Raw genomic sequence first — 55,522 nt, 5'->3', positions numbered from 1 at the left:
AGTCTTTGTGTCTCTGAACAAATGGTTATCAATATATAGTTTATCGACGACGAGAGCTACTCGTTTCCCTTTTAATCTATTTTCTTTGAAAATTGGATACAGAACTTTACGCCGTTCTGCAATTTCCTTCGGGAACTGATCATTCATGCCAATTTTGGTCCCAGCAAGTCTTTTACCCAGGCTTTTAACCATTATTTTATCTTTAAAGGAAGCAAATTTGGCAACGATTGGGCGTTCATATATTTGCCCTCTGTCCGAAGCGGTGTACACGTTCGAGTTGGATTTTATTGATCGCTTCGCGTGGAATCTGAAGCGCTGTAAGGAGGAACTCTCTAACTACAGATTCAGGAACTTCTTCTTTCTCTTGGATACCTGTAAGTACCAGATTTTCTCTCATGGATCTAGTCTGTATGTCAAGTAAGGTTTCTCTCAGAACGGTGTTCTCCTTTTTAAGTTCATTCACTTCGGTTTCAATCTTTTTGACTGTCCCTTTTAGCTTGTGTGTTTCCTTCTCCAATGTCGCAGCTTTTTCATCACTCATCTCGAGGCTTGCCTTCAACTCTTTTATACCCTTACTGACTAATTCAAGTATACCCAGTTTGTCATTTATTGATTTTAACAGATTGGTTTTGACCTTTACCATTCCCGGTGGTGAAAATATTAAATTGTCTGTGTTTGTAGAAGTCACGTTTTCGTTTTGAAATAGGTTCCCCTGTCTTACTCTCCATCATGTTTGGGTGTTGCTTGTTTTCGTAATATTTGTTGATAAATGTCTCCAGCCTTAAGATTTGTTTTGTGTTGTTATCCAGATTGAAGGTTATCACCCTCCAGATTGTGTAGTGCTAATATTTAGTCTAACTTACCGATATTGATTACGTTTTTATCTTGAGGTGCTCTACATAACTTTGTTCAGTCCACCATTACCTGCCTCAGTCCCACCTCTAATCATCGAATATTGTAAGAGCTTTCATTGTCTGCTTACAGTATATGCCCTTTATTTATCAAATCAAATCAAATTTTATTGGTCACACACACATGGTTAGCAGATGTTATTGTCAGTGTAGTGAAATGCTTGTGCTTCTAGTTCCGACAGTGCAACAATATCTAACAAGTAATATCTAACAATTCCACAACAAATACCTAATACACAAATCTACAGTTGAAGTCAGAAGTTTACATACACTTAGGTTGGAGTCATTAAAACTCATTTTTCAACTAATCCACAAATGTCTTGTTAACAAACTATAGTTTTGGCAAGTCGGTTAGGACATATACTTTGTGCATGATACAAGTAATTTTTCCAACAATTGTTTACAGACAGATTATTTCACTTATAATTCACTGTATCACAATTCCAGTGCGTCAGAAGTTTACATACACTACGTTGACTGTGCCTTTAAACAGCTTGGAAAATTCCAGAAAATCATGTCATGGCTTTAGAAGCTTCTGATAGGCTAATTGACATCGTTTGAGTCAATTGGAAGTGTACCTGTGGCTGTATTTCAAGGCCTACCTTCAAACTCAGTGCCTCTTTGCTTGACATCATGGGAAAATCAAAAGAAATCAGCCAAGACATCAGAAAATAAATTGTAGACCTCAATTGCTTGGACCATGTTCATTTATTGGTGATGTGGACACAAAGGAACTTGAAGCTCTCAACCTGTTCCACTGCAGCCCCGTCGATGACAATGGGGGCGTGCTCGGTCCTCTTTTTCCTGTAGTCCACAATGATCTCCTTTGTCTTGATCACGTTGATCAGATCAAAACAATTCAGTTCAGTGCATTTCTGATTCAGGAAATCCAGACAAGCATTGACTATATGACAAATTATTACTTCGGCCCAATATTCTTAATACAAATTTCTAAAACAAATATAAAAAAAAATAACATCACATTCTGTTGAAAGAATTTTTCCAAATTGGTTTATACTCCCCATCACACTGTCAACCTCATCGCAGAGTCATAGGATCAGGAAATTAGACCGCTAATCCTTAAGGAGTAATCTCCATCATCCAGCAGACCCAGTCTGGTGAGATTTGTATCAAAACAAAACAAACAAACAACAATACCCTTCTTCATATATCATTCGATACATTTCTATATATCACTTCAATCCAAAAACCTCAAAAGACTGGTATTTCCCCCATTTTGACACATAATTCACATAGTGACTAATGTGTAAAAACAACAACACTACTGGTTAAGAAATAGAACAATTTTAAAATAACAAATTGAATTAGAATCACTACCCATAATAACTCCACAAAGAAGAAATTGTACCCATAACTTGATTCAAGAAATAAAAATAATAATACAATTAATTATCGGTATTATAAATTAACTTCAAATAATCATCCAATGTCTCTCAGCTTTCCAGCGACGGTGATCAAACCATACTAGAAAGTCAGGACAGAGGTCAGATCATTCAAACCCTTCAAATAAGTGTTACTTTCTCTATTAGACCAATTATCTAAAAACAGTCAAACATTTCATACATTTCGTATCCCAGGGTTACAGTAAGTTTCTTCAGTACATTTTTTATCAAAATAATTCACGTGTTCAATTAAAACTCAGAAAATAAAAACTTCTGGAAATTCCATATGTGTGTGTGCCCCTTTAAGATACCTCGGCACTAACCCATATTCATAACCAGTAAGTTGTGTGTGCATGCTGGTGTGTGTGTGTGTGGCAAACCATTTGGCAAAAACAAACAAAAATGGCCAGGCCTTATTTAATTTGTTAACTCCTCTTTACCACCGAATCTGGATACTTTTATCCCTATTAAACTGCCGAATTTCACTAACCCCTCTCCCAAGACCATAGCCTCAGGAAACATTTCAAAAAGAGAGAAAATTACTACCCCCATTCTCCTGGAAGAGAAAGTGTCAATTTCTTTTGCATTTACTATACTAATATCATAATCAGCAACCCAAAGGTTTTAACAACAAACAAAACATGGTAAAAACAAGTCCATTGTACTCCCTCAAATCATTAATCGTTTGTTTTAATGTACCCCAACGTTTATGTGCACTTAATTTAGCATGCTCTACCCTTAGACACGACAACATGTATCTCACCACCGAGTCTAACAATTCACTCCCATGTTGTATTATATGACTGGTCTCTCTTTTCCATAACCATGTAAAATTATCCTGGTATCGTTACTAGACCAATGTCCAACAACATATGTAATAGCTGTTTCGCCTTAGATTGTTCCTGTTAACCTTTTATTTAACTAGGCGAGTCAGTTAAGAACAAATTCTTATTTACAATGACGGCCTACTCTGGCCAAACCCGGACGACGCTGGGCCAATTGTGCGCCGCCCTATGGGACTCCCAATCACGGCCGGATGTGATTCAGCCTGGATTCGAACCAGGGAATTTAGTAAAAATATAAACCTGTTGTTTAACAAATGTAGACCCTACTAATAAGAAAACAAGCACTTGCAATTTACAAGCATACATTCAGTTCATGATTCAATGATTCAATTACAACTTAATTCTCACAAGGTTATTCCAAAAGACCATTTAGGCCACACAATGTATTACATCAAAATCGCCTGGCTATTTATGTTGAATAAATTAGCCTTTCAATTTGAACTAAGCAAGCTGTTAAAACGTTCAGTTTGCATCTTAAAACAAACACTGGCTGCTATATCTAAGAACAAACATGGCAATAGTTTTAAATTATAGTCAAAACAAACATAGTAACTTCTATTCACAGGGAGGCCACTTTAATTACTCGTGACCCCTCCTACCTTTCGTCAATTCTATAAGTCTATTTTAGAATAAAACAAAATAGTGTAGCACGAGATTAAAACCCCCAGGGTTTTCCTGAGTTGCATTGTTCTCTTGTTTCGCTGGTTGTACTTTACCATAAAATGCCTTGTAACCCTACTCTACCACATAGTTTACTAATGTGCCGATGTTTGGTATATGACTTTCTTCGTCTTTTTATGCCAATATGGTATATACTCCCAATTTGAATATGTTACCTAATAACAATGTCCATTGAGAATGCACAATGACTATACAATTTAGCTAAGCTAAGAATGACGTGAATAATCAAATCAACAAGCACTGGGTAGTTGAATAGCATATAGTTAATATACGAGCTTGATACAATGATATACTATGCAGTTCATAAGGATAGCGTAACCAACAAATTTGTCATACTTAGTTAAAACAAGACCAAAAAGCATACTACATACTCAAATTCACAAATAGTATGATTAGAGCAATTACGCTGATAGAACGCTAACATCAATACACTGGTGAATTGAGCTAATGATTCTTCTTTTATATCATTGTGCCAAGTCACAATTGCATCCATGAATTCTATATTAGATTGGAATTTTCCTGTCAGCAGGGAAATGCTGCCAAATTTGATCCATTATTAGATTTTTTCCCATATTCGAGCCGAATTGGTAGAATGCGCATGCGCTAATATTAGTGTCTTTATTGCTTTGCTATAGTGTACCTCTTCTATGAATTTATTTACACTCCTCTCTCCTCACGGTATATGCCAATCTTTTGGCATATACCGCGATCCTGTAGATAGTCATATACTGCTTTAACCTTATCTCTAACAAATGATCCATAAAGAGACCACTCTGAACCTACGTACAGTACGTCTACGTATGGATTGTTTAAGTTGCATCTCATTACTTCCTTATAAACTCCCTCACCGAATCCGCGTATACGTCGATATTATTCTCTGAGGCTACCCGGAACATATCCCAGTCCGCGTGATCAAAACAATCTTGAAGCGTGGATTCCCATTGGTCAGACCAGCGTTGAATAGTCCTTAGGGAGGAGCAAAATGGAGTCATGGTCAGATTTGCTGAAAGGAGGGCGGGCTAGGGCCTTGTATGCATCGCAGAAGTTACAGTAACAATAGTCCTGTGTTTTTCCAGCCCAAGTGCTGCAATCGATATGCTGATAGAATTTAGGTAGCCTTTTCCTCAAATTTGCTTTGTTTAAATCCCTAGCTACAATAAATGCAGCCTCGGGATATATGGTTTCCAGTTTGCATAAAGTCCAGTGAAGTTATTTTGAGGGCCGTCGTGGTATCGGCTTGAGGGGGGATTTACACGGCTGTGACAATAACCGAAGAGAATTCTCTTGGGAGATAATACGGTCAGCATTTGATTGTGAGGAATTCTAGGTCAGGTGAAGAAAAGGACTTGAGTTCCTGTATGTTGTTAAAATTATACAATGAGTCGTTGATCATGAAACATACACCCCCGCCCTTCTTCTTCCCTAAGACATGTTTATTCCTGTCGGCGCGATGTACTGAGAATCCCGGTGGCTGTACTGACTATTTATCCTATGGTTCTGACTTGGTGTACAGGGAGAACACTGTAAGAACGGCCCATGTTCTCAATTCTGTCAATGTACATTTAGAAAGTGCTGAACAAATTGTTATATTGACTACATCCATCCTAGCTCACTCATTAATGTCTTAATCGAAATCACGGATTCCCTCTTATCTGCTTGTCGTCCCCTTATGCCATAGTTTGTAAATCTCAATTGTCAGTAGAAACCACATTTGTTTAAGCAAGTCACCAATATCAGATATGTTTTTTTAAAAGGCAGTAAATTAATCTGTATGAACTGTTCCGCTGCCAGACAAGGCTCCGCTGATTGCCAGCTATAGCAGTGGTAAGGTTGGGACTGCTGTTGGGACTCTGCTGTTGGGACAGCTTTATGTAGGCCCTAACAGTTTGTGGGCACCGTTTCTCACCGTTATAGTGCAATTAATGTATTGTTTGTGTTGTGTTTTGTAGTGGCTTTGCAGGCATGCATCCCCAAAACCTTTTTTTTGTTTGTCCCACCAAGATTTACATGCTAAAATCGCCACTGAGTCGGAAAGACGTTTTAACTTATCATATCTACCAGTAAATGCTAACTAAGGCAACAATGGGTATGCAAACCAGGTATTGAAAAAGTTTAGTCTGAAGTGTTGGTTAGTAGACTATTTGTGATGCCCAATTGTCATATCATATGTTGTTTGCATCATGGGCGTAGACATGGATGATTGATGTGGTTTAAACATTGTTGTGGACAGGCATGATTCATATAATTCACCAATACATTTCTTGGTAGTCCAAAAATTATTCTGATCAGGTTGTAAATCACATCTGGCCTGATACATTGTTTGCTGCCTCCATTCGGGATGTATTGTTTCAGTTTTAATGACTCGATATTCTGCACCAAAACAGACAAATATAACTAACGCTGGGAATGTCAATACAGTCAAACGAGCAAGGGCAATTATCACAAGTCAGTCACAATGTGGTTAATAGGCTAGCGTATCTACTTATGTAGCAACCTAAAAACACGGAGCCTAACGCTAGCTAGTTATCTAGCTAGCTAGCTGCTAGGAGGATGTCATGTCATACCATTGGAGGAGTGGGTGAGTGACTGACTTTTTCCCCTCATATCGTTTTTCGGTGGCTATACCCAGCTAGAGATGCAGATGTCATTTGGTTACCTAGCAAGAACTTGAACAACTGTTATCCAGTTAGCATATCTCTTGCATTCTCAAATTCCCTCTATTTTGATTCCAAAACACTGTCGTCTAAGTATGCCAGAGCGCAGAACTACTGATGAATTTACGAATGCACAACAACCACTGAATATGACCGGTGTCAGTTAACGTAGGCAAAAAAAGTAATAGTTTGTCAAGAATGCTCTAGTTAACATGTAAAACAGCCTAACCAGCTCTTCTACGGCGAGTAAAATGGTCAGAGTGAGGTGTTGTCTTATTTGTGTCTGGAAGTAGTTAGCTAGCAAGCTAGCCAACTTTAGCCAGTTAGCTTGAGTGCTTGGTCGGGACAAGCATGCATTGGCAGGCAAGCTGCAGAAGGACGAGGCGGCTACAATTCCCCATTGTTTATCACTGCAATTTTGACAGCCAACTAGCTGAAAAGGTCTGAGAGGGTTTATCTAATGTTCCTTCGTTAGATTTTAGCGCATCTTGCTCTGGCTAGCATTAGTTGCTGATCTTGTTGTTGATGTGCATAACTGAGGGAGTAAGAGCCTACCTTTTCATGGTTGTTTGATCAATAGGACTATAAAGTTGCCTGTGATGTTGACATATTTGCAGAAATACATTCAGGTGTATTTTGTGGCTTTTGCCGAATCTGTAAACACACAGTAAGGTTCAAAGTGAATGATGGCAGGCCCATGTGGCAAATGGCTTGTTTGTATAAAGGCCTACTGTAGCTCTGATTGGCTATAGCGCACCGGTCTTTGTAGACTCTGGTCCTGGAGAAGACAGATGTTTTTATTTAGTTTTATTTACTGCAGTGTCTATTAATTGTCCTAACGCACGGCAGCTTTCCCACTCTATATTGCTATGGAATATTCACAAATGCCTGTAATTCCCAAACATTCTAAGAATTTATGAAAACGTGAAAATTACCATATCTAAGTGGTCGCTTGAAAAGTGTCATATTCTTCCTGGGGGTGTATATGAACAGATTTGAATTAGATTTAATGTTGCTAAAATGCTGTCAGTTCCCCTTTAAATGCAACAATGTTTCACACACATAAGTTATTTTCAAAGAGATGGCTAACAACCGCAAATGCGCTGCAATACAAAACACAGTTCCACTCACCAGATGATGATCACTTCTTGTTGAACGTTACTCTTGAGAAGCAAACAAATTAGCAACAACACCCTCTTTGATAACACCTGTGGCAGCTGCTGTGTCGTGACGTTGTATTAGTTAATGTGACGACTGTTGCTCATCGAATGATTAACGGTTTATAATTACGTGATTAAATGAATTAAGCAATGAATCAAGCAATTATTAACTCATTAACCTGGGGCACCATGGGAACATTGTTTTGATTGAGTTTCTATTTCCCAAATTAACTCAAAGGATATCAGAATATCGATTACAACAGTCGCTAAATTAAGCAATTTCCTCTACAGTCTCATAATCTGAACGTCGTATAATCCGGGAATCTGCACGGACCCGGGCTTTACCACTGAATTTACCACACCAATCTTAGTTGATTATTTATTTACTAGCAAGCTAAAATGATGATAAAAATACACATACACAAAACACAGTCTAGCTATTGATTAGGACTTAGTATAACGGGCCAACACACTATGGCGCTTGTTACCCAAAATGGGGATTTTAAAGAGAGAGAAATAAAGGAAGTACACGAGAGAAATATACATTTGGGTTCATTTGTCAGCCATGCTTATTTAAAATTAGCCTCGCCCCGAACTGCCGCTCTTATGGGTCAGAATATAATGATGTAATTACGTGTTGGAGTTCTCAGGTGGGAAGCTCCGCGTGGGTCGTTTAGGCTTCTAAATGACGCAGTTCTCCGGCGCAACTCTCTGGTTGTCCTCACGATGTCAGTGTCCTTCTTGGCTAAGTGGTCTGATCCTCACCCTTGATCGGAAAGGGGTCTTCTGAGGACAGACAGCTCTGTAGCTCAGAGCTCACAGCTTCGGCTCGAATGGTGTCGATACCACGATTCAATGGAGAGTGGAGGCTGGGTGGTTCGGCTTGAATTCACCCGCTTAGACACAGCTACTCGTCCGTAGCTCGTGTAGAAAAATATTTCTTTGTCTTCAACCTTGTGTTTCGTTTTGGGGTTCGTCGACTTTGTTAGACCTTAGCTGCAGCTTGGGGTCAATAGTCTCCTATGTTAATTCTTCACTCTCCTGTCTTATACCCTCGGGTCAGAAGTGGGTGTAACCGCCTTTAGGGCAATTCTCTGGGCGGACCAAGTAAAGGGGCAAGGCTTAGATTTGGCTAAAAATCCGATTTTAGACACTAACTTCACATTTCATCTTTACCAAAACATTCTGTTTGATTTGGATATTTTCCAAACAGCGTACAATGTATAAACATCAGGCATATACTGGGAAAACTCTTAAAGGTACAATGTTTTCATAATAACGTCATCTCTTAACCTTTAAAAACAAATACAAAAGTTACATACATTTTAATATTCCACTTTTCGTCATAACCACCATTGTGGCTGACGGAAACCATTGTTCCAAAGTCCCTTTATTGCACGTTTAATGTTCTGAGGCCAGTTCTCCATTGTTAGGACAAAGGAATTTCTCTGTGGCCTAAGTTTTATTATGGGCGTGAGGTGTCATAAAACCCCCACATCTTCAGACCCCTAGATCTCTCCTCCTCTGTTGGGGGTTTGGGAGATAATCTGTAGGGTGGTGGTCTCCTGTACCCTGACCTGATCAGGACAGTCATGACAGTTGCAAACTAGCAGACAACAAAAGCTAGCTAGCTAGACCGTGGGAAACCTACTGCTCGTTATTGCGCAGTGACCTGTTCGCATTCAAGAAGACAAAAGTTTCTATAAGTTTTTGTCCAAACGGTTCGAGCCATTAAGTCAAAATGTGATTGGTTGATTCCACTGTCACTCAAAAATGTTGGCGTAGAAGGCCCATTGTTCCCCACTGTGTTGGGTTAATAATCACTTGTAGAGTGGCTCTATTTTCCCTCAGCATGCATTTTTTCACTATTCTGAATGTCTAAAGAATCCATATGTTGTTCTGAAATACTGGACATTTTGAACTCTTATTGTGGTGGTGATTTGACAAAATCTTGAATTGGACTCACCTTTTTTTTGGTCTCGTTCTTGACTTGGTCTCGGATCCCTTGTCCCCCTCCCAGTCTCGGTCTTGACTCGGTCTCACCCCCCCTCCAGTCTTAGTCTTGACTTAGACTCGATTTGCTCCGGTCTTGGTCTTGAATCGGTTTCTCTTTGGGTGGTCTCAAACACAACACTGCTCTGACCCTTATCTATATGTACATACAGTATCTACGTGCTGACAGTTGTTTACTGGCACCTGATTAGACTAGTCCAAGACAGTACAGTATAAAGATAGGATAAAACTGCATCTCCAATAGAAATCTCCAAGTGATCACACTTGTTGGCGATGTTTTGGCGACGTTAGCAAGCTAAGCTCATGTGAAGAAACATGTAATTGGGTCTAACGGTCATATCGCATCAAACTGCGCATGTGCAAGATGTCAGTTTGTCCCTTTCACGAGGTTGGAGTAATAACATGTTCAACTGCTTAAGATATTGGCTCGAATCTAGGTTGTGCCTTTTGATTTCAAGAAAATTAACAACTAAGGAATATTTTTTTCTCTCATTGACTTCTCAAACCCCAGCCTGGTCTGTTTGGTCTGCTTCACAAACGTTTGCAGAAGTCTTGCGATGTTACGCCTCTGGGTTTAGAAACTCTGTGCTTTAGTCTTTGCCAGCCATAACATATCTAGTCTATTTGGCCCAAATAACTGTATAATTGAGAGTACACACCCTCTTATCCATGTGGTCCAGGTAGCTGTCGATTACATCTCGTGGCTCATTGGGGATGAGGGTGGTTCTGTGCCGCTCTAAGATCTCAAAGACATGGAGTAGAATTGTGCAGTTGTTCTTTAGAGGTCTCTGGAAGGACAATGGCAGATTCCTCAGCAGTGGCATGGTGTTGTTACACCCTGATCTGTTTCACCTTGTCTTGTGCTTGTCTCCACCCCCCACCAGGTGTCTCCCATTTCCCGCATTATCCCGTGTACTTATACCTGCGTTTTCTGTTGGTCTGTTGCCAGTTTGTCTTGTCTTATCAAGTCTTACCAGCGTGTTTTCCCGTTTTCCAGTATCTCTAGTTTATGTTTCCAGTTTTCCCGGTTCTGACCATTCTGCCTAACCTGAGCCTGCCTGCCGTTCTGTCCCTTCTTGACGCTACCTTGGATTACTGACCTCTGCCTGCTACGGGAACGTAGAAGGGAGAGGACGTCTGTTCCCAGTCACACTCGCTCGTCCAAGGATCCCACCTCCGAGAAATCCCGGAAGTCTCTCGGCATTACCGAGAGAATCCAAGGTTACCCGAGTTCCCCCTGGAATCAGGTCTGCCGACTCGCCTCCTCCAGAGCATATGCAACTTGGCAGAGCTAGATTGTTTCCTGACGAACGTTTACGCAGACTGAGCACCAAGAGCTGTCTTTATTGTGCAACTACAGGTCATTACATTTCTACCTGTCTGTTAAAAGACCAGGCTCATCAGTATGTACGAGTATGCTGGTGGGCCATACAGAGAATTTTCAATCTCCCATTTCTCGTACCCCTCTCCATGCCATCCTGCTGTGGGGTGACCGGTCAAAATCTCTCCGGGTACTAATTGACTCAGGGGCCAACGAGAGTTTTATGGACACTACCCTGGTGTCAGATATCGTATATCGTATGTAATATCGTATGTAATATTGGATTAAAAAAATGTGTGGCTAGCTGAATTCAAAATAAAATGTTTAATGTGAGTTGTACTGCAATACATTTTCTGTATACAGCACTGTTCACAGAGTTTACACTACTGAGCTATATTGTATGCTCCAAAAAAGTATACTATTCTATACTAATACAATTGCTCAGAGAAAGTTACCTTTCTTTCTCTTCACAAATTGGCGGGATGTGTGTGGACCATGTTAATTCCTTAGTGATGTGGACGCCAAGGAACTTGAAGCTCTCGACCTGCTCCACTACAGCCCCGTCGATGTGGATGGGGGCGTGCTCTCCCCTCTTTCTCCTGTAGTCCACGATCAGTTCCTTGGTCTTACTGACGTTGAGGGAGTGGTTGTTGTCCTGCCACCACACTACTAAGTGTCTGACCTCCTTCCTGTAGGCTGTCTCAGCAAAGTTGGTGATCAGGCCTACCACCGTCGTGTTGTCAGCAAACTCGATGATGGTGTTGGAGTCGTGCGCGGCCACGCAGTCGTGGGTGAAAAGGGAGTACAGAAGGAGACTAAGCACACACCCCTGAGGGAGCCCCGTGAGGGTCAGCGTGGCGGAGGTGTTGTTGCCTTCCCTCACCACCTGGGGCCGGCCCGTCAGGAACTCCAGGATTCAGTTGCAGAGGGATGTGTTCAGTCCCAGTGTCCCCAGCTTAGTGATGAGCTTGGAGGGGACTAGGGTATTAAGCACTGAGCATGTAGTCTATGAACAGAATTCTCACACAGTTATTTCCCCTCTTGTCCAGGTGGGAGAGGGCAGTGTGAAATGCAATTGAGATCGTGTCAACTGTGGATCTGTTGGGGCGGTATGCGAATTGGAGTGGGTGCAGGGTGTCTGGGATGATGGTGTTGATGTATGTCATGACCAGCCTTTCAAAGCACTTCATAATTACAGATGTGAATGCTATAGGGCGCTAGTCATTTAGTCAGGTTACCTTGGAGTTATTGGGAACAGGGCCAATGGTGGTCAGTTTGAAACATGTTGGGATTACAGACTGGGACAAGGAGAGACTGAAAATGTCCATGAACACACCTGTCAGCTGGTTTGCGCATGCTTTGAGAACACGCACTAGTATTCTGTCTGGCCCGGCATCCTTGCGAGTGTTAACCTTTTTAAAAGTTTTACTCACATCGGTCACCAAGCTCGAGATCACACAATCATCCGGAACCACAGGGGTTTTCCCACCGAAAACTTCCGGTGAATTTACTAAATTACTCATGATAAACGTTCACAAAATACATAACAATTATTTTAAGAATTATAGATACAGAACTCCTTTATGCAATCGCGGTGTCAAATTTTAAAATAGCTTTTCGGCGAAAGCACATTTTGCAATATTCTGAGTACATAGCTCTGCCATCACGGCTAGCTATTTTGACACCCACCAAGTTTGGGACTCACTTAACTCAGAATTACTATTAGAAAAATTGGATTACCTTTGCTGTTCTTCGTCAGAATGCACTCCCAGGACTGATACTTCAACAACAAATGTTGTTTTGGTTCCAAATAATCCATAGTTATATTCAAATAGCTCCGTTTTGCTCGTGCGTTCAGGTCACTATCCGAAGGTTGACGCGCGAGCGCATTTCGTGACCAAAAAAATTCAAAATATTCCGTTACCGTACTTAGAAGCATGTCAAACGCTGTTTAAAATATTTTTTTTATGCTATTTTTCTCGTAAAATAGCTATAATATTCCAACCGGGCAACATTGTATTCATTCAAAGGCTGAAAGAAAGAATTCTCGTGACCGCGCATCTCAGTCTCACTGTCCCCAGGCTGACCACTCACAAACAGAGCTGTTGTACTTTGCCCAGAGACAGCAGACACCCCATTCCACTTTCTGGCGGCTTTAGAGAGCCAATGGGAGCCTTAGAAAGTGTCATGTTACAGCACAGATGCTGTATTTTCGATAGAGATGCAACAGAAGGATAACAAATTGTCAGACAGGGCACTTCCTGTATGGAATCTTCTCAGGTTTTGGCCTGCCATATGAGTTCTGTTATACTCACAGACACCATTCAAACAGTTTTAGAAACTTTAGAGTGTTTTCTATCCAAATCTACTAATTATGCATATTCTCGTTTCTGGGTAAGAGTAGTAACCAGTTTAAATCGGGTACGTTTTTTATCCGGCCGTGCAAATACTGCCCCCTAGCCCCAACTGGCCATGCTGCTGCTCCAGTTTCAACTGTTCTGCCTGCGGCTACGGAACCCTGACCTGTTCACCGGACGTGCTTGTTGCACCCTCGACAATTACTATGATTATTATTATTTGACCATGCTGGTCATTTACGAACATTTTAACATCTTGACCATGTTCTGTTATAATATCCACCCTGCACAGCCAGAAGAGGACTGGCCACCCCTCATAGCCTGGTTCCTCTCTAGGTTTCTTCCTAGGTTTTTGGCCTTTCTCAGGAGTTTTTCCTAGGGAGTTTTTCCCAGCCACCGTGCTTCTTTCACATGCATTGCTTGCTGTTTGGGGTTTTAGGCTGGGTTTCTGTACAGCACTTTGAGATTTCAGCTGATGTACGAAGGGCTATATAAATAAATTTGATTTGATTTGATAAGTCACCCCGTGTTAAAGTCTCCGCCCACCAAAAACACTGCCTCTGGGTGAGCAGTTTTCTTGTTTGTTTATGGCCCCATAGAGTTCGTTGAGTGCCAAAGTGGTGTTGGCTTGTGGAAGGATGTAGAAATAATTACAGATTAGAACTCTCTTGGTAGATAAAAGGGTCTGCAGCTTACCATGAGGTATTCTAGATCAGGTGAGAAAAAGCTTGAGATTTCCTTCACATCGCAGCGCACCAGTTGTTGTTCATCAACTGGCCCACCCCTCCCCATTTGGACTTGCCTGCGGCCACCTGCGTCTGATTGTGTCGCTGCATGGAGAAACCACTGAGAACGAAGCTCATCCATCTTATTCTCGAGTGACTAGAGATTTGCTAATAGAACGGAGGGGAGTACCAGTCTATTTTCTGTTTGTCTCATTGTCACCAGGATCGTCTACCTGCTATGCCTGCTGCATTTTGGTAGCCCATGAAACAAAGGAATGGGGTCGGATTTGAAGTCAGATTTGAAGTCGAAATCAAGGTTAGTAACTGTCGATCTGATGTCCAGAAGTGCTTGGTGGACATATGTGGTAATAGTAGGAACTTTCTGTACAAAGAAAGTAAAGATAAACATGAAAAAAGGCACTAAATGGCAAAGGAACTCGTAAGATGTCGGGGTGAAACTCACGAAAATGAAACAAGAAAATGTAAATCAAACTTTAAATGTAGTGCAGTCTCTAAAGATATGTGTCAAATACAAATTCGCAAATAAATAATTGAGTGAAGAACAGTAATTAATTACACATTATTACACATATTGCATCAATCCTATTTCACCTCTGTCTAGAATATTCATCTTACTCTTAACCATTAGCACTGCGTATGTAAAATCACTGGGGAAGCCAAGCCAAGCCAATAAAAAAACCTTATTACAACCTATGTTGTGATATTTGATGTGAATCCAAATCCAAACTGGCCTCCCTTGGGGGGCGTTTTGTTGCGACAGGATAACCCACAGTTGAGCTCAGTTCAATCCTGATTGGCTAATTATTTTATAATTTCTTTGTCAAGGGGGGCCAAATGCTTGCTGGCATCAATCAAATGTTACGGCGCCAACATGTCATACTCTTTTGTTCCAGACAGAATCAGATACATGGGCTACACATACTGAGACAGAGGGGTGCTGTTACCCTCGATCGGATGATTTCTCCGGTGAGATTTAGCTACTTGCGAATTTAAGGAAAATTATGAAAACACATAGAGATGAAATATACATTATTTTATCATTTTTATATTGGTCAAATATTTGGGGAAGCCTGGCTTCCCTTGGCATCCATGAATACATGCTACTGCTCCTAACTAGTTCCTTAACTAGTTCCAAGTCTGTAGGGTTTGGGGGACAGGGTAATACCAAACACAGGGGTGTAGTCAGGTACCCCTGCGTTCTCAGTCTAGACACACTTGAAGTGTCTCAAGAGAGTAACCATGATGAGGAAGAGCTCCATGTGAGCGAGTCCTTCTCCAAGACAGATTCGTGGCCCTGCAACAACAACAAACTGCATTACCTCTTTACTTCCTATGCTGTCAACAACATCAGTGATGCAACTTGTGTTGCTCTATCCCCCACCTGCAGAGAACGGCATGAAGGCCTCAGGCTTCTCAAACTCTCCCTACTCATTCAGGAAGTTTAAGGGGTTGAACTCATGGGGGAACTTTCACTGACCCTCTTCGTGCAGCACAGACGTGAGGTTTGGAATGATAATAGTGCCGTGAAATAAGAGAAACCAGTTATCAAAGAAGAGAAGAAAGAATTAACATTAGGGGTAGAATGGTATATAAGAGCAAGCATTTTAGATGTATTGCTGCTTCTCACCTTTGGGATACTGTAGCCGATCACCTCAGTGTCTGTGGTGGTGCTATGAAACACACTGAGGGGGACAGTACTGGCGATGCGCTGAGCCTCGTGGGTCACTCCCTGAGGGTAAGGCACCTCGTGTCTGTCCTCAAAAGAGGCGTGTTCCTTTCCCTCCTCCAAAGGGAGGAGATGTTGGCAAATTCAAAGGGCTCAATAACCCTGTCTGAAACTGAATGTCCTGAGGAAAAGTATACAGTATACAGACCCTAAACCTCTAGGTGGGTCATGAGGTAGAGGAAGGCAGTGAGCAGTGTGTTGGAGGTGATGTCTGTTCCAGCAAACTGTACTGTAGGTCCATGACGTAAAAGATGAGTTGGGCCTCTTCGAAAGAAGATCCATTATCTCCTCTCTGGTGGGGAGAGTAAAGACAAGTCATATTGACAGATTATATTTTACTTTTCAAAACTGATATTCTGTTAACTCATACTAATACTTTACTTGTATTTGTGGCCAAAGCATGAATTTGTGAGAAAAAAAACCCATCTAAAACCTCACCTCAAACTTGTATCTGAAACAGACCGCTTTAAAATGCTTCCGATTTCCTCATATGGGGTTACCTCACATACACTATATATACAAAAGTATATGGACATCCCTCAAATTAGTGGATTCGGGCTATTTCAGCCACACCCGTTGCTGACAGGTGTATAAAATCGAGCACACAGCCATTCAATCTCCATAGACAAACATTGGCAGTAGAATGGCCTTACTGAAGACCTCAGTGACATTCAACGTGGCACCATCATAGTATGCCACCTTTCCAACAAGTTAGTTTGTCAAATTTCTGCCCTGCTGGAGCTGCCCCAGTCAAGTGTAAGTGCTGTTAATGTGAAGTGGAAACATCTAGGAGCAACAACAGTTCAGCCGCAAAGTGGTAGGCCACACAAGCTCACAGAACAGGGCCGCCGAGTGCTGAAGCACGTGGCGAGTAAAAATAGTCTGTCCTCGGTTGCAACTACCAAGTTCCAAACAGCCTCTGGAAGCAACATCAGCACAAGAACTGGTCAGCACAAGAACTGTTCGTCAGGAGCTTCATGAAATGGGTTTCCAATGCACGAGCAGCCGCACAGAAGCGTCGGCTGGAGTGGTGTAAAGCTCGCCTCCATTGAACTCTGGAGCAGTGGAACCGCGTTCTCCAGAGTGATGAATCACACTTCACCATCTGGGATCCGGTGGACAAATCTGGATTTGGCGGATGCCATGGGAACACCACCTGCCCCAATGCATAGTGCCAACTGGAAAGTTTGGTGGAGGAGGAATAATGGTCTGGGGCTGTTTTTCATGATTCGGGCTAGGCCCCTTGGTTCCAGTGAAGGGACCAATGCTACAGCATACAATAACATTCTAGAAGATTCTGTGCTTCCAACTTTGTGGCAACAGTCTGGGGAAGACCCTTTCCTTTGTTAGCATGACAATGCTCCCGTGCACAAAGCGAGGTCATACAGAAATGTTTTTTGAGATCGGAACTTTGGGAACACCGTTGGGATTATTTGGAACGACGACTGCGAGCCAGGCCTAATCACCCAACATTAGCACCCCACCTCACTAATGCTCTTGTGGGGCTTCCCAAGTGGCACAGCGGTCTAAGGCACTGTATCGCAGTGCTAAAGGTGTCACTACCGACCCGGGTTCGATCCCAGCTGTATCACACCTGGCCCATAGGGCGGCACACAATTGTCCCAGCGTTGTCTGGGTTAGGGGAGGGTTTGGCCGGGTGGGCTTTACTTGGCTCATTGTGCTCTAACGACTCCTTGTGGCGGGCCGTGCGCCTGCAGGCTGACATCAGTCGTCAGTTGAATGGTGTTTCCTCTGACAGCCTCTGCGGCTGGCTTCTGGGTTAAGTGAGCGGGTGTTAAGGAGCGTGGTTTGGTGGGTCGTGTTTCGGAGGACGCATGACTCGACCTTCGCCTCCCGAGCGCATTGGGGAGATCGAAATTAGGGAGAAAAAGGTGATAACAAACAAAACAAAAAAATTATGCTCTTGAGGCGGAATGGAAGCAAGTCCCCGCAGCAATGTTCCAGCGTGTAGTGGAAAGCTTTCTCAGATGTTTGGAGGCTATTATAGCAGCACAGGGGGGACCAATGGTTTTGGAATGAGATGTTTGACGAGCAGGTGTCCTCATACTTTTGGTCATGTAGTGTACTTTGTCTAAGCTGGCCAATCAGCTGTTCACTTGTCATGAAAATGTATAATGACCGGTATACGACCACACCATTCTGTGGTTGGACTAAACCCACAACATTCAAACCCAGAAAAGCTGCTTTTTAACATAATTACTATTTTTTTAAAGGAAAACTATGTAATTTTACTCATGTAATTAATTAGGTCATATTTCATACAAATCTGTAAACACTGGACCGCTACTTTGAGCATTACTCCCAATAAACACATTCACAAACATGGTCTAGTTCATTCAGGTAGCAGTCAATGAAGTCCCTTGGTTTACCAGGAACTCTGGGATGCTCAGTGACTAAGTCAGTGGCAATCTGTTTACCGGATTCTACATTTTTAAAGACCTTCTGGAAGGGCAAGGGAAAGTGTCGCAGCATGGGCAGCGTGTCGTAAAGCTGTGGAAAAAGTCAAAACACATATCATTGGTTAATGAAATTTTCATTAACCAATGATCTCCCACCAAATCTGCTTTCACCCTTTAAGTCAAGGTTTGACTAACATGAAGTAATAAACCTATTAAATTGGTATAATACCATAGCCCAGGGTCCATTGGCGATCTTTGCGTTCTCAGTGAAGAGATTGATGAAGCGATTCAGAAACTCATCGTTATATTCATAGCGGCACCCAAATAGTACTAGGAAAATTATATTGAATGAAGATTTATGGAAGATAGTCTGAGGGTCCATAGTTTTCCCTGTGCAAATTAAAAATATACAGTAGTATTTATCAATTTCTGATAACATAAGTTAACTTACCAGTATGTTACGTTTCTGTACAACAATGACAAATTAATGTCCATTTTAAATGTTTCACTTTTGTACCAATACTGTTTTCCAAAGGTTCAATGATGTGTGATATCTCCCCAAGAATCCTCTCCTCCATGGACTGCTTTCCCAGACCAATGTTTCTCAGGGTCATCAGGGCGAAGCGACGTTGCTCTCTACAGCGTGAGCCGTAATGCGAAAGAATGAAACCTTGAGGGTGGGGTTAATGAAATCAGACAAGCAGCCTACATTATATACAGTACCAGTCAAAAGTTTGTACACACCTACTCATTCAAGGGTGTTTCTTTATTTTTATTATTTTCTACATTCTACAATAATAGTGAAGACATCAAAACTATTAAATAACACATAGGGAATCACATGGTAACCAAAAAAGTGTTAAACAAACAGAATGACAGAATGACAAGATTGTGCAAAGCTGTCATCAAGGCAAAGGGTGGCTACTTTGAAGAATCTCAAATCGAAAATATATTTTGATTTGTTTAACACTTTTTTTGTTTACTACATGATTCCATATGTGTAATTTCATAGTTTTGATGTCTTCACTATTATTGTAGAATGTAGAAAATAGTAAAAATAAATAAGCACCCTTGAATGAGTAGGTGTAATCATACTTTTGACTGGTACTGTATTTTAATGATTTTTACATAAAATAAAATTAACTAGAATCATAGTTTCAGTTGGTCTTCACAGTAAATCAAAGATTCATAATTGCTAAATTACTGAAATGTGTTTTCTTTATTCCAACAATAGTATAGTTTTTGACGCTATTTCTTCTTCCTTGTAAGGCATGGTTGACCATAAGGTCTTGGGGTCGTCCTGCAAAGTCCACACCCTTGGTGAAGTAATGACAATGTTTGCAACAAATAATGTAACTGATTTGAACACTGACGCCATTGATTCTTGACGCTATTTGATGCATAAAAACTGTACCATCTCAAGAGCTATCAAAGGATTCCCCAAACTCAGATGCAGCAGATTCCCAAATATTGGAATGGGTTGTGGACCAGGAGGAAAGTTTCTGGGTCTATTAATCTTCAGGATGAAGAAGAGGCAGATGCCTATCCACAGCAGAACGAATGAGCCAAATCAAATTTTATTAGTCACATGCGCCGAATACAACAGGTGTAGACCTTAAAGTAAAATGCTTACTTACGAGCCCCTAAACGGCAGTGCAGTTTCAAAAAATATGGATCAGAATAATAGATAAAAGTAACAAGTAATTAAAGATGATGATCTGTTGTTCTGTTCCACACTGCACACTGCTCTTCATACACACACAGGACATTCACACGGGTGTACAAATGTTTACACACTGGCTATTGTGTACTTAAGTCATTGCCTATGCTTCTCGGTATGATAAACATTTGTAATCAAAAATAAGAAAACAAAACAGGCTGCTGAATTGAAGTTGTGACAATATAAGTTTGGATCATTCTTGTTATTCTCTAACTACCCATGACATTAAGTGTGTATGACTGCCATCTATGTACTAATAAAACCTTTTGGTAAAGGCTTTATTAGGTATATGCGCTTTAAGACTTGTCATGAGCATGTATGACCACTTAATGTCTTATCATCTAACAATGATCCTGATTAAATAACAGCCATTTTGAGCCAGTTATGAATTAGAGGTCTAACATGTGTCCTTGGTACGCAACCCTGGCCATTTCCACATTTCCAACTCTATTAGGGCTTCAACACCTATTGTTCTGCACAGAAGAACAATGTCTGGATATTGAAATCATGCAATGTTTTACTTACAGTTGAAGTCGGAAGTTTACATACACCTTAGCCAAATACATTTCAACTCAGTTTCACAATTCCTGACATTTAATCCTAGTAAAAATTCCCTGTCAGTTAGGATCACCTGTCACGCCCTGACCAGGTGAACTCTGCTATTTTGGTCAGGGTGTGGCATTTCTATGCTTTATTTTCTATGTTTTGGTTATAGCCTTTCTTTGTGTTTTATTTCTATGTTGGGCTCGGGGGTGATTTCCCAATCAGACAGCTGTCGCTTGTGAAGTCTGATTGGGAATCACATTTAAGTTCCTTTTCCCCCACGATGTTTGTGGGTTGTTGTCTCGTTATTTGAGCACGTAACGTATTGGCAGTTTTTCCTTGATTTTGTGTACATGTTTAATTCTAGTGTGTTAAATAAACATGTATTCGCTCCCAGCTGCGTTTTGGTCCGCTTCCTCGTCTCCCGACGACAAACGTTACAGAACAACCCACCGAACCAGGACCAAGCAGCGGGAGGAAAAGGAGCGCGAGAGATGGGCTCGCGAGGGAAAGGAGTTCTGGACCTGGGAGGAGATCATGTCGGGGAAAGGACCCTGGCGGAAGGATTCCCAGGTCGAGGAGGAAAAGCCAGCCGGTAGACGGAGTCGCAGGCGGCGGTCGAGGAGGCCCGGAAAACAGCCCCAAGAAAATCTTGGGGGGGGGCTAATGGGGTGGTCCGGAAGGGCAGAGGAAGAGCCCAGACCACTGCTCTCGTGGGGGATGACGGCGGAGGAAGAGAAGGAGATGAGGCGTTTGATTGAGGACCTGCAGAGGGAAGATCTGGAGGAGGAGCCATGGTATGCTGAGTTGCGCGCTGTGTCAACAGTGCGCCCGCACAGCCCGGTGCGTCCGGTGGACATGCCCAGCACATGCCGTGCTAGGATGGGCATCCAGCCAGGACGAGTGGCTAAACCGGCTCCACGCTTCAGGTCAGCACGGCGTGTTCAACAGACCTGTCTGGCCCGTTCCTGTTCCCCGCACCAAGCCCACGGTGCGTGTCCCCAGTCCTGTCCGGCCCGTCCCTGCTCCCCGCACCAAGCCATGGTATGCAGAGTTGCGCGCTGTGTCGCCAGTGCGCCCGCACAGCCCAGTGCGTCCGGTGGACATGCCCAGCACATGCCGTGCTAGGATGGGCATCCAGCCAGGACGAGTGGCTAAACCGGCTCCACGCTTCAGGTCACCAGTACGTGTTCACAGTCCTGTCTGGCCCGTCCCTGCTCCCCGCACCAGGTTAGTGGTGCGTGTCCCCAGTCCTGTCCGGCCCGTCCCTGCTCCCCGCACCAGGTTAGTGGTGCGTGTCCCCAGTCCTGTCCGGCCCGTCCCTGCTCCCCGCACCAGGTTAGTGGTGCGTGTCCCCAGTCCGGCCCGGCCCGTCCCTGCTCCCCTCACCAGGTTAGTGGTGCGTGTCCCCAGTCCTGTCCGGCCCGTCCCTGCTCCCCGCACCAGGTTAGTGGTGCGTGTCCCCAGTCCTGTCCGGCCCATCCCTGTTCCCCGCACCAAGCCCACGGTGCGTGTCCACAGTCCTGTCCGGCCCGTCCCTGTTCCCCGCACCAAGCCCACGGTGCGTGTCCACAGTCCTGTCCGGCCCGTCCCTGTTCCCCGCACCAAGCCCACGGTGCGTGTCCACAGTCCTGTCCGGCCCGTCCCTGTTCCCCGCACCAAGCCCACGGTGCGTGTCCACAGTCCTGTCCGGCCCGTTCCTGTTCCCCGCACCAAGCCCACGGTGCGTGTTCACAGTCCGGCACGGCCCGTGTCTGGTCCACCGGTGCCCAATCATGTTCCGGTCGACGGCTCCGCTCCGGAGCCTGAGCATGCCGCTCCACAGTGGTCCAGTCCGGGCCAGAGGGGTAGGGCTAGGGTGGAGGCAGGGGGAGAAACACGCCCGGGGCCAGAGCCTCCACCGAGGGTGAGGCGCCCACCCGGGTCCCCCCCCTAATAGACTTTAGTTTGGTGCGCCGGGAGTACGCACCGTTGGAGGGGGGGTACTGTCACGCCCTGACCAGGTGAACTCTGCTATTTTGGTCAGGGTGTGGCATTTCTATGCTTTATTTTCTATGTTTTGGTTATAGCCTTTCTTTGTGTTTTATTTCTATGTTGGGCTCGGGGGTGATTTCCCAATCAGACAGCTGTCGCTTGTGAAGTCTGATTGGGAATCACATTTAAGTTCCTTTTCCCCCACGATGTTTGTGGGTTGTTGTCTCGTTATTTGAGCACGTAACGTATTGGCAGTTTTTCCTTGATTTTGTGTACATGTTTAATTCTAGTGTGTTAAATAAACATGTATTCGCTCCCAGCTGCGTTTTGGTCCGCTTCCTCGTCTCCCGACGACAAACGTTACAGAACAACCCACCGAACCAGGAACAAGCAGCGGGAGGAAAAGGAGCGCGAGAGATGGGCTCGCGAGGGAAAGGAGTTCTGGACCTGGGAGGAGATCATGTCGGGGAAAGGACCCTGGCGGAAGGATTCCCAGGTCGAGGAGGAAAAGCCAGCCGGTAGACGGAGTCGCAGGCGGCGGTCGAGGAGGCCCGGAAAACAGCCCCAAGAAAATTTTGGGGGGGGGCTAATGGGGTGGTCCGGAAGGGCAGAGGAAGAGCCCAGACCACTGCTCTCGTGGGGGATGACGGCGGAGGAAGAGAAGGAGATGAGGCGTTTGATTGAGGACCTGCAGAGGGAAGATCTGGAGGAGGAGCCATGGTATGCTGAGTTGCGCGCTGTGTCAACAGTGCGCCCGCACAGCCCGGTGCGTCCGGTGGACATGCCCAGCACATGCCGTGCTAGGATGGGCATCCAGCCAGGACGAGTGGCTAAACCGGCTCCACGCTTCAGGTCAGCACGGCGTGTTCAACAGACCTGTCTGGCCCGTTCCTGTTCCCCGCACCAAGCCCACGGTGCGTGTCCCCAGTCCTGTCCGGCCCGTCCCTGCTCCCCGCACCAAGCCATGGTATGCAGAGTTGCGCGCTGTGTCGCCAGTGCGCCCGCACAGCCCAGTGCGTCCGGTGGACATGCCCAGCACATGCCGTGCTAGGATGGGCATCCAGCCAGGACGAGTGGCTAAACCGGCTCCACGCTTCAGGTCACCAGTACGTGTTCACAGTCCTGTCTGGCCCGTCCCTGCTCCCCGCACCAGGTTAGTGGTGCGTGTCCCCAGTCCTGTCCGGCCCGTCCCTGCTCCCCGCACCAGGTTAGTGGTGCGTGTCCCCAGTCCTGTCCGGCCCGTCCCTGCTCCCCGCACCAGGTTAGTGGTGCGTGTCCCCAGTCCTGTCTGGCCCGTCCCTGCTCCCCGCACCAAGTCAGTGGTGCGTGTCCCCAGTCCGGTCCGGCCCGTCCCTGCTCCCCGCACCAAGTCAGTGGTGCGTGTCCCCAGTCCTGTCCGGCCCGTCCCTGCTCCCCGCACCAGGTTAGTGGTGCGTGTCCCCAGTCCTGTCCGGCCCGTCCCTGCTCCCCGCACCAGGTTAGTGGTGCGTGTCCCCAGTCCGGCCCGGCCCGTCCCTGCTCCCCGCACCAGGTTAGTGGTGCGTGTCCCCAGTCCTGTCCGGCCCGTCCCTGCTCCCCGCACCAGGTTAGTGGTGCGTGTCCCCAGTCCTGTCCGGCCCATCCCTGTTCCCCGCACCAAGCCCACGGTGCGTGTCCACAGTCCTGTCCGGCCCGTCCCTGTTCCCCGCACCAAGCCCACGGTGCGTGTCCACAGTCCTGTCCGGCCCGTCCCTGTTCCCCGCACCAAGCCCACGGTGCGTGTCCACAGTCCTGTCCGGCCCGTCCCTGTTCCCCGCACCAAGCCCACGGTGCGTGTCCACAGTCCTGTCCGGCCCGTTCCTGTTCCCCGCACCAAGCCCACGGTGCGTGTTCACAGTCCGGCACGGCCCGTGTCTGGTCCACCGGTGCCCAATCATGTTCCGGTCGACGGCTCCGCTCCGGAGCCTGAGCATGCCGCTCCACAGTGGTCCAGTCCGGGCCAGAGGGGTAGGGCTAGGGTGGAGGCAGGGGGAGAAACACGCCCGGGGCCAGAGCCTCCACCGAGGGTGAGGCGCCCACCCGGGTCCCCCCCTAATAGACTTTAGTTTGGTGCGCCGGGAGTACGCACCGTTGGAGGGGGGGTACTGTCACGCCCTGACCAGGTGAACTCTGCTATTTTGGTCAGGGTGTGGCATTTCTATGCTTTATTTTCTATGTTTTGGTTATAGCCTTTCTTTGTGTTTTATTTCTATGTTGGGCTCGGGGGTGATTTCCCAATCAGACAGCTGTCGCTTGTGAAGTCTGATTGGGAATCACATTTAAGTTCCTTTTCCCCCACGATGTTTGTGGGTTGTTGTCTCGTTATTTGAGCACGTAACGTATTGGCAGTTTTTCCTTGATTTTGTGTACATGTTTAATTCTAGTGTGTTAAATAAACATGTATTCGCTCCCAGCTGCGTTTTGGTCCGCTTCCTCGTCTCCCGACGACAAACGTTACATCACCACTTTATTTTAAGAATGTGAAATGTCAGAATAATAGTAGAGAGAAAGATATATTTCAGCTTTTATTTCTTTCATCGCATTCCCAGTGGGTCAGAAGTTTACATACCCTCAATTAGTATTTGGTAGCATTGCCTTTAAATTGTTTAACTTGGGTCAAACGTTTCGGGTAGCATTCCACAAGCTTCCCACAATATGTTGGGTGAATTGTGGCCCATTCCTCCTGACAGAGCTGGTGTAACTGAGTCAGGTTTGTAGGCATCCTTGCTCGCACACACATTTTCAGGTCTGCCCACACATTTTCTACAGGATTGAGGTCAGGGCTTTGTGATGGCCACTCCAATACCTTGACTTTGTTGTCCTTAAGCCATTTTGCCACAACTTTGGAAGCATGCTTAGGGTCATTGTCCATTTGGAAGACCCATTTGCGACCAATCTTTAACTTCCTGACTGATGTCTTGAGATGTTGCTTCAATATATCCACATAATTTTCCTGCCTCATGATGCCATCAATTTTGTGAAGTGCACCAGTCCCTCCTGCAGCAAAGCACCCCCACAACATGATGCTGCCACCCCCGTGCTTCACGGTTGGGATGGTGTTCTTCGGCTTGAAAGCCTCCCTGTTTTTCCTCCAAACATAACGATGATCATTATGGCCAAACAGTTATATTTTTGTTTCATCAGACCAGAGGACATTTCTCCAAAAAGTACGATCTTTGTCCCCATGTGCAGTTGCAAACCGTAGTCTGGCTTTTTTAGGGCGGTTTTAGAGCAGTGGCCTTTCAGGTTATGTCGATATAGGACTCGTTTTACTGTGGATATAGATACTTTTGTCCCTGTTTCCTCCAGCATGTTAACAAGGTCCTTTGCTGTTGTTCTGTGATTGATTTGCACTTTTCGCACCAAAGTATGTTCATCTCTATGAGACAGAACGCATCTCCTTCCTGAGCGGTATGAAGACTGCGTGGTTCCATGGTGTTTATACTTGTGTACTATTGTTTGTACAGATGAACGTGGTACCTTCAGGCGTTTGGAAATTGCTCCCAAGGATGAACCAGACTTGTGGAGGTCTACAATTTTTTTCCCGAGGTCTTGGCTGATTTATTTTGATTTTCCCATGATGTCAAGCAATGTTTGAAGGTACGCCTTGAAATATATTCACAGGTACACTTCCAATTGACTCAAATTATGTCAATTAGCCTATCAGAAGCTTCTAAAGCCATGACATAATTTTCTGGAATTTTCCAAGCTGTTTAAAGGCACAGTCAACTTAGTGTATGTAAACTTCTGACCCACTGGAATTGTGATACAGTGAATTATAAGTGAAATAATCTGTCTGTAAACAATTGTTGGAAAAATGACTTGTGTCATTGTCAAGGGTGTGTACGGAGGCGAAGTCAGGTGCAGGAGATCAGAAGCTAGTAAATAGGCACACTTTAATTCCGGTAAAAAAATGACAGCACATAACAACATAAGCGTGCCAAAAACACGGAACTTAACAAAAGTATAGCGCCTGACGATACCCACATAACAATAAACAATTACACACAAAGACATGGAGGGGAACAGAGGACTAAATACATGCAGTGTGATTATGGAATGAAAACCAGGTGTGTATGGAACAAATGGACATATGAGAAATGGAGCGGCGATGGTTAGAAAGCCGGTGACGTCGATCGCCGAACACCGCCTGAACAAGGAGAGGAGCCGACTTCGGCGGAAGTCGTGACAGTCATGCACAAAGTAGATGTCCTAACTGACTTGCCAAAACTATAGTTTGTTAACAAGACATTTGTGTAGTGGTTGAAAAACGAGTTTTAATGACTCCAACCTAAGTGTATGTAAACTTCCGACTTTAACTGTACTTTCAACAGTGTCATCATTATGTCAATATTTACAGGTCTGATAAAAACCTATCAGGCTTATATAAAGTTATGTTGTCCTATTATAAACTGACCATGAACTGTGTGGAATGTGCTGTAGATAAAGTATATTGCAGTACAATATCTCATGTACATTTTTTTTTAATTCATCAAGTCAGATTCCTATAAGAAGTTTTGAAAGTACTATACAGTAAAACTGGTACTGAATGCCTAGAACATGAGAGAGCCCTTTAGTGTTCACTAGTGAGTTTTCCCCATCAAGGGTGTGTGTAATGAGTCATATGTTAGAAATCAGTGGCGGTCGGTGACGTTTAAGATGAGGAAGGATGATTCTCTTTTTTTATTAGAATGGCCTTATTTCTATTGCAGCATATTGGATGACTGTCATTCATATTCCGTTCACCCAGCTCAATGTAACATCGATAGGTTTAGTCTACTACATGATACTGTAATTTTCCCTATACCCATCATAAGGTTGCTACAACCTAGCCTATGAATGACAGTTTACAACATAAGTGCACAGGTTGAGAGAATTGTTTTATTAATCCAGGTGTCAGACCGTGACACATTCAATACCGCCTAGCACACTCTTGAATGCATGTAGCTGATCTAGGGTGTAATACAGGTTGATCAATTCTGGGGGTTTTTAACGCCGATACCGATTATTGGAGGGCCAAAAAAGCCGATACCGATTAATCGGACGATTTTTATATATATATTTGTAATAATGACAATTACAACAATACTGAATGAACAATGAACACTTTTATTTTAACTTAATAAAATACATAAATAAAATCTATTTAGTCTCAAATAAATAATGAAACATGCTCAATTTGGTTTAAATAATGCAAAAACACAGTGTTGGAGAAGAAAGTAAAAGTGCAATATGTGCCATGTAAAAAAGCTAACGTTTAAGTTCCTCGCTCAGAACATATGAAAGCTGGTGGTTCAATATTTCCAGTTCTTCAATATTCCCAGTTAAGAAGTTTTAGGTTGTAGTTATTATAGTAATTATGACACGTCGACTATTTCTCTCTATACCATTTGTATTTCATATACCTTTGACTATTGGATGTTCTAATAGGCACTTTAGTATTGCCAGCCTAATCTCAGGAGTTGATAGGCTTGAAGTCATGCACTGCGCTGTGCTTCAAGTATTGCTAAGAGCTGCTGGCAAACGCAGTAAAGTTTGAATGAATGCTTACGAGCCTGCTGCTCAGTGAGACTGCTCTATCAAATATCAAATCATAGACTTAATTATAATATAATAAACACAGAAATACGAGGCTTTGGTCATTAATATGTTCAAATCTGTAAACTATCATTTCAAAAACAAAACATTTATTCTTTCAGTGAAATACGGAACTGTTCCGTAATTTATCGAATGGGTGGCAACCCTAAATATTGCTGTTACATTGCACAACCTTCAATGTTATGTCATAATTATGTAAAATTCAGGAAAATTTGTTCGCAACAAGCCAGGTGGCCCAAACTGTTGCATATACCCTGATTCTGTTTGTACTGAACGCAAGAGAAGTGACACCATTTCCCTAGTTAATATTGCCTGCTAACATGAATTTCTTTTAACTAAATATGCAGGTTAAAAAATACATACTTCTGTGTATTGATTTTAAGAAAGGCATTAATGTTTATGGTTAGGTACATTTGTACAAAGATTGTGCTTTTTTCGGCAATGAGCTTTTGTTAAATCCCGTTTGGCAAAGTTGAAGTAGACTGTGATTCGGTGATAAATTATCAGCCACCGCATTGATTATATGGAACGCAGGACAAGCTAGTTAACCTAGTAATATCATCAACCATGTGTAGTTAACTAGTGATTATGTGAAGATTGATTGTTTTTTTATAAGATAAGTTTAATGCTAGCTAGCAACTTACCTTGGCTCCTTGCTGTACTGGCGTAACAGGTGGTCAGCCAGTTTCCTCGTGGATTGCAATGTAATCGGCCACAATTGCTGTCCAAAAATGCCGATTAACAATTGTTATGAAAACTTGAAATCAAATCAAATCAAAGTTTATTTGTCACGTGCGCCGAATACAACAGGTGTAGACCTTACAGTGAAATGCTTACTTACAGGCTCTAACCAATAGTGCGGAAAAAAAGGTATGTGTGTGTGTGTGTGTGTGTGTGTGTATGTAGGTAAGTAAAGAAATAAAACAACAGTAAAAAGACATTTGAAAATAAGAGTAGCAAGGCTATATACAGACACTGGTTAGTCAGGCTTATTGAGGTAGTATGTACATGTGGGTATGGTTAAAGTGACTATGCATATATGATGAACAGAGAGTAGCAGTAACGTAAAAAGAAGGTTTGCCAGGTGGTGGGACACAATGCAGATAGCCCGGTTAGCCAATGTGTGGGTGCACCGGTTGGTCGGGCCAATTGAGGTAGTATGGGGGGGGGGGGGACCAGATGCAAGTAGTCCGGGTACCCATTTGATTACCCGTTCAGGGTTCTTATGGCTTGGGGGTAAAAACTGTTTAGAAGCCTTTTTGTCCTAGACTTGGCACTCCGGTACCGCTTGCCATGCGGTAGTAGAGAGAACAGTCTATGACTGGGGTGGCCCTAATTAAACGGCCATGACGATTAATCGGTCGACCTCTAGGGTGTAATAATTAGTCCAAAATAAACGTTTTTCAACAGAATCGGCTGAATGAATCCACCCCTGATCACACGCAAACATAGTTCAATTTCATAGCAGCCACATACAAACAGCATGATAATTTTGCTCATTGTAGGATTTCTTCTCACATCTACTTGCTCTCCTCCTCTAACCTTTTCCCTTCGCTTGTGGACTTCAGTGCACAACACATCAGCTGTCTGTGACCAGGCGAAAAAAAACTTTCCAAGCCAAACCTTCATATCATAACCGCTACACACAGCCTACCTACATCGTCGTAGCTACTAGAACTAATGCATCAGCAAGTAGTTTAGCAGTTACACTGGCGTGCCCCGGTGGCAATAAATTAATAAAACCAAAAGCTTACCTTGACTTGGAAGAGTTCCAGTGTTGGATAGCCATAGCCAGATAGCTAAAATAGCATCCCACTGTGTTTGAGCCGGGTGTTTACCTAGCTGCATTTGCTAGCTAAGAGAAAAAAATACAACGAAATATAGCTGGCTCTCTCTTGCCTCTCCTTCATTTTTAAAGAAATTAATTTGTTCAAAACTGTTCACAATTGTCTTTCTCACTTTGAGTCAACTACTCACCAAATATTATGCACTGCAGTGGTATATTCATTATTTGATCCTTTGACTGAGTGGACAACATGTCAGTTCATGCTGCAAGAGCTCTGATAAGTTGGAGGACGTCCTCCTGAAGTTGTCATAATTACTGTGTAAGTCTATGGAAGGGGGTGAGAACCATGAGAGGACCATGGAGAATAAGAACACCTCCTCTCAGCTGCCCACTGCACTGAGGATAGGAAACTCTATCACCACCGATAAACCCACTATAATTGAGAATTTCAATAAGCATTTTTCTATGGCTGGTCATGCTTTCCACCTGGCTACCCCTACCGCAGTCAACAGCACTGCACCCCCCACAGCTTCTCGCCCAAGCCTTCCCCATTTCTCCTTCTCCCAAATCCATTCAGCTGATGTTCTGAAAGAGCTGCAAAATCTGGACCCCTACAAATCAGCCGGGCTAGACAATCTGGACCCTTTCTTTCTAAAATTGTCTGCCGAAATTGTTGCAACCCCTATTACTAGCCTGTTCAACCTCTCTTTCGAGTCGTCTGAGATTCCCAAAGATTGGAAAACAGCTGCTGTCATCCCCCTCTTCAAAGGAGGGGACACTCTTGACCCAAACTGCTACAGACCTATATCTATCCTACCCTGCCTTTCTAAGGTCTTCGAAAGCCAAGTCAACAAACAGATTACTGACCATTTCGAATCCCACCGCACCTTCTCCGCTATGCAATCTGGTTTCAGAGCTGGTCATGGGTGCACTTCAGCCACGCTCAAGGTCCTAAACGATATCGTAACCGCCATCGATAAGAAACAATACTGTGCTGCCGTATTCAGTGACCTGGCCAAAGCTTTCGACTCTGTCAATCACCACATCCTCATCGGCAGACTCAATAGCCTTGGTTTCTCAAATGATTGCCTCGCCTGGTTCACCAACTACTTCTCTGATAGAGTTCAGTGTGTCAAATCGGAGGGTCTGTTGTCCGGGCCTCTGGTAGTCTCTATGGGGGTGCCACAGGGTTCAATTCTTGGGCCAACTCTTTTCTCTGTATACATCAATGATGTCGCTCTTGCTGCTGGAGAGTCTCTGATCCACCTCTACGCAGACAACACCATTCTGTATACTTCTGGCCCTTCTTTGGACACTGTGTTAACAAACCTCCAGACGAGCTTCAATGCCATACAACTTTCCTTCCGTGGCCTCCAACTGCTCTTAAATACAAGTAAAACTAAATGCATGCTCTTCAACCGATCACTGCCTGCACCTGCCCGCCTGTCCAGCATCACTACTCTGGACGGCTCTCACTTAGAATATGTGGACAACTACAAATGCCTAGGTGTCTGGTTAGACTGTAAACTCTCCTTCCAGACTCACATCAAACATCTCCAATCCAAAAGTTACATCTAGAATTGGCTTCCTATTTCGCAACAAAGCATCCTTCACTCATGCTGCCAAACATACCCTCGTAAAACTGACCATCCTACCGATCCTCGACTTCGGCGATGTTGTTTACAAAATAGCCTCCAATACCCTACTCAACAAACTGGATGCAGTCTATCACAGTGCCATCCGTTTTGTCACCAAAGCCCCATATACTACCCACCACTGCGACCTGTACGCTCTCATTGGCCCTCGCTTCATACTCGTCGCCAAACCCACTGGCTCCAGGTTATCTACAAGACCCTGCTAAGTAAAGTCCCCCCTTATCTCCGCTCACTGGTCACCATAGCAGCACCCACCTGTAGCACGCGCTGCAGCAGGTATATCTCTCTGGTCACCCCCAAAGCCAATTCCTCCTTTGGCCACCTCTCCTTCCAATTCTCTGCTGCCAATGACTGGAACGAACTACAAAAATCTCTGAAACTGGAAACACTTATCTCCCTCACTAGCTTTAAGCACCAGCTGTCAGAGCAGCTCACAGATCACTGCACCTGTACATAGCCCATCTATAAATAGCCCAAACAACTACCCCTTCCCCTACTGTATTTATTTATTTAGCTTTGCACCCCATTATTTCTACTTTGCACTTTCTTCTACTACAAATCTACCATTCCAGTGTTTTACTTGCAATATTGTATTTACTTTGCCACCATGGCCTTTTTGCCTTTACCTCCCTTATCTCACCTCATTTGCTCACATTGTATAAAGACTTATTTTTCTACTGTATTATTGACTGTATGTTTGTTTTACTACATGTGTAACTCTGTGTTGTTGTATGTTGTCGAACTGCTTTGCTTTATCTTGGCTAGGTCGCAATTGTAAATGAGAACTTGTTCTCAACTTGCCTACCTGGTTAAATAAAGGTGAAATAAAAAATAAAATGAGCCCCATAGGTTTTGTATTAAAGTCAATATACCCAGAGGAGGATGGAAACTAGCTGTCCTCCGGCTACACCTTGGCGCTACCCTACCAGGTGCTGTTGAGGCTACTGTAGACCTTCATAGCAAAACAGTGTGTTTTAATCAATTATTTGGTGACGTGAATACATTTAGTATAGTTTTATCTCAAAGGGATAACTTTCACTATTTTTCTGAAATTTACTGAGGAGGATGGTCCTCCCCTTCCTGTTACATATACGCAAATCAAAAAATAAATAAATATGTAAACCCAAATGTACATATTAGATAACATCAATCCGATTTAACCTCTGTCTAGAATATCCCCTTAACTAGTTTCCTCTGTCTTACACCCAGTCTGTATGGTTTGGGGGACATGGTTGCACTGAACACAGGGGTGTAGTCAGGTTCCCCTGCGTCCTCAGGCCAGACCAATTTGAAGCATCGCAGCAGAGTAACCATGATGAGGAAGAGCTCCATGCGAGCGAGTCCTTCTCCTAGACACCTTTGTGGCCCTGCAACAACAACAAACTGCATTACCTCTTTACTTCCTATGCTGTCAACAACGTCAGTGATGCACCTTGTGTTGTTCTATCCCTCACCTGCAGAGAACGGCATGAAAGCTTCAGGCTTCTCAAACACTCACTGCTCGTTCAGGAAGTTTAAGGGGTTGAACTCATGGGGGAACTTCAACTGACCCTTCTCAGACAGTACAGAGGTGAGGTTTGGAATGATCATAGTGCCCTACAAGTTAAACATGGAGAGAGATAACGAGACAGATAAGGTGAAGAAGAAAGAACATTAGGTAAGAGATTTCCTGCTGAAACCTCTCTGAGAAGAGCAAAGGGAGGGGATGTGCTTGGCAAAGTGGGTGGGGTTATATCCTGCCTGTTTGGCCCTGTCCGGGGGTATCCTCGGACGGGGCCACAGTGTCTCCCAACCCCTCCTGTCTCAGCCTCCAGTATTTATGCTGCAATAGTTTATTTCGGGGGTCTAGGGTCAGTCTGTTATATGTGGAGTATTTCTCCTGCCTTATCTGGTGTCCTGTGAGAATTTAAGTATGCTCTCTCTAATTCTCTTTCTCTCTTTTTCTCTCATTCTTTTTTCCTTTCTTTCTCTCTCTCGGAGGACCTGAGCCCTAGGACCATGCCTCACGACTACCTGGCCTGATGACTCCTTGCTGTCCCCAGTCCACCTGGCCCTGCTGCTGCTCCAGTTTCAACTGTTCTGCCTGCAGCTATGGAACCCTGACCTGTTCACCGGACGTGCTACCTATCCCAGACCTGCTGTTTTCAACTCTCTAGAGACAGCTGGAGTGGTAGAGATACTCTGAATGATTGGCTATGAAAAGCCAACTGACATTTACTCCTGAGGTGCTGACCTGTTGCACCCTCGACAACCACTGTGATTATTATTATTATTTGACCCTGCTGGTCATCTATGAACATTTGAACATCTTGGCCATGTTCTGTTATAATCTCCACTCGGCACTGCCAGAAGAGGACTGGCCACCCCTCATAGCCTGGTTCCTCTCTAGGTTTCTTCCTAGGTTCTGGCTTTTTTAGGGAGTTTTTCCTAGCCACTGTGCTTCTACAGCTGCATTGCTTGCTGTTTGGGGTTTTAGGCTGGGTTTCTGTACAGCACTTTGTGACATCAGCTGATGTAAGAAGGGCTCTATAAATAAATTTGATTGATGTTGGCAACAACACAAAAAGGGCTAAAGTCAAAAGGGATTATCAACATTGCCTGACACCATTGTTCTTGCAAAAATAATCTACAACAACTGTAGAAGTAGAAAAACACAATTTGAATGTAAACATTAGAAAAGAAAGCAAACAGACCCTGAATCTCTGGATGGGTCATGAGGTAGAGGAATGCAGTGAGCAGTGTCTTGGAGGTGGTGTCTGTTCCAGCAAAGTGAAAGTTCAGGAGGTAAAAGATGAGTTGGGCCTCTGAAAAAGATCCATCATCTCCTCTCTGCTGGGGAGAGTACAGCTGTGACAGTGATTTTGAAGGCACAGTACTAACTTATCATAACAATAGATGATGTGGTCTATCCCTCTCATCTAAGCACTTAAACTCCCACAAGCAAAACAGACACACTTTTTCTAGTTCATCCGGGTAGCAGTCAATTAAGTCTCTTGCCTCCCCAGGAATCCTGGTTTCTTTATGCTGAGTGATAAGGCCAAGAGACATCTGTTAGCAACTAACTGCATTTTTAAAGGCCTTCTGGAATGGCAAGGGAATGTGTCGCAGCATGCTGGGGCACTGTGTCGTAAAGCTGTGGAGAAACTCCCAAGTGAAGAGTCAGAACTACTATTTCACCAATCAGTGATCTAACACTCAGATCTGTTTCATGGATTTTTCTGTGGAAAAATAACATTATTACACTTTTTTATAACAAATATGTTAGTTCTCTTTGAGAAAAGCGGTAAATCTGTATAAGGACATCAGTTAAAAGGCTAATATGTTATGTTCTTACAAAACATGTATTTTTTTGCTGTTTTCCACTTTCGTACCAATGCTTTTCTCCAAGGGTGCAATGATGTGTGATATCTCCCCAAGAATCCTCTCCTCCATGGACTGCTTTCCCAGTCCAATGTTTCTCAGGGTCATCAGGGCGAAGCGACGATGCTCTTTCCAGCAGGAGCCGTAGGCCATAAGAATGACACCTAGGAGAGTTTATTAGAGTTGGTGAGTATTTATTGACATATCAAATTATTGTTATGTTTTTAAGGGGAAAAAACTGTTATAGAAAGAAAAGATACATTACATGACCAAAAGTATGTGGACACCTGCTCGTTGAACATCTCATTCCAAAATCATGGGCATTAATATGGAGTTGGTCCCCCCTCTGCTCCTATAACAGCCTTCACTCTTCTGGAAAGGTTTTCCACTAGATGTTGGAACATTGCTGCGGGGATTGCTTCCATTCAGCCACAAGAGCATTAGTGAACTCGGGCAATGATGTTGGGAGATTAGGCCTGGCTCACAGTCCGCGTTCTAATTCATCCCAAAGTTGTTCGATTGGGTTGAGGTCAGGGCTCTGTGTAGGCCAGTCAAGTTCTTCCACACCGATCTCGACAAACCATTTCTGTATGGACCTCGCTTTGTGCACGGGAGCATTGTCATGCTAACAAAGGAAAGTGTCTTCCCCAGACTGTTGCCACAAAGTTGGAAGCACAGAATCGTCTAGAATGTCGCTGTAGTGTTAAGATTTCACTTCACTGGAACTAAGGGGCCTAGCCCGAACCATGAAAAACAGTCACAGACCAGTATTCCTCCTCCACCAAACTTTACAGGTGGCAATATGCATTCAAGCAGGTAGCGTTCTCCGGGCATCCACCAAACCCAGATTAGTCCGTTGGACTGCCAGATGGTGAAGCGTGATTCATCACTCCAGTGAACACGTTTCCACTGCTCCAGAGTCCATTGGTGATATATATATATGCATTATAAGGTTTAAAATTGTTCCACAGTTCTTTTCTAGTGTCATGACGTTTCCCTCTTTGAGTACAGGGAGGACAGTTGACCCCCTCCCCCTTGCACCATCCCCCAACCTACCTCCCCCCACCCAGGCCCTGTGTGAAGGGGTGGTAAAATAAAATTCTAGAGGAGAATCTCTTGCCACATGGCCCATAGAGAGACACAGGAAATTCTTCCAACTCACAGAATTGGGGAACCGAATGACATTTATGTTCTGGAGAAGGTATAAAAGATTGGTGAAGAATCCAGCTACGAACTGGTCCGCTTGGTACAATTTTGTGATACTCAGAAGAGACAATATAGCCATATTACCATAAAACTGTTTATATAATAGCCTCAGCTATGGGACTTGCATCCAAATGGTTGTATAGAATGTATTAATAAGGATAACGCTATGTGTGATATATTGAGATGCTGTGTACTGATGTTAATGGGATAGAATGTATTTATGTTCAAAGATTAAATCAGTCATCGGCATGCCCCCAGGGACACGGACAGGACCAGGCGTCATGTGACAAGCCTGTTCTAGGTTCACCTATAAAACCCCCACCCTGATTTACATTGGGCAGACCTGGCCTCCACTCCATTGCGAGTTGGCCAATAGGTTTGACCATCCAAAATTCCTCTACTGAAAGTGAACTATACCACGTGGTTAACTTTTAGACTATCGATACCGACAGAATAAGAACAAGTCTTTGATATTAATTATTAGTCTGCAGCTAAGTAAATTATATCATTGAACGCGAAGACCAACGAAACATCCATTCTATGACGACATTAATGAATGTCACTTTGAAAGATCCATTCTAACCGAGAGAGAGAGAGAGAGAGAGAGAGAGAGAGAGAGAGAGAGAGAGAGAACTCTCCAACAGAACGACTCTCCAACAAGGATCCCGACGACACACTGAGCGTAAATATATATTGATTGCAATTGTTCCCGAATGAGTGAGCGTTCATGTGCAAAGGATTAGCATATCAATTGTTAATATTAATGAACTCTGTGTGCCTCCTCAGCTGACCTTTTATGACCCTTTGTTTAACAGGCCGCCATGCCTGTTTAGCCCACTAGGGCACATTCCTCTACCAATTCTTTGTGACGATAATTACTGTTTGTATGCTTTCTGTGAATTACTTAGTTTAGTAAATAAATGATTTTAAGACAATTGATGTATGGATGACTTTAGTAAAGGCTGGATTCGTGCAGATACAACAATTTACGACGTTTGGAATGAGACTGGACGCGAGGTAAAATACACCATTTAAACCAGAAGATAATCGGCCTATACTATAATAGAATATAATATATGTTATAATATAGGAAAGTTATATTAGGAAAATTATAACTTTGTAATCTGAATATTTTCCTTGGTGCCCCGATCTCCTAGTTAATTACAATTAAACGATTAATCAGTTTAATCGCGTGATAGTAATTACAGGGAGTTAATTGATAAACATGTCTTCAGTTTAATGGTACCCCAAAGACACGACACTAGTCTCTGCCTCTTATAAAGAAACGGTCTGAGAGATGTGTGAGTTATTGCAGTCAAAACAGGGTGTCTGTGAGAAAGCACCTCAAGGCTAAAAGAGATTCATAGACACAGAACCATGCAGGGGAGTGAAAGAGATAAGAGACTAGTCAGACATACCACTATAAAGCAACTTGGGGAGTGTAAAATTACTGCTGAGCCCTTAGAAAATACTGGAACTATTTTATCTCCTGCAAGTTTGTAAAACTGTATATGCATGGGCTTGGTCTCATGAGTAGAAGGTATTGACATAGGCAGTTACATCACTAGGGGTTGACTGCAAGCATATTAAAAGCAACTTGGACTTTTCTTATTTTACAGAACTCAGGAGAGACATCAGTTGTGTTTGATATTTGATCTTTGACTTCTGTCTACAGCTGTATTTTGATTCACCAATCATATTACTCCAGTGCTAGCCTCCCTACACTGGCTTCCTGTTAAGGCAAGGGCTGATTTCAAGGTTTTACTGCTAACCTACAAAGCATTACATGGGCTTGCTCCTACCTATCTTTCCGATTTGGTCCTGCCGTACATACCTACACGTACGCTACGGTCACAAGACGCAGGCCTCCTAATTGTCCCTAGAATTTCTAAGCAAACGGCTGGAGGTAGGGCTTTCTCCTATAGAGCTCCATTTTTATGGAATGGTCTGCCTACCCATGTGAGAGACGCAGACTCAGTCTCAACCTTTAAGTCTTTACTGAAGACTTATCTCTTCAGTAGGTCCTATGATTAAGAATAGTCTGGCCCAGGAGTGTGAAGGTGAACGGAAAGGCTGGAGCAACGAACCGCCCTTGCTGTCTCTGCCTTGTCGGTTCCCCTCTTCCCACTGGGATTCTCTGCCTCTAACCCTTTTACAGGGGCTGAGTCACTGACTTACTGGTGTTCTTCCATGCCGTCCATGGGAGGGGTGCGTCACTTGAGTAGGTTGAGCCACTGACGTGGTCTTCCTGTCTGGGTTGGCGCCCCCCCCTTGGGTTGTGCCGTGGCGGAGATCTTTGTGGGCTATACTCGGCCTTGTCTTCGGACGGTAAGTTGGTGGTTGTAGATATCCCTCTAGTGGTGTGGGGGCTGTGCTTTGGCAAAGTGGGTGGGGTTATATCCTGCCTGTTTGGCCCTGTCCGGGGGTATCATCGGATGGGGCCACAGTGTCTTCTGATCCCTCCTGTCTCAGCCTCCAGTATTTATGCTGCAGTAGTTTATGTGTCGGGGGGCTAGGGTCAGTCTGTTACATCTGGAGTATTCTCTTGTCTTATCCGGTGTCCTGTGTGAATGTAAATATGCTCTCTCTAATTCTCTCTTTCTCTCTTTCTTTCTTTCTCTCGGAGGACCTGAGCCCTAGGACCATGCCTCAGGACTACCTGGCATGATGACTCCTTGCTGTCCCCAGTCCACCTGGCCATGCTGCTGCTCCAGTTTCAACTGTTCTGCCTGCGGCTACGGAACCCTGACCTGTTCACCGGACGTGCTTGTTGCACCCTCGACAATTACTATGATTATTATTATTTGACCATGCTGGTCATTTACGAACATTTTAACATCTTGACCATGTTCTATTATAATATCCACCCGGCACAGCCAGAAGAGGACTGGCCACCCCTCATAGCCTGGTTCCTCTCTAGGTTTCTTCCTAGGTTTTTGGCCTTTCTCAGGAGTTTTTCCTAGGGAGTTTTTCCCAGCCACCGTGCTTCTTTCACATGCATTGCTTGCTGTTTGGGGTTTTAGGCTGGGTTTCTGTACAGCACTTTGAGATTTCAGCTGATGTACGAAGGGCTATATAAATAAATTTGATTTGATTTTGATTCAAATTGTTATGATTTCTAAGTGCACATTTTGAGTATTCCTTATTTGTTAAGTAAATAACGGAGCCCAGAAAAGTGGAACCAACACAACCGAGGACAGACGTCTTTTACACGTTACGCGCTTCAGCACTCGGCGGTCCTGTTCTGTGAGCTTGTGTGGCTGAGCTGTTGTTGCTCTGATACTCACATTTTTTTATTTTATTTAACTTTTATTTAACTAGGCAAGAACAAATTCTTATTTACAATGACGGCCTACCCCGGCCAAACCCGGACGACGCTGGGCCAATTGTGCACCACCCTATGGGACTCCCAATCACGGCCAGATGTGATACAGCCTGGATTCAAACCAGGGACTGTAGTGACGCCTCTTGCACTGAGATGCAGTACCTTAGACCGCTGCGCCACTCGGGAGCCTGAAGGGCCATGCTCGAGATCATCAAAACGACTACAGGCAACTGCCGACTGACTGATCTACAAATCACCATGCATCACAAATAACAACCTATTATTATTTGTAGATCAGTCAGTCAGTCAGAATTTACGCATGATACATTGCGATTTTGATCCTCTCGGACACGGACATTGACTTGACCTTAGAAGGCAGTGTGACAAAAAACACATCTAATGACCGAAGGAAATTAATTCAAAGTGGCATTACCTGATTTGACATATTTTGTGATATTTATTGAGATGCTTAGTTTTCAGTGGAAAAAATACCCAATTGTCATATTTGAGTAAATGTAAACGTAAAAGTGAAAGTAACTCAGTAAAATACTACTTGATTAAAAGTCTAAAAGTATTTTGTTTTAAATATACTTAAGTATCAAAAGTAAAAGTATAAATCATTTCAAATTGCTTATATTAAGCAAACCAGAAGGCACATTTTTTTTAAATCGTATTTACGGATAACAAGGGGCAAACTCCAACACAAATCATTTACAAATGAAGCATTTGTGTTCAGTGATTCCACCAGATCAGAAGCAGTACGAATGACCAAGGATGTTCTCTTGATTAGTGCATGAATTTGACCATTTTCCTGACCTGCTAAGACTAAGCATTCAAAATGTAACGAGTACATTTGGGTTTCAGGGAAAATGTATGGAGTAAAAAGTACATGATTATCTTTAGGAATGTAGTGAAGTAAAAGTAGTCAAAAATATAAATAGTAAAGTACAGATACCCTCCAATAATAATTAAGTAGTATTTTAAAGTATTTTTACTTAAGTACTTTTCAACACTGGAAATTGGACGAACTATTCGAAATGTAGCTGCCAGGAAATGGCGGAGCGATTTCTGCATATTGGACCTTTCAATGATGATCACATTTTTTAGTTGCACCTCAAATCAAATTGGTTGAGCACACTCCACTTCTTTCCTAATTACTTTTAGCAACATTTAATCTTAAGAAAAGTGCTTTATTAGTGGTTGTACCTATCTTTTTTACACAGTTCTTTCGAAGAATGTGGAAAATGTCCGCCATCCCTGCAATTAAATTATTATATATATATTTTTTTACATCTGGCCCATTTAAGAATATAGTTGAATAGCCCTGGCCTAGAGATTACATGCGACATAAACCTTTCATGTCCAAGAGACATGTTACTCAATTATAGGTTTATGTGCAAAGGTTGCATTGATGAAAGTATTTGATAGATGCTTCATATTGCAAGGTAAACTTACAGTAGGCTATGGTTTTAATCCGACACATCAAGTACTTATTGATTATTAATGAAAGTTAGAAGAATAGCATAATAATAGAGTTGTATACAAGACCTACCTTCTCCAGGTCTTTCATAAGATTCCCAAATATTAGAATGGGTTGTGGACCAGGAGGAAAGTTTTTGGGTCTATTAACCTTTCGGAAGAAGATGAGGAGGCAGATGCATATCCGCGCAGAACAAACGAACACAACATACTTGTTCAGATCCAACCACAGTGACGGCACACTGCGCTCCTCTTCTCCAAAGTGACAGACATGGGCGTATACGCATGCGCACATTGGCACAAAACCAGTGTTCTTGTAAATAGAATTTGCCATCTATAATTCTCTATTTATTACACAGTCATTGTCACTAGCGTGACCATAGCTTTTTTGTCATTACCACTGGGATTTTCTTCATGTATGCGATTTAATGTCTATAAAGCAATGAGTATGCAATAAAAAAAAGTATGTAATATCAGACAAAATAGGCACCACATATTCTCATTTTTAATTTCCTGGTACATGAATTGCAATTGATTGAGCTTTTCTCAAACTGTAAAATCCTAAAGATTTAGCCTAAGCATATCCTCGAAAAATGTATTATATTATTTGACTGTAAAATGAAAGTTGTTAGGGTATGTAGAAAATAGAACTGTCCCTAAAAAAAGGCCACATTTGCAGTCTAATCCATAATAAACAAACATTTAATGATCTTGTGATTTAGCATATGTGATGAGGTAATATCTAATATTGCGAAATGCTTTACTAGCAACAGTTGACTTTCTTGTCAAGTAAAACGATTACAATTTATGGTGTACGCTTTTCATAGTATCTCATATTTTGCAGGTGGTCCCTTGGCTTCACAAACCAAACCATCCCAGCATACCTCGTGTGTCCAACTGCTTCGGACCGTATGCTCGTTTAAATATTTTGCAGGCCTGTTTTTTTTAATTATCAGGTAAATAATCTGGACCGGACCATATTGGATTATCCTACAATTAGTACCATGCAAAGCATTTTATATAGATAAATCTCACTTTAGCACGGCGAATGAAAAGGGGTTTCTAGCTAGCAAGTGAGTTTGGGGCCGGCTAGCTAACGTTACTGTTGTACGGATTTGAACAAGAATTCCTAATCAGATGGAGCTGGAGTCGGAAAGAACCGAATTTGGAGCTATGGGAGACTCGCTTCAACCTCAAACCCCAAGTCGACACGAGAAGAGTCTAGGATTGCTTACAACCAAATTTGTATCTTTGCTACAAGAGGCCAAGGATGGAGTTCTAGACCTGAAAGCAGTAAGCATGCCTTACTCTTTGTTGTTGGCACGCGGATGTAAATGTAGCTTGTGGCTAGCTACCGTTAGTAGTAAATCTAATTCAAGGTTTTCGCAAGCTACCGTTAGCCGTCAGCGTGATACGTTGCGTCGTGTTTTTTTCTGTTTGTGTGTTTGAATAGTTCAATTAACCACCTAATTTGTTACACTTTGCCCGTCCACTAAATGTAGGAAAAGTTGGCTAGCCAGTTGCCAAGTAACGTTACTTCAACTCCTCCTCTGTTGAGGTCATTGGTTGAGGTACTAAGCAGCAAGCTAACCAGCTTACTTTATATATTCTGCCCCCTGCAGCCGCAATGAAGACAAGCACGCAAGGCTGCACGTTGTTGTTATGAACTGGATCTGGCAAAACAGTTAAAACCCGAACCCGGTTCAGAGTCACACACCCTTTTATGTAGCTAGAAAATCAATCAATCCGCAAGTCACCATTATCATTGGTTAAATTATGCTGACAATATGTTAGGTTTTGTTTAGTCTGGGCGTGACTGACCACAATAGAATATATGTCATCCCATAGCAGTAATGAGGATTAACCATCGTAGTTATCAGTACTAGCCATATGTTTATTGATGTAAGTGCATGTTGAACACAAGCGTGAAAGAACAATCAGTTTTGTGTAACTTTGAAGCCCATGAATAGCTAAGCTTCCTCGACGTTATAGAATCTACCAAGCTATTTGTTTTTAACTGTGGATTTGTTCAATGGACCCTCAAACTGCTCTACACCGATGTATAAATAACATTGACCACTCTTTCTCTCCCACAGGCAGCAGACACCCTAGCTGTAAGACAGAAGAGGCGCATCTACGACATCACCAATGTGCTTGAAGGCATCGGACTGATCGAGAAGAAGTCTAAGAACAGTATTCAGTGGAAGTAAGTCAAGGACATGGCGTTATGGGCTCCGTTAGTAAATCTTGGGTGGCACCCTGTCGCCATTCAGAAACTACAAGTGTGCTAGCTGTCTGTTTATGTAAGAGAAGTCAGATAAGGAGAGGTGTCTTAACTGTGTTCCTACTAGAGGTCGACCGATTATGATTTTTCAACTCCGATACCGATTATTGGAGGACCAAAAAAGGCGATGCCGATTAATCGGCCGATTTTTTTTTATTTTATTTATTTGTAATAATGACAATTACAACAATACTGAATGAACACTTATTTTAACTTAATATAATACATCAATAAAATCAATTTAGCCTCAAATAAATAATGAAACATGTTCAATTTGGTTTAAATAATGCAAAAACAAAGTGTTGGAGAAGAAAGTAAAAGTGCAATATGTGCCATGTAAGAAAGCTAACGTTTAAGTTCCTTGCTCAGAACTTGAGAACATATGAAAGCTAGTGGTTCCTTTTAACATGAGTCTTCACTATTCCCAGGTAAGAAGTTTTAGGTTGTAGTTATTATAGGAATTACAGGACTATTTCTCTCTATACGATTTGTATTTCATATACCTTTGAATATTGGATGTTCTTATAGGCACTTTAGTATTGCCAGTGTAACAGTATAGCTTCCGTCCCTCTCTTCGCTCCTACCTGGGCTCGAACCAAGAACACATCGACAACAGCCACCCTCGAAGCAGCGTTACCCATACAGAGCAAGGGGAACAACTACTCCAAGTCTCAGAGCGAGTTACTTTTGAAACGCTATTAGCGCGCACACCACTAACTAGCTAACCATTTCACATCGGTTACACCAGCCTAATCTCGGGAGTTGATAGGCTTGATGTCATAAACAGCGCAATGCTTGAAGCATTGCAAAGAGCTGCTGGCAAAACGCACGAAAGGGCTGTTTGAATGAATGCTTACAAGCCTGCTGGTACCTACCACCGCTCAGTCAGACTGCTCTTTCAAATCATAGACTTAATTATAATATAATAAACACACAGAAATACGAGCCTTCGGTCATTAACATGGTCGAATCCGGAAACTATCATCTCGAAAACAAACGTTTTTCCTTTCAGTGAAATACGGAACCGTTCTGTATTTTATCTAACGGGTGGCATCCCTAAGTCTAAATATTCCTGTTACATTGCACAACCTTCAATGTTATGTCATAATTACGTAAAATCCTGGCAAATTAGTTTGCAACGAGCCAGGCGGCCCAAACTGTTGCATATACCCTGACTCTGCGTGCAATGAACGCAAGAGAAGTGACACAATTTCACCTGGTTAATATTGCCTGCTCACCTGGATTTCTTTTAGCTAAATATGCAGGTTTAAAAATATATACTTGTGTATTGATTTTAAGAAAGACATTGATGTTTATGGTTAGGTACACGTTGGAGCAATGACAGTCCTTTTTCGCGAATGCGCACCGCATCGATTATATGCAATGCAGGACAGGCTAGATAAACTAGTAATATCATCAACCATGTGTAGTTAATTAACTAGTGATTAGGATTGATTGATTGTTTTTTATGAGATAAGTTTAATGCTAGCCAGCAACTTACCTTGGCTTCTTACTGCATTCGCGTAACAGGCAGGCTCCTCGTGGAGTGAAATGTAAAGCAGGTGGTTAGAGCGTTGGACTAGTTAACCTTAAGGTTGCAAGATTGAATCCCCGAGCTGACAAGGTAAAAATCTGTCGTTCTGCCCCTGAACAAGGCAGTTAACCCACCGTTCCTAGGCCGTCATTGAAAATAAGAATGTGTTCTTAACTGACTTGCCTAGTTAAATAAAGGTGTGTAAAAAAATATATATATATATCGGCAAATCGGTGTCCAACAATACCGATTGTTATGAAAACTTGATATTGACCCTAATTAATCGGCCATTCCGATTAATCGGTCAACCTCTAGTTCCTACCAATGCCTTGCCATTGACTGTTGTGTGTGTTATCCAGAGTCATATTTAGAGAGTTGGGCCAATGGGGTTTCTGTCTGAACATTCCGAGAGCGCCACTTTTTCCTCCATAGCCGTTGCTAAGTGATAACACTTCCGTGTTGTGCTCTCTATTTCTGAAATAGTTTTCAAATCTATAAACATTTCCAGTGAAAGTAGATATACAAATTGTTGATACCACAATACGGTACATTTCTTTGTGATACCTGTTTCCTGTCCCCAGGGGTGTTGGTCCTGGCTGTAACACACAGGAGATAGCCGATAAACTCATTGATCTTAAGGCAGAGCTGGATGATCTGGACAAGCGGGAGCACGAGTTGGATCAGCAGAGGGTCTGGGTCCAGCAGAGCATCATGAACGTCACAGACGACTCACAGAACAGCCCATATCCTTTACTACAATCCCTCTGTCTAGTAGTCACTAAGCTTAGCAGATCTAGCGTGTTAGTTACTAGATATTTGTATTTATTTATTTCACCTCTATTTAACTAGGCACGTCAGTTAAGAACAAATTCTTATTTACAATGACGGCCTACCCTGGCCAAACCCGGATGATGCTTGGCCAATTGTGTGCCGCCCTATGGGACTCCTAATCACGGCCAGATGTGATACAGCCTGGATTCGAACCAGTGACTGTAGTGACTCCTCTTGCACTGAGATGCAGTGCCATAGACCGCTGCGCCACTCAGGAGCCAAAATGCGTTAAGGTGCACCCCAAGATGGTTTAGATGGTAGTGATCAGATTTTTAGCTCAATGCTTAGCTCTTAAATTCATGTTGCAGTAGTAAATAAACTCTTGGCCCTTAACACAAGCACACTATGGCTTATGTAAAACACGAAGACCTCTGTAGTGCTTTCAAAGGTATGTTTCTCTCTTATATTTTTCTGTGTTCTTCCATTCCCTTTTTATTGTTCTACCTAATAGAAAAATTAGAGGTCGACCGATTAATCGGAATGGCCGATTAATTAGGGCCGATTTCAAGTTTTCATAACAATCGGAAATCAGTATTTTTGGATGCCGATTTGGCCGATTTTTTTTTTTTTTACACCATTATTTAACTAGGCAAGTCAGTTAAGAGCACATTCTTATTTTCAATGACGACCTAGGAACGGTGGGTTAACTGCCTTGTTCAGGGGCAGAACGACAGATTTTTACCTTGTCAGCTCGGGGATTCAATCTTGCAACCTTAAGGTTAACTAGTCCAACGCTCTAACCACCTGCTTTACATTGCACTCCACGAGGAGCCTGCCTGTTACGCGAATGCAGTAAGAAGCCAAGGTAAGTTGCTGGCTAGCATTAAACTAATCTTATAAAACAATCAATCAATCATAATCACTAGTTAACTACACAGGGTTGATGATATTACTAGTTTATCTAGCCTGTCCTGCGTTGCATATAATCGCTTAGGTACACGTTGCTCCAACCATAAACATCAATGCCTTTCTTAAAATCAATACACAAGTATATATTTTTAAACTTGCATATTTAGTTAACATTGCCTGCTAACATGAATTTCTTTTAACTAGGGAAAATGTGTCACTTCTCTTGCAACAGAGTCAGGGTATATGCAGCAGTTTGGGCCGCCTGGCTCGTTGCGAACTGTGAAGACTATTTCTTCCTAACAAAGACAGCCAACTTCACCAAACAGGGGATGATTTAACAAAAGCGCATTTGCGAAAAAAGCACAATCGTTGCACGACTGTACCTGACCATAAACATCAATGCCTTAAAATCAATACACAGAAGTATATATTTTTAAACCTGCATATTTAGCTAAAAGAAATCCAGGTTAGCAGGCAATATTAACCAGGTGAAATTGTGTCACTTCTCTTGCGTTCATTGCACGCAGAGTCAGGGCATTTTGGGCCGCCTGGCTCGTTGCGAACTAATTTGACAGAATTTTACGTAACTATGACATAACATTGAAGGTTGTGCAATGTAACAGGAATATTTAGACTTAGGGATGCCACCCATTAGATAAATTACGGAACGGTTCCGTATTTCACTGAAAGGAAAAACGTTTTGTTTTCGAGATGATAGTTTCCGGATTCGACCATATTAATGACCAAAGGCTCGTATTTCTGTGTGTTTATTATAATTAAGTCTATGATTTGATAGAGCAGTCTGACTGAGCGGTGGTAGGCTGCAGCAGGCTCGTAAGCATTCATTCAAACAGCACTTTCGTGCTTCAAGCATTGCGCTGTTGCGCTGACTTGGAGTGGTTGTTCGCCTTGCTCTGTATGGGTAACGCTGCTTTGAGGGTGGCTGTTGTCGATGTGTTCCTGGTTCGAGCCCAGGTAGGAGCGAGGAGAGGGACGGAAGCTATACTGTTACACTGGCAGTACTAAAGTGCCTATAAGAACATCCAATATTCAAAGGTATATGAAATACAAATCGTATAGAGAGAAATAGTCCTGTAATTCCTATAATAACTACAACCTAAAACTTCTTACCTGGGAATATTGAAGACTCATGTTAAAAGGAACCACCAGCTTTCATATGTTCTCATGTTCTGAGCAAGGAACTTAAACGTTAGCTTTCTTACATGGCACATATTGCACTTTTACTTTCTTCTCCAACACTTTGTTTTTGCATTATTTAAACCAAATTGAACATGTTTCATTATTTATTTGAGGCTAAATTGATTTTATTGATGTATTATATTAAGTTAAAATAAGTGTTAATTCAGTATTGTTGTAATTGCCATTATTACAAAGAAAGAAAAAAAATCGTCCGATTAATCGGTATCGGCTTTTTATGGCCTTCCAATAATCGGTATCGGCTTTGAAAAATCATAATCGGTCGACCTCTAAAAAATGTTTTATTTTAGAATCCAGCTCACCCCATCTCTGGCCTCCACAGGTGACACTCTCCTAGCGATCCGCGCTCCCATAGGCACACAACTGGAGGTGCCCATACCTGAGTCGGTAAGTTAGACCCAACAACTCTCCCCTTTCTGTCTCACCATCCTCAGACCAGGGGTTTCCAACTTGGATTCTGGCGAGCTGCTGGTTGTGCATTGCCTGACGACACCCTGAATTTAATTCCTCTTCTCTATCGATTGCTATGTACATTCAGTCTGAATCAGCAATCCTAGAAATCATTTGTGTGACTTCAAAATGGCCGTTGTACAAAATAAATCAATCAGCGATTGGATCGTCTCCAACAAATTTAACCAATCAGAATATCAAAGTTGATAAGGTCATTATGTAGGCTGGCTCTTGCCCAACCCTTCGGTATCGGGGACCAATCAGAACGGTCAGAATGTGTTCGCATTCTAGAAATCATAGCGGGAGGAAGGCAAATCTAGACTCCCTGTGAAGAAGAAACTTCAGTTTGGCTGGAGCAATGTGGATGGTAGCCAGCCAAGGTTGTGCAGGCTTCTGTTCCAGCCTAGCACTAATTCTACTTTTAAAAATAAACGAATCGGAGTCTGGACAACGATTTATACAATTATATGAATCAAGTTTGTCAGTGCTGCGTTGAAACAAAGGCCTACACACAGCAGCTCTACAGAATCTGAGTTGGACTTCCCTGTGCCACGACCGTCTGACTGAGTGATTGTTGGCAGGTACTGATTGGACAGAAGAAGTATCAGATCCGTCTCAAGAGCTCAGCAGGACCCATTGAGGTTCTCCTTGTGAACAAGGACCCATCCAGCCCATCTCCAGTGGTACTGTCCGTCCCCCCACCCGAGGACATGCTCCAGAGCCTTCCAGTGCCTGCTGCTGCTGCCAACACAAAACCGGCACCTACTGCCCCCTCCCAGCCCAGCCAGCCTCTGGCCCACTCCTCCAACCCCAGTCCTGCCACACTCTTACCTGCCTGCACAGCTACTTCCAATCAGGCAGTCACCACTGCAGGTACGATTTGGTCTTTATCTGAGCAATGTAGTTATTACGTGTATGTAGTGTAGAAGTGAAATTGCAGAAAAAGATGTCACTCATATCGCCATCCTTCTTTTACAGTGTCCAGCACACTGACTGTTTCCACACCCACTACAAACACAAATGCCCAACCGACTCCCCTGTTGGACACCCAGCCTCTCCAGTCCTCTGCCTCATTGGATGGCTGCTCTTCTTCTTCAGCAGTCTTTGAACCAATCAAGGCTGACCCCTCAGAATGTAAGTGTCATCTACCGTTTCGCTAAGATCATGATGCTTCTCTATCCTGCTACAAATTCATACAAGGGGGATATCGCATAACTACTAAATATACATCAGAGTCGAGGTTTATTTAGTGTGTGTGCACTCTTTGTATCAATCGTTTTTGGGAGTTGTTGAGTGAGTGACTAATGTTTTCTGTCTTCTGTTTGTAGTGCTGTATTTCCCCAAAGAACTTTCTGACATGTTTGACCCGACTAAAGGTAAAGGTCACCTCAAAATATTATGAAGTCTATTGAAGGAGTTGACATGTGTATGAACATGCTATTGCAGATGATATCAATGTATAGACAATAATTTGAGATTATAGATACTAGAATAGATGTTGTATATCTTTATTCTAACCCCTCATCCTCATTTCCCATATCTCTCCCTCTCTTTCACACCATCTCTCTGAGTAGAGATCATGAGTGCAGACCTGTTGGAGGAGTTGATGTCTTCTGAGGGTAAGTTGACATTTATAAACTGGGTGGTTCGAGCCCTGAATGCTGATTGCCACAGGTATGACAAAACATTTATTTTTACTGCTCTAATTACATTGCTAACCAGTTTATAATAGCAATAAGGCACCTCTGGGGTTTGTGGTATATGGCTAATATACCATGGCTAAGGGCTGTATCCTGGCACTCTGCGTTGCGACGTGCATAAGAACAGCCCTTAGCTGTGGTATATTGGCCATATACCACACCACCTCAGGCCTTCTTGCTTAAGTATACAGTTCTGCTGACGTGGATCAGCAAAGATTTACTTAACCTATCACAACTAAAAGAGGATTGCCTTTTAATTAGGGATGCACAATATATCGGTGAACATATAGGAATCGGCCGATATTAGCTAAAAATGTCAACATCGGTATCGGCCCTATGTCTAGTTTAATGCCGATGTGCAAAACCGATGTCAAAGCTGATGTGCATACCTATATAACGTAGGTACATGACTTATGACGCCACATAAAATGTTGCGCTACACTTGCAACACAGCATTGCTAACTTAGCCCACAATGTCTGCTGTGGATCGAGCAGTCATTTGAAAGAGTAAGAACATTTCAGCGAGACAACTCAAAGGCGAAATCCATTAACGGCAAGATAATGGAATTCATTGCCCTTGACAATCAAACATTCTCTGTCATGGGTGATGTTGGCTTTCGCCAACTGGTCAAGCACCGGTACACACTACCAAGTGCGCTATTTTTCAGATGTTGCCCTACCGGGGTTATACAGTAATAGCGTCACTGCTATTATCTTCACGACATACTATGGAACGCCGTTTGGGTCTTTGCGTGTCAAAAAAGATACATGTCAAATAACACTATTTGACACGTTAAATAAGCTTTTAATTTGACATGTCAAATTACACAGTTCTATTATAGAATGTTGTGTGTTCTGAATTTGCACGTGCAAGCCAAGTGCCACCACTACTATCAGTAGCACTGTCAAAGCTGTACAAAAAAGGTCTGCAAACAAGCAAACACCGGCCACAAACGATGTGTTTACAATACCGCGTTGGTAATAAAGCATTATTTGTTCGACCGCAACTTCTGGGGTAGCTTAGCTACCTAGCTTTAGCTTGGTACCTTGCTAGCACCAATACAACCAGCCTACAACTGCAGTCATTTTCATTATTCTTAGCAATGATTTAGGAATCCTTGTGAGTAAGTATTAGCTAGGTAGCCACTTATTGTTCGCCTATTGAACTTCAGTTCATGAAAATAAATAGCTAGCCAGCTACTTAACCCTGTTGCCCAAGCTAGCTTCATCTGGCTAGTGAGGCTCGACCGGACCGGGTTATGTGTTGTGAAACAAGCCACAATAAGGATTAGGCACAATAGTGGAATTTGCAGTTTCCCTTCAAAATAAAAGTACCTATTTGAAAGTGATGCAAAAGGTTAATTGGTGGAATCTTGCCATATTTAGACTAGATAATGTTAAACAAGGTTAGAATGTGAAGCAATGAAATTGGGTATCCGTCTACTCGGTGACACCTACAGAACACAACTGTGAAGAGTTTACGCAAATATTAACGTTGTAGCTCTTATCGCGGGACTGTGACTGTGTGAAAGCACCTTCCCAGTTAGCCTGTTCTGTGTATTGACATTCATATTGCACTGTACAGCTTTACCTAAGGATTGGGGATCAATGAATTGTTTTTTTCCCCACCTTCACTTAACCAGGTAGGCTAGTTGAGAAGAAGTTCTCATTTGCAACTGCGACCTGGCCAAGATAAAGCATAGCGATTCGACACATACAACAACACCGAGTTACACATGGAATAAACAAAACATACAGTCAATAATACAGTAGAACAAAAGAAAACAAAAAGTCTATATACGGTGAGTGCAAATGAGGTAAGTTAAGGCAATAAATAGGCCATGGTGGCGAAGTAATTTCAATATAGCAATTAAACCCTGGAATCGTAGATGTGCAGAAGATGAATGTGCAAGTAGAGATACTGGGGTGCAAAGGAGCAAGATAAATAAATACAGTATGGGGATGAGGTAGGTAGATAAATGGGCTGTTTACAGATGGGCTATGTACAGGTGCAGTGATCTGTGAGCTGCTCTGACAGCTGGTGTTTAAAGCTAGTGAGGGAGATATGTCTCCAGCTTCAGAGATTTTTGCAGTTCGTACCAGTCATTGGCAGCGGGGTATCAGTCTACTCAATACCCAAGATATTTTTTATCAGACTCCAAAACATCCAAGTAGTATTGTTTTTCCTCAGGAATAGTGTTCAATACACATAGGCTGACAATAAATGTGGCTCAATTCAGTTGTTTCAGAGTCCCGCAATAAGAGCTACGATGCTAATGTTCTCTGGGTGTCACTGAGTAGACTGATACCCCATGCCATTGATCCACAATCCATAGGTAAGGCTGTACAGTGAAATAAGTATGCCCCAAATGCAATTCTAAAGTATAATACATCCAGTGTGATTTCAACAGATTTGTGTCACATTAACAAATTGTCTTTAGTTGATTTTATATAACATTCCAACCCCATTTAGCATGATCTATTCAATAGTGGCAGAATTCTACTATTTGCATTCATTTGCATCACTGTCAATTACAAAGTTTTATTTTGAAGGCTAACCGCAAAGTCAACAATTGTGGCTAATCCTTATTGTGGCTAGCTTCACATAGATGGGTCCGACCACCATTAATCAAATAAGAGCTGTCTTATAAAGTAGGGTTATTTTAGAGGATGACACCTAGCTATGTAGTTAGCTAGCTAACTATAGCTACTGAAACAGATTGTCATTTTGCTATATTTTTGGGGAAGAACATTGTTTGCGTCCATGAGCGAGCTAGCAGGCTTTTTTTTATGACCAGCACTGAAGGTGCTCGAGACAACTTTACCAGCATCATAGCATACGTATCGATGAATCGTTGTGATATATGAAATACGAGTGATAGTGTAATCAATGTGTAATAACTACGTCAAAAAATTATGAATGCGTTAAATTATTATGTGACGTGCAGTCATATTCAGGTCCTGATTGTTCAACAAGCTTATTTGACACGTCAAATATATTTTTTGACACGCAAAGACCCAAACGGCATTCCATAGAAATCCTGGTTGGGAACGAAACGACTGAACAAATGAACAACAAAACAGCACAGCAAGTAAGTGAAATAAATAGGTTTTGATTGTTTTACTGGTAATGGGGACATACGTAAATGCCAACAAAATAACTTTTTTGGTCAGTGTGGTGTGTGTGTGTGAAACCTTTATTTAACTAGGCAAGTCAGTTAAGAACAAATAATTATTTACAATGACTGCCTATCCCGGATGACGCTGGGCCAATTGTGCACTGCCCTATAGGACTCCCAATCACAGCCGGATGTGATACAGCTGTTGTGACGCCTCTTGCACTGAGATGCAGTGCCTTAGACTGCTGCGTTCGTGTGTGTGTTAACTGTAACTGTACTAGAATGCTTAAGGCTGGGAAAAAAAATGTATAACGGTTATTGGTAACATTTTTTTTGGCAAGGAAAATATCGAGTATTGGCCAAAAATGGCATATTGGTGCATCACTACTTTTAATCTCTTATGTCCCTCTCTCTTTCCTAGTGTTCTCTCCACTCCTCCGTCTGTCTCCCCCTCCGGGTGACCAGGACTACATATATAACCTGGACGAAACCGAAGGCCTGTGTGACCTCTTTGATGTTCCGATTCTTAACCTTTGACCTCTGAGCTGAGTTCCCAAATATGTATTATGTAAGGAAATCTAAGAATCATTTTTACCATTTTCTATGGAAAAAAACAAATATGTGATTCTATTTTTGGATCCTGGTGTATTATAAGATTTTTCTGTGTAAACAATTAAGTGTTTTGATGTCGTACCCAAATATTTCCACTAAACATTGGCAGCAAATAGTGCGTAGTGGCTTTAGGTTAGATAAAAAGGGGTATAAAGAAATATAGTCCTTTACAAACTGAACTGATGATCTCTCAGGTGAAATGCCTCGCATTCATGCTGACCTGTGATTAACTCTATTCCCTCCATCCATCTATGTTTGAAATATGTATGTAACAAACTGGCAACGGCAGTCATCATCACACTCTGATCCTCATCAACTCGGTGTCAACAGATTCAAAGACACCCAGGCAGCTGCATACACTCGGACAGTACGCACGAATGTGTACAGATGCCCAGCTGATCAAAGTTATGCGCTTTTGTTCTGTATATAGAGAATATTTATATTTTGTATTAATTAAGAGCCTTTGTGGAGTTGTGTATAATAAACTACATGTGAAATACATTGAGACAGCAGTAGTGAACTAGGGTGCCAAACAAAGACAGAAAGTTGAAGTGTTTCATATGTAGCGCGCATTGGATCAACTGCTACACGTTTATCATTCACTTTGGTCCCCTTGCCTTGTTTTGTCAGTATGTTTTATTTCTTACTCATTTCATTCACTTTTCAACATTGTCTGTGTCTCTCTTGTTTTGTCATGCAATTATTATGTATATGAATATTATTTTATTCAGTCTGTATGTAAAAGGAAATGTATTTTTTTTTTTTTACATATACAGTAATTAGTTCCTATGAAGTAGGTTAGTGCTTTGAGAGCTGGTCTATAGTCTGTATATGTCGCTCAGAACTGTGTTCAATACAAAAACGTTCCCCAACATGCTTTCACCATGACTATGGAAACACAAATGTTGACTTTATTCTTTTTGTGAGAGAATATTTATTTTAATTTTCCTTCTGTGTTCATTCTTGTTTTCATTCGTTCCCAGAATACATTGTTTCCCTTGTATTATAGAAGAGCATTTTTTATATATACACCACTATATACACTACCGTTCAAAAGTTTGGGGTCACTTAGAAATGTCCTTGTTTTTGAAAGAAAAGCAAATTTTCTGTCCATTAAAATAACATTAAGTTGATCCGAAATACAGCGTAGACATTGTTAATGTTGTAAATGACTATTGTAGCTGGAAATGGCAGAATTTCTTTTTTTATGGATTATCTACATAGGCGCACAGAGGCCCGTTATCAGCAACCATCACTCCTGTGTTCAAATGGCACGTTGTGTTAGCTAATCCAAGTTTATAATTTTAAAAGGCTAATTGATCATTAGAAAACCCTTTTGCAATTATGTTAGCACAGCTAAAAACTGTTGTCCTGATTAAAGAAGCAATAAAACTGGTCTTTAGACTAGTTGAGTATCTGGAGCATCAGCATTTGTTGGTTCGATTACAGACTCAAGATGGCCAGAAACAAATACTTTCTTCTGAAACTCGTCAATCTGTTCTTGTTCTGAGAAATGAAAGCTATTCCATGCGAGAAATTGCCAAGAAACTGAAGATCTCGTACAACGCTCTGTACTACTCCCTTCACAGAACAGAGAAAACTTGCTTTGACCAGAAGACGAAGAGTGGGAGGCCCCGGTGCACACCTGAGCAAGAGGACAAGTACATTAGGGTGTCTAGTTTGAGAAACAGACGCCTCAGACTGGCCAATAAAAACAAAAGATTAAGATGGGCAAAAGAACACAGACACTGGACAGAGGAACTCTGCCTAAAAGGCCAGCATCCCGGAGTCGCCTCTTCACTTTTGACGTTGAGGCTGGTGTTTTGCGGGTACTATTTAATGAAGCTGCCAAGGATAACCCTGAAAGAGCTGCAAAGCTCCACAGCAGAGATTGGAGTATCTGTCCATAGGACCACTTTAAGCCATACACTCCACAGAGCTGGGCTTTACGGAAGAGTGGCCAGAAAAAATAAGCGAACTTGTTTGGCATTCGCCAAAAGGCATGTGGGAGACTCCCCAAACAT

General features: G+C 42.8%; 1 protein-coding gene, 1 long non-coding RNA gene and 1 pseudogene across 3 annotated transcripts; 1 reads left to right on the top strand and 2 right to left on the bottom strand.

The window, feature by feature from the left end:
- Window positions 1-15,195: 15,195 nt before the first annotated feature.
- Window positions 15,196-19,807, bottom strand: LOC115196615 (cytochrome P450 2C15-like; annotated as a pseudogene).
- A 12,683-nt stretch (window positions 19,808-32,490) lies between these two features.
- LOC115197459 (uncharacterized) lies at window positions 32,491-35,049 on the bottom strand. The gene is made up of 4 exons (XR_003879017.1): window positions 34,903-35,049; window positions 34,225-34,360; window positions 32,986-33,127; window positions 32,491-32,898 (listed from the first exon to the last, which is right to left on the bottom strand). It is a non-coding gene; the product is annotated as an uncharacterized LOC115197459 (long non-coding RNA).
- Window positions 35,050-41,547: 6,498 nt separating this feature from the next.
- On the top strand, window positions 41,548-54,501 carry e2f4 (E2F transcription factor 4). Of its 2 annotated transcripts, XM_029759010.1 has the most exons (11): window positions 41,548-42,194; window positions 42,998-43,107; window positions 45,301-45,462; window positions 45,895-45,938; window positions 47,940-48,004; window positions 48,649-48,940; window positions 49,046-49,201; window positions 49,396-49,443; window positions 49,642-49,686; window positions 53,308-53,454; window positions 53,788-54,501. In XM_029759010.1, exons 1-10 carry the CDS (start codon window positions 42,039-42,041, stop codon window positions 53,421-53,423), a joined length of 1,194 nt encoding a protein of 397 aa, XP_029614870.1. In that variant the 5' UTR covers window positions 41,548-42,038; the 3' UTR covers window positions 53,424-53,454; window positions 53,788-54,501. The 2 variants fall into 2 exon arrangements, with proteins under 2 accessions (XP_029614870.1, XP_029614869.1); XM_029759009.1 differs by having other exon boundaries at window positions 41,549-42,194; window positions 53,308-54,501.
- Window positions 54,502-55,522: the final 1,021 nt, after the last annotated feature.

Source organism: Salmo trutta, chromosome 7, assembly GCF_901001165.1.
Source record: "Salmo trutta chromosome 7, fSalTru1.1, whole genome shotgun sequence".
In the NCBI taxonomy this organism is placed as follows: domain Eukaryota; kingdom Metazoa; phylum Chordata; class Actinopteri; order Salmoniformes; family Salmonidae; genus Salmo; species Salmo trutta.
This window is presented reverse-complemented; position numbering and strand designations above follow the sequence as displayed.

Excerpts from the sequence above, each read along its gene's own strand:
- e2f4 (XM_029759010.1), top strand. The coding sequence starts at position 42,039 with ATGGAGCTGGAGTCGGAAAGAACCGAATTTGGAGCTATGGGAGACTCG. Across the intron at positions 45,463-45,894 it reads GACGACTCACAGAACAGCCC|TATGGCTTATGTAAAACACG; the intron begins ATATCCTTTACT and ends ACACAAGCACAC. Across the intron at positions 49,444-49,641 it reads CATGTTTGACCCGACTAAAG|AGATCATGAGTGCAGACCTG; the intron begins GTAAAGGTCACC and ends CTCTCTGAGTAG.